The sequence below is a fragment of the Triturus cristatus genome, chromosome 2_2 (assembly GCF_964204655.1).
Source record: "Triturus cristatus chromosome 2_2, aTriCri1.1, whole genome shotgun sequence".
Taxonomy (NCBI): domain Eukaryota; kingdom Metazoa; phylum Chordata; class Amphibia; order Caudata; family Salamandridae; genus Triturus; species Triturus cristatus.
Genome location: NC_140582.1, coordinates 1,175,523,221 through 1,175,595,309, shown reverse-complemented (window position 1 = coordinate 1,175,595,309; position 72,089 = coordinate 1,175,523,221).

Here is a 72,089-nt window from a genome sequence, read left to right as displayed (position 1 = left end):
CTGCAGCGGGGCCGCTAGGTACTTAGACTCGAAGTCAGGGGCATCTATCCCCCCATCTGCAGAGGCACGCTGCAGCTTAGACAACGCCACCCGTTGGTGGTCCCTGGTTCAAATTAGGTCAACCAAAATCGTGCTCAGTTCCCAAAATACATCCCGGGGCACAATCACCGGGACTACAGCAAAGACATAAAGACGGCGGGACAAGGTGACCATTTTAGCTATCGCTATCCGGCCAGCCACTGAGATTGGAAGCAACTCCCAGAATACGGCACTAGCCCGCAACGCTGCCACCGTCGCTCCCACATTTCCCTCCAAGAGCTCAGGGTCCATTCAATACACGCGGACCCACAGATATTGCACCACTCGCTGGTCCCAGAGAATGCCGCACAGATTTGGGGGTTCTCACAGGTCCGCCCAGGCCGGAGATAAGCTCGTCTTGAGCCAGTTTGCGTGCAGGCTCGAGGCCTCACTGAACTCCGGGAGGATTCACACTGCTTTCTCAGGGCCGGTGCATACGTCCCCAAGAAACAGACCCATATCACCAGCGTACATGGAAATATAATGAGTAACCCCACAAGCTGAAATACCTGCATAAAGTAAGCAAGTGTGGGCTCTGTATGCCTGTGGCTTCACCGCTATGGGAAAGAGCAGCGGGGACAGCTGGCAATCCTGCCTAGTGCGCCTCCCTACCTTATATTCCCTGAGACAGCCCTCCCCATGCAGACCCGTGCCGCAGAAAATGCATAAAGCAAGCTAGTCCACTCCACAAACTGACGTCCCAATCCCAGTCGAGTCATAACAGCTCGAGAAAGTCCCATTCCAGGCTGTTAAAAGCCATTTCGATGTCAATGCCAGACCACTCAGGGAGGAGGGGCCATTCCTCAAAATAGCCAGCAAACTCCGGATGTTGGCAGCCATACTGCAGCCACGGATAAACCCCAACTGATGTGTATGGATCAGGCATGGCATATGAGGCAGGAATCACTGAGCCAGGATGCCACAGAAGATCTTGTATACACTGTCACATCAGTGGCTGCGTTCCCAGGCTTAAACAGAGGGACAGTGAGGGCCTCCCGCAAAGAGGGGGGCACGGCCTGAGCCTCCAGTACCTCCTGAAATAAGGTAGCAAGGTGGGGTCCAAGTCGGTCAAGATAAGCCATATATAACTTCATCGGGAGCAGTCTGTCCCTGGTACCTTTCCACAAGCCAACCGTCGTATCTCATCTCCAATCTCCTCCACAGATATTTCCCATGCCAGTTCTTCCTCCTCCTCCGGTGTAACCTGGAACCCTAGGAAGGCCGCCAGACAGCTCTGAATAGTGGGTCCCCTTTCTCTACCATCGCTGGCATACAACCTGGAATAATAATTGGCAAAGGCACAATTAATCTCATCCTGCCCATCAAGCCAATCTCCAGCAGAGCTCCCTTGCCGGCCAGGATGGGGCCGCCATGCAAATTATGAACCAGTCTTATCTCTCAGCGTGTGCGTGAATCATACATTTACAGAGACGACACTCCACGTGTTCCGCCATCCTCTCTCTGGCCTCCAGCAAAGCCTGCTGGAGGTCCGGTCGCTCAGGCCAGCTGCTCCACCCCTCATGCATAGTAAAATCAGTCAGCAGGGTCTGCGGACTCCAGCCAACTCCGCTATATACCCTGGCCTCAGATGATGACTTTAAAGGCCTCCCTCCTGTTCACCGAGTGCCGAATACACTGATCCTGCATTTTCAGCAAAACAATGTTGGATCCCCTCCTGGGTGGTTCACCGGATCTTTCTTTTTTTTCTGTTGTAATTTTTTATTGAGACAAAAGCATACAATTGCACAGTGTGATACATAGGCAGGAGATCACCAAACAATACAAAGAGGCAGGAGGGAAGGGGGGATGGTGGGGTGCAATGTAGAGGCACGTCACATATGGAATACTAGGGGAATCCAAGGGGAACCAACTTTGCTAATGCTATACCCCCCCACCAGGTAGGAAGGGCCAAGGAATCAGGGGTCTGAGGACTATGCGGAGGGGAGGGGCCGAGGAAGTCAGGATGTCCAGTCTGCAGAAGGGGGAAGGGAGGTGGTTGCTCCTGGTGGCTGGATGATATAGTCAAAGAAGGTTGGTTAAGGGAAGGATAGTACATCACTGTGGGGGAGTCCCGCTTCAGAAGAGAGCTCTCCAGTGGAAGAGGTAGGGAGAATACTCCAAATTTCAACATGGAGTAAGACGGAGGGTTACAATGGCGTTGCCTCTCTGAGGAGGGGTCTGCATGCCTGCATGTCAACACCGGGTCTTTCAAACTGTCCGCCTTCAGTTGCCAACTTGGGATACGAGCACATGTGCCTTCTCATTGCAGGGATAAAAGAAGGAAGTTATGATTGGAGATAGTACTAGACAAGTACTCCATGCCTGAGAGCTCACCCAGCATATCGGGTACGCACAGGAAAGTATCTAGATGAACACGGAGCATGTGAACGGTGGAGTGGTAGGAGAATTCCCGCTCCTTAGGGTAGTGTTGGTGCCACCCATCAACCAGTTCACAGTGGAGCTGCCAGATGGAGAATTTCACGGCCAGCCGTACAAGGAGAAGTCCTGTTGCCGGGAATGCGATCGATCAGCCACACAATTAAAGTCGCCACAAATAATAAGAGTCTGGACCATTAGAGGAGCCAGAGTATAGGAAAGACAGTCAAAGAACGTGGCCTGGTCTACTTTAGGTGCATAAACAATGAAAATATCTCGACCTGCCAACCGGCCCGTCACAATAGAATACCTCCCTTCCAAATCTGCCTTCTTATTAGTGACCTGAAAGGGAACACTCAGCTTTACCTAGATGGGCACCCCCTAGAAAAGGCCAAAAACCTAGTATAGATGCCATGACCCTGCCATCTTTTGCAGGGGGCCGCTCCCTTCCGTGCATTCAAGTGAGTTTCCTGCAATAACGCTATATGGACCCCACGCCACTTTAGATATGCCAGTACTTTGTAGCACTTAGTTATATTATTCAAGCTGTGGACATTCATTATTTTGTAAATATCAGCAATAGCTCTCATGGGCAGTCCTCAGAGTCCAAAGACACCCACACCCACCCCACGCAGAAAAATGACAACGCCAAGTCACACCCTGGCAGGATCTAAAGGGAAGGCAGATAACAGGATGGTCCCAAAAACACTCCAATTCCACTTTCCCAGGAGAGCAAGGCAACATTCCCCCATCCAAACAGAAATACAACACACAACAATGCAAACTAGTAGGTCATGCAACTCACCACCTGACCAAATACCCAACAGAGGAAGTACAACCCTAACTCATGCCCCCCTCAGGCACCTGCTGCGTAAAGACACTGAGCAGGGGAGAGCAGGTGTCCCCCCCAATCCTCCCCCCTCTGCAATACCAGGCCAAAGTTTCAATAAAGATTATCAGCGGTCTGTGGGGTGTAACGTGGCAAGTCCCACAATGGGTGGTGTCCAAGGTGAAGTCTGAATCTAGTCCCGAGTTTGTGTCCCCCACAGCAACCCTTGAAAGTGATGGCAGCCTCACAGATTATAAGATCGTAAATTTGACAACCTCTTCCACTGCATCCTGGCAATCACGGTGCATCTGAGCTGCCGTAGGTGCGCTGCCTCGTAGGCGTTTGGCATGGGGGTGAGTCCGGGGATGTCATCTGCCTCCATCCAGTGGCTGCAACTCAAGCCAGTCCCAGACCTCCCGGGCTTCGGAGAAAAATTGAGCTCCTTGGTCAGTGGTAATCAGAGGACTGACAGGGTACAACATGCCATACCTAATACCTAATAAATGAAGCTTACACTTGGCCATCATAAACGAGTTGCTCTGCGTCTGAACTGCCAGGCTAAAGGCAGGGAAAATCATAATTGTATTGTTTTCAATAATCAACTCGCCAATCTCCCTGGCCTATTTCAGAATATGATTGTGTTCCAGAAAATGGAGGAGGTGCGCAACTGTTGGTTTGAGTGCCCTGCCCGGTGGCGGCAGGCACGCTGGCACTCTATGCGCCCACTCCAGGGCATAGAAAGAGGACAGGTCCTCTGGGGCCACCACTCGCTTAAGCCAGTCCTCCAGAAATGCTACCATGTCCGCCCCTTCAACTCGCTCAGGAAGTCCCACCACTTGGATATTATTCCTGTGAGCGCGCCCCTCAGAGTCTTTTGCTCAGGCCTCCAGGACCCAGACTCGGTCCAGCACCCCATCAGTTGGACCTTTAAATCCCCAGGCACTAGGACTACATCCTTTAGTGTTAACTCTGTTGTCCCTATCCGCTCATCCAGTTTAATTGGTCGGCGCGGAGGAGGCCCAAATCCGCCACCACAGTATCCATCTTATTCTCTAGTGTCTCGTTTGTATCCCTGATGGCCATGTGTATGAAGTGCCATTTGGCCTGTGGTACTGCCAGTGCACCTAAAAAGGGGCCCATGTCACATTCACTTACAGGGGTGGTCTCCACTACCAGCCCTGGAGGCACTTGTTTCCAGTGGCTAGGGCGCTGCATTGTCACAGCGGGGTGGCGCACAGGTGACACACAAACCCCCACCCTCAAGATCCATCACAGTCCCGGTAAATCAAAGTCCCACAGGGGATCTCCCCTTGGTCCGAACATTGCTCCTCGCTAGGGAGCAGGCCATAGAATCCTATACCAGTGCAGCACAGGAGAGGCCAATTCCCCTGGTGCAGTGCAATATTGCCCACCCTTTACACGTCACAAATACGTCACCGATACTTAACGGATACATGACATGAACGTGCACTTAGCATGTTTCTTGTGTGGTTTAACAAATTAATGTAAGTGTTGCACTTGACCTTATTATTAAAGAGTTCATTCACTGTAGTTACTCACATTGTGTGTTTATCATAATTGATTGATTTATTAATTGAAGTCCTAATGAATTAAACCATCCTCATTTAGTAGATAATGTACTCACTATAAAGATGACATTCGACTTTCATAATGTGTGCCTTAATGCATTAAACCACACTTACTGTTTAGATAACTGGATAGAAACCACCCACACATAATTTTACTTAATACAATAAAACGTTTATGTAACTTCTGCCTTAATACTTCACATATTTTATTTAAATGTATTTCTTAGCCATCCTTACACATGAATATTTTAAAGACCTAACTGAATCTTACATGTAATGTAAATCTTATGCACTAGAAAAGTATATTAATTTGTGTTTACATGTGCCCACGCATATTAAATGTACACCATTGAATTAATGCTATAAGTTGTCTTCAGTAGGCCTGTATTTTACCATGCTACGTAAATGCTGGTTTCCATTTCTGCTAACGTGACATTTCTTGCAGGTATTCTCACGCATTGCTAGTTGTAGAATAGATACATTGCTGTACTAGCGATAGAGAAGAGAGCCTGAGAAGAAGACCTTGACATGAGGAACCAGAGCGTTAACTGAGAGGCCAATTCAGCAAATGATCACATCCAGGGAATCTGTGACTTCTTCAGCCCAGTCAAGTTCAACTCAGGCAGCCGGGAGCCTGTGCATTTAGCACATGTCTAGCTACTGGCTGCCTGTCCTGAAAATTAACCAGGGATAGCCAGTCAATAATTAGCCAATCATTAAACTATATCAATTAAAGAGAAGGATGTGCAGATTTTCGTTCTTTAGTGAGTTTGATGGTCTGCGTGTTCTGGTCCTGATTTGCAGGGGTTATTGACTGGCCACTTACAAATCAAAGTAACTTTAAACAGATAACTTAACAAGGATCACAATGCAACAGTAGTAAGCAAACCTCATAAAGCCTCATGTTCATGTCTAACCTTGTAAAAGATTCACTGGAATTTCCTTGGTTGACTTAAAACATGCTGGGCCAGAAAGGATGGACAAATGACCAATTTGATAATATTTTAACCTTTTAAGCATTAAGTGTAATTGAGAAATAAGGTGAAAAAAGGCCTGGTATGTTTGTCTCAGTGATATATATTCCTAATTCAGGATTAATGTGAAGGAAACCAATGTAAATCTCACAACACTAATATCAAATTAATATCTGAGAATACAGCTGTTTCAGGAACTTCCATAACAGAAAGCTTTAAACCTGCTCTTTGCTACTGTGGCTGGATTTGCATGTTGACTCCATCATAGCATTGACTCACCTGTATCTATTACAAATCCTGCAAGACACACCACCTTACCCTAAAGGAAAGTCATGCAATGAAATTCCCAACCGCAAATATCCTCACTATATCCTCCAGGTTTGATTTTGGCAGACAAAAGCTTTAGCACATCTTGACTGAAATAGTTTGCATAATACCCAACAGCATCATCCTATAAGGTGTCCCCCAATCTATCAACACTGGTGGCTTTTTATTATTCCCCTAAATATCAGTATGATATCCTTCCATCTCCCCCACCAGGGGCCGTATTAAGCATTGTCATTGTTTGCGCTAGGTGCACCTTTTAAAAGGTGTGCCGGGTGCAAACAACGACAATGCACCCTATTGTGATGTATGCGCTGCCCCCAGGGCAGCCATAAACATGCGCTGCCCTGGGGGCAGTGCATTCATGTGAAAACACGCAGCGACTGCTGGCAGCTGCTCCGTGTTTTCACAGTGCAGGTGGCAACCTGTCTTCACTTTTAAAGGGGATTAGAGATCTCCTTGCTGGCGGGTGCAGTCAGTGACTGAATGTGCCTGCAAGGGGATGTCTGGTCCCCTCTAGAGGGCTGCTCTCAGGGGGCGCAATCACAGTGCACCACCAAAAGGTGGCGCACTGTGTGTGCGCCCCCTGAGTCCTTGTTTTCCTCTGCTCTCGCGACTGTAATATGGCGCGGGCGCTGAGGCAAAGGAATTCCCTAATTTAAGTAGGGCACGCCCTTATGCAAATGATGGAACGCCCCCTGAAGATAGCGCTGGCACGTTAATTGCGCCATCTGTATCGGTATTACTGAAGGGGATACACAAGCATCTGTGCTCCCTACTGTAATACCAAACTGCCCTGGGGGCATGCACAGCAGGCGTAAACGCCCGTTAAGCCTACAGGGCATTTACTGTAAAACGGCCCAGATACTTTCAGTCATGTCGTGAAGGTTCTTCTTCACCTCAAAGGCACTTATCCTCATTCTCTGCAAATAGCCTATTGCATAATGGCGCTTGCAACTCCATAATGGCTCCTGCTTCTCTTGATTATTTCAGATTTATGAAACTTGGCACATGTACACTGATACAGCATAAGAAGCCACACACACGAGTCCATGCAAGATAGGGACACGGGTTGTGAATGACAGACACATGCCAAACTACACAAACACATGCACATATGTGCACACACACACACACATACTGGCAGCACTACTAGACCCAAAGCAAAAGTACAACCCACCATTAAAAGACAACACACAAAAAAAGACAGAGAAGTAGGCAGGAAATCATGCATGAAAAATTAAGACATAAGGTACAGACATAGAGTAGGGGAGGCATGAGAGAGAGGGTAGACAGCCAAGAGACAGATGGAGTTTAAAGCAGTTAAGGGGGCCAGCAAGACATGAGACAGAGCTAGACAAGCTGTGATGTCAGGAAAAGATAATAGATGATCTGGAACTGAGAGACAAACTTTGAATTAGAAAAAGGAAAGCAATCAGTAACCAGGACATAAGAGAGAGAGGAAAGAGAGAGAGGAGACAGAAAGGGGGAGGAAAGGTTGAACAAGCATTGGCAATCCTAATATATTTGGCTTTTAAGGAATGCTGTACGGTAATGTGAAGCATTACAAGTAAACAGTAGGGGAATTAATATGTATTTGTGTGGAAGGCAAAAATGTGGAATAATATTGGTGTAGGTGAAAAGATTAGGTGACAGGTGCACTGTCAAGCCAGACCATAAACTCCATGTAGGTTAATGACAACCCTCCTCTATTGCCCCAGAGAAGACAAATACCATAAAGTATCTAGAGACACTTTTACAGCATTACAATATCACGCGTGCGAATCACAGCTTTGGAGAGCAAACACTTTTTGGGCCAGATGTACAACTCTATTTTGCATGCGCAAACGGGTTGTGACTCGTTTGCACATGCAAAATACAATAGGGCCATGTACAAACCCTATTTATGGAGTCACAATTTTTTTGCGAATCGCTAAATAGGATTTGCGACTCAATATTAGGAAGGGGCATTTCAAGGGCGTCCCTTCCTAACAGCGACTCGCTACCCTATGTAAGAATGTTTTGCGACCACAATTGCGGTTGCAAAACACTTGCAAATTACCACCCTCTTCAAGAGGGTGGTAACCCATTCTCAAATGGGAAGGGGTCCCCAAGGGACCCCTTCCCCTTTGTGAATGTAGGGGAAAATATTTTTTGGGCGCAGGCAGTGGTCGCAGGGACCACTACCTGCCCTTACAAAAGGAAACAAAAACGTTTCATTTTTCTTTTTCTTTTTTAAATGCATCTCATTTTCCTTTAAGGAAAACGGGCTGTACTTTAAAAAACTGCTTCATTTAAAAGCTGTCCCAGACATGGAGGTCTGCTGAGGCATTCAATTTGCGACCCCATTGGGAATCGCAATCAGTGTCTACTTTTGTACATAGCATTTTACGACTCACAAATTGCGACTCGCAATTGAGCGCAATTTGTGAGTCACAAAATACTATGATCGTACATCTGGCCCTTGATGTGGAAGCACACAACTTCTGCCCAATCAGAACATGTACTCCTTTCTCCCAACATGTGGGTGGAGCCGAAACCCCTCTCTAGTGTTGCTCTCATAATTGTCTGGCGACAGCTGTGCTGGCAAGCCAGTCCATAAAAAGAGAGAGAGAAAGATATATTTGAGAATAAAAATAGGTTGAGAGAAAGCAGTAGGAGTTTTGAGGAAGCGAGGAGCGAAACTGAGGGTACTGTCAAAGAATAGAGGGCAAAATCCAGAGATTACTAGACTAGACTTAGTAGAAGATGACTAATGTATCGAAAAAGGTAATGGGGGCTGATTGAATTGGAAAACCTAAAAAGACAGAGTAGAAACTGAGTAACATATTTAACACAAAAGGGAGTCTTGCACATAGAAGGGGAAGTCGTAGGTATTGAGGCAACTCCAATATGACATAATTATCACACCATCAATTGGAAGCCAATAGCCTAGGCTACTACATTACAAACCCCACTTATCCGCTTTATGATGATACGTTTCCCCCCCAAAAAACTGGATATCTCGCATGTACCTAGATTTACTTCCAGTGATACAGTGAATTTCGATACAATTCCAGCCTGGTATCTCTTTCACCTTAATCTGGCCCTTCCTGGAGAGGTACCTTCAGTCTCATGTTCTTGCACTGTCTGTGGCCCTTGTTTATGTTAATGTTAATGTGACTTGTTGAGCACGTGAATACCCAGAGATGTCTTGGCGCTATGATTACAGTATTCACCCCCAGGAAATCAGTTCTGGAAAAGACATGTTTTTAAGTTTTTTCTAAAAATGGTAAGGGAGGCAGCACCTCTGAGCTCGGCCGGTAGTGTGTACCACAGTTTTGCGTTACCGTAGGATAGACTTTGGCCACCCCAACCTGTGGTGCGTATTCGTGTCACTTTCATTAGTCTTGCGCCTGAGGACCACAACTGTTTGGAAGGTTGGTACCAGACAAAAAGATTTCTAAGAGAGACAGGTCCTGTGTTTTTCAGAGCTTTATATACTAAACAGATAGCCTTAAACTCAATTCGCTTAGCCACTGGAAGCCAGTGGAGTTGGCGAATCTCCTTGTAGATTGAGTCATATTTGGTGATGTTTCCCAACAGCCGAGCAGCTGTATTTTGAATCGTCTGAAGTTTTTTTAGATACTTCTTACGCATACCAGGGTAGAGACCATTGCAATAGTCCATTTTTGCCTGGAGCAGTGCAGTAACTAGCAACTTTCTGGAATCCATAGGAATGTGTGGCAGGATTTTCTTTAGTTTTTTTATCAAAAAGTGGGAGGCGGTGACAATAGCGTTAGTCTGATATGATGGTGCTTGCTCGGTATCAATCCACACTCCTAAATTTTTGGCCTTTTGCACAGTTTTTGGGTGCTTCACCCATCTCTGCCGGCCACCAAAGATTGTCCCATCTAGATTTCAAATTACCGAAGATTATAATCTCAGCCTTTTCAGAGTTAAGCTTCAGGCAATGCAATCCCTTCCATCTGTTAACTTCTCTCATACAGGTCTGAAACTGTAGGGTGGCTGCAGCTTGTTTTCTATATGCTGCCACGACTATCTGGATATCGTCCGCATAGGACGTTAGACTAAAACCAAATTTTCGAATCAAAGTGGCGAGTTCCGCAACGTACATAATAAAAAGAGTTGGACTCAAGGAAGATCCCTGAGGGACTCCGCAGGGTAAAGCATAAGGCTCTGAATGAAAACTGTCAATTGTGACTGTTAATCTCCTTTCCTTCAGGAAGGAGGCCAGTAAGGTCAATGCCATTCCCTGGACCCCCATCGATTCTAGACGCTGTTGCAACAAGTTATGGTCCACCGTATCAAATGCGGCTGATAGATCGAGGAGGACCAGGGCATCTCTCCCTCCTCCATCCATCACTGGTCTGATTTCCTCAGTGGCATTGATCAACGCAGTTTCAGTGCTGTGCTCCTGTCGAAATCCATACTGAGAGTGACTGAGCAGATCATTATCCTGAATGAATTGAGATAGTTGCTTATTCATGATTTTTTCCAACTATTTTAGCTGGGAGTGGTAGACGGGCAATGGGGCGATAGTTAGATGGATTGGCCACATCCAGTTTGGGTTTCTTCAACAAAGGTAGAATGGAGCAATCTTTCCATATGGAAGGGAAATTGCCTGAGCTGAACATAGTATTAAAAATCTGTGTAAGTTCAGGGCTTACCACCTCCGCTATCTTTTTAAGGACAGCAGGTGGACAGGGGTCAGTTGGTGATCCAGATTTAGCTTCTAATATGTGTTTTGCTACCACCTCATGGGCAATTGGAGGGAACGAACATAGGTAATATCTCTTTGATTCAGCACATAGGGGACGTTCTATGGAATTGTGATTCGACGTGGTTATAAAAGTGTTGTAGATATTCATAACTTTAGATTTAACGGCTGATGCAATAGAATCACAAAAATGTTGGTCCCATTTTGTTGCGTCAGTCTTTGGTAACGATGTTAAATTATTTACGACCCTAAACAACTCTTTGGAGGTATTTTTAGATTTCTCGATTTGTTGAGTAAAATAGTCCTTTTTAGCAGTTTTTAATGAGTTTTTATAGTGACTTAGGACAGTTTTATATAACCCTTTTTCTGCTGTGTCATAGTTCGCTCTCCAGCGCCTTTCCGTTTTACTGCACATTTGTTTTTCCTTGCGTAGAGCATCAGAGAACTAGGGGGCCGAAGGGACGCTCCGGTTCCCTGAAGTTTTCCTAGTGGGCACTGAGGTTTTAATTGCTTCATTAAGCCAATCAGTATATTTAAACGCATTTGAGTCTGAATACAGATTAAGCTGAGGACGTGTCTCCTCTAAATAAGTCTGAAACGAGGCTAAATCTACCTTGCTCCAAGTAATATAGGTCGAGGAGTGTGTTTTTGTTGACTTTACTGGCTGAGCTATAGGAACTGCTAGATCAAACATAATTAAGAAATGGTCTGACCATGTCAAAGGAAGGACTTCTTTTTGTGACAGTCCTAACATGGAGCTGAAAATCCCATCAAGAGTATGTCCAGCCTCATGAGTGGGGGGAAAGGACCGTCTGAGAAAGGCCCAAAGCCCCCAAGTACACATTTAAGTCTCCAAGAATGGTAAACTCGTTACTAGCGAGGGTGGGTTCCAGGAGCCCATCTAGGTTCTTCACAAATGTGCTCCTAGCACTGGGAGGACAATTAAGCAACATGCCTCTGAACGTTTTCAAAGAAGAGAGTGGAGGCTGGAATAAACTAAGCTACAAACTGCTCTCTCAGAACAATTGCTATTCCGCCTCCTCTTTTTATTGGCCTGTCTACTCTAAGAGACCGAAAGCCCATGGAAGTTGCAGTAACAAAGTCCAGACCTGAGGCTGCATCGGCCCAGGTTTCAGTGATAAAGAGCACATCAATTTTATGGGTAGTTATCATCTCAATGATTTCGAACTTATGTTTGATAAGAGATCTAACATTGATGAGACCACAGTTTATATCCTTTTTATAACATCAATCTATGACTTTTTGTTCATCGACGCTTGCAAGGGGAGGAGTGCCCTAATTTTCTGCTCTGGTGGAAGAGAGAAGCCGCATGGGCAGACCTACCTATTTCAGTTCGAGGTCAGGCAAAGGCAATTAGTGCTAGCACTGTGAAGGTTGAGCAGCTCCTCATTTGAATGTTGCTATAGTGGGATGGAGGAAATGCCAGGGGTTCTGGCCCTAGGCCCGGGCCAGACGTGGACGGGCGTAGATGGGCTTGCCTTAGGCGTGCCGGCGGCGCGCCCACTGCGCGCATCCGCTGCTCGTCCACAGCATCGGCTGCCTAAGTAGTGTCTCCCTGAGGCCTAGCGTGTGAGGTGCCGGAAGCGCATTGTGTAGCTCTGCCCTGCACTCAAACAGCTGACAGCTGCGGTGGACCGGGGCCGGAGCCGACACAAGCGCGAGAACTGGTGAGTACATGAAATAAAAGTTACACAATACACAGTACAGTTTGCTAAAAACAAACTAAAAGCAGAGAATATGGGCAATTACAGTAAAAGCAGAAGAGTTACAATAAAAAACAAAGGGCCAAGCCAGAAAGAAAGCGCAAGCAGAGCTTTCGGCAGTCCGCTGCGCGTCCCCAGCATCAGCTGCCTAAGTAGTGTCTCCTTGATGCCTAGCGTGTGAGGTGCCAGAAGAGCGTCACGTAGCTCCGCGCTCCACTCAAACAGCTGACAGCTGCGGTGGACTGGGGCCGGAGCAGACACGAGCGCGAGAACTGGTGAGTATATGAAATAAAAGTTAAACAATAAACAGTACAGTTTGCTAAAAACAAACTAACAGCAGGGAATATGATCTATTACAATAAAAGCAGAGGCGTTACAATAAAAAACAGAGGGCCAAGACAGAAAGAAAGCGCAAGCAGAGCTTACTGCAGTCCGCTTGTTACAAGAGACCTTTACTTGCTAATGGCATCAGTAATCCTATAACTGACCCTCATGGAAAATTAACAAGTCCCTGGACTGTCTGTGGAACTCGAGTATTTCCCAAGATATTTTAGTTGCAGAAAGCAGTAGGTGCTGATGGATTGCCTCTGATCTTTTAAAAAAGGAATGTGTTGGGGCACAAAAGTCCTCTGGATGGTAATGGATGTGCAACCTTTCCCTGAGTGCCCAAATATACTGATGTCTGGATCCCTAATGCTGATTTTTGTTTTCATAGGCGAACACGGATCACACGTGTGCACCATGACATAGGTCTGCCTCACAGATTGCGGTCTTGTTGGACCAGGAGGGGGGCCCAAAGTGCTACTCTCATAGTAGCGCCTTCACCAGGGATGAAACAGCACAAGTGCGGTGGTAGCAGCATGGTATGAAGTGCTGCGCAGCGCATGAGTTGTATCTGCACTGGGTTTATGGGTGCCTTAAAAGTATACAATCGAAGAATAGTGCAGTACTGAGCAGTGCAAGCACAGTGAATGCATGTGCTGGATGTACATGTGCCTATGAGTTGAGTAAGTATTAAACTCTCAGACTCTCCTGGGCGAGACCCTCTCTAAAGTTGAGTGTGTTTTTTCAAGCAGCTCCTGGGTGACCCACTTCTCAATTATATTTGGCACAAAGGTACAGACCCTTATACAAGATAATGATGCCATAGCTATCTGTGATTCCATTGGTAGCCTGTAATTGAGGAGATCCATCAAGGTCTCTGATCTTATTTTAGAAATAGATAATAGTCCCTCTGAGAAAGCTCCAGAACCTGATAGGATTCCTTTGGATAATTTTAAATCTTGTACAGTTTTGTGCACCTCTTATAGCTAATGTCTTAAGAATTGCATCACTGGCCCCTTGGTCAAAATATGGAAAGAGGCTATCATCATTCCTTTCTTTGAAAAGGAGGATAAAAGTCAGCCCCATTGTTATGGCCAAGTTCACTCTTGCATAGTATGGTTAAAATCTTAGGAAGGGTTACATTGGCCAAATTAGACAGCTGGGCTGTAGAGACATAGGGGCTATCGGATTTGCAGTTTGGGTTTCTCCCAGGCTTGGGAACAGTAGAGCAAACATAAAATCTGTCTCTCATAGTCCAAAAATATACAAAGGCCAAAAAGGGCTGTGTCTATCTTGCCTTTATGGACTTGACATGTGCCTTTGACATAGTAGACTGCTTACGATTATGGTCAATCATGTCAGAATTAGGTACAGATGGTGCAATTATTTCTCTGCTTCAAGGCTTCATGCATGCACACGGCCAGAGTTCGCTTTAGTATGAACGGGGATCTCACTGAAGATTTTCCATCAGTAACTGGAGTTAGACAGGGTTGTGTCCTGGCACCATTTCTTTTTTTAATCTATATTAACGCATTGGGAGATCATCTGATAAGGCACGGTAAAGATATATCTAAGATCAACTTATGAGAAATTCCTGTGTTACTTTACGCAGACAAAGCTGTTCTGATAGCTCGACAGCTACTGGCCTTCAAGACTTATTAGATGCTTTAAATAACTTTATGGACAACCTAGGTTTAAAAACTAATCATACCAAGTCATATGTTATCAAGTGTGGCCCAAAATTGTCCAAGACTAGGAAGTTCTTACTTGGTGATGAAATAATTTAAAAAACTCACTATTTTACATATCTCTGGGTGTCCAGATTGATATTGATTTTAACTGGACGTTTCTACTGAACTTGAGAGTGTTGCAATTTCAAAGGGCAATTGATGCAGTTTTTATATTTTCTAAAAGTCTAAGACACAAACCAATAAGTGAAATGCTCTGCATTTTTAAAAGCAAATGTGTATCAGTTGCAATATTTAGTGCAGGATTCTGGGGGCATATATATTGTAAAGCACTACAGACTGTACAAAATAAGTTTGTAAGAAGATTATTGGCAACCCCACTCTCCACCTCAACATTATTTTGCCATGATGAAATAGGGTTAAATTATTTAGAAGATTACATCAAATTACAACCCCTTTTACTGTGGCAGGAAATTTGGAAAGATCCAGACGTCCACTTGCGCCGATCTATCCTGAATGAATATGGATAATTGTTTTGATATCCCTTGGCTCAAATATGTTTAAACGAGTTTTGATAGCCTGGGTATTCCAGCATTTTATCATAACCCATCCTTTTTATCTAACACTCCCTCAACCCCATAAAAAAGAACTCTTTCTCCAATACAGGCAAAGGGTACGATTAGGGAACAGTTGTGAGGAGAGAGGAGTTATCTCTAGGATTCTGCCAGCATTTTATTTACTGCTAATTGTGAGCAAGAGACATACATTTCTTTTGACAAGATTCTGACTTCTCAATACTATACGTATTTTGGTAGCCTTCCCTACCAAACGCACTTGTGGGCTTATTTACAAGCCCCCTGCGATGCTGGTGCATCACTTTTTGTGACGCACTGTCTGAGCATTTTGCTGCCCCATATTTACAAGGACACCCTGCATGGCTTTTCCTGTCCTTGTAAATACACCCCTTTACAGCAGCAATTTGGCGTGAAAGGGGTGTCCCATGGAAACTGACAAATTTCCAGATTTACGAGAAATCGTAAACCTGGAAATGCGTCAGAATGGTATGCCTCCCCAGGGGAAGCCTAGGGAGGTGCAACGAGGAGAAATGTGTTCATTTATCCTCATTCTTTCATCTTTATATGCTTGCTGCAGTCTGCAGCACACATAGAACGAGGAAATCCCCTCTGGTGATTGTTTATGTGCAGAAAGGTGTTCCTTCTTGCACATAAACAATAATTGAAAAAATGAGGTTTTGCAAGTTCTATGTGTGCTAAAGCAGCACACATAAAAGTTGAAAATTGCCATTTCAGATTTTTTCCTTCTTGCACATAAACAATCATCCCCATGTCTCAGGCATCCTTGCACAATGGTGCAAGGATGCCCCCATCGGCGCAAGTGTGAACTTGCTCATTTTTAACTTTTCTGCTAATTTGCACATAAAAAACTGCTGCTGTTTTGAGAATCATTTGCTCCACGATCTTTTTTAGCTGACTACTGTTTTATCATAAAATAATTACGCGAGGATCCGAGTACAGACCGGAACTCGCGCCGTCCTGTTAGGAGGTTAGCGCTCTAGTCTTTGTGGCTGTGGCGGCTATTTTACGTCGCTCTGGAGCGACCGCGCAGCGGACGCGTGCAGCGGGCGTGCCGGCGGCGCGCCTAAGGCAAGCCCGTCTGCGCCCGTCCGCGCCTCGGTCTCGCCTTGCGCCACAGATGATGTCGCTTTAGTCTCTTTGCCTTGCGAGGATATGGCCACTGTGCGGAAATGCTACACACTGAAGCAGCTGTATGAGTTGGGTAGGTGCAGTTTGGTCCCGGGGGTGCTGGGGTCAAGGCCTTCGGTGAGGAATGTTGCTTGCTCATCATACAAGGAAGGGCTGAACTGTGGTCTCCTCAATGTTAGGTCTCTCCCTAAGCATGTTACAGAAATTCAACTGTTAATTGAGGAACATAATCTAGATGTACTGTTTATGACGGAAACTTGGCTAGAGCCTGGCCTGGACCTAGAATTAGGGTCAGTGTGCCCCCCTGGATTTAAAGCCTTTCATAAGCCAAGATCTAGTGGTAGGGGGGGTGGAACCGGGATTATTTATAAAGATCTGTGGGACTTTTCGTCATTGGATATAGATGAGATTATGTATATGGAAACTCTGGGTTTCTCACTAAAGGACAGGTCTGGCCACTTCTTGACCGGCTTAGTGTGTTATAGACCCCCTGGGACCGTAAGTGAACAGTCACAACAGCAGTTTCTCGACGTAATCAGTAACTTGGCACTTACTCACCATAGATTGCTGATTCTGGGAGATTTTAACCTTTGGCCCAATGCAATGTTGAAAACAGCTTACAATAATATCATTCAATCGTGTGCCAATATTAATCTGCCGCAACGAGTGTTGGAGGCCACCCATACAGCTGGCCATGTATTGGATTTGATATTTGCTGGGGACAATGTGGTCGCCATGGATGGTATCTTACCAGTGGACTGGTCCGACCATCATCTGGTCAAATTTCGAATGTTGCCGGTCCCAAGAAGCAGGCTCCCTTCCAGGGAAGAAAGGAGCATTTTGGTTAGGGATTGGAAGGCTCTTATGAGGAAAGCCCAATCAGCGCCTCTTTTTCGTGCGGCTCCCCCCTTTGATCCTGAGAAGTCGGTTGATGAAAACTATGGGGCGTTGTGCAGGCACCTGGCTAATACTATCAATTTGTCTGCTCCCCTGAAGCGGCTTAGGAAACGGGGATCTCCCTCTGTGCCATGGTTTTCGGAGGAACTAAGGACTTTTAAGATCCAGTGCAAACATGCAGAGAGGCAGTGGCTTAGCCAGTACTCAGACAGTGACAAAATTATATGGAGGGATCTGCTAATCAGATATAAAAAAGCCATAGTAACCACTAAGGCGTCGTATTTTGCGGGCCTCATACTGAAAGCACCCAACAGTGTGAAATGTGTTTTTAACATTTTGAGAGGCATTACCAATCCAGAGTGCATGGGTAACAAGATAATTCCTTCACAGGAATTATGTGATGGGCTGGCAGCCTTTTTCCATGATAAAATTAAAGGAATTATTGAGGGTCTGCAATCTGACCCCTTGTTAAGCACTAACGTTGGGGCGGTTTTACTGACAGCTAGCACGGCTGATTGTACGGACCCCGGGGAAAAACTGTCTCTGGTAGGACCTTTTTTGGATCACTGGACCTGCCCCTCCGAGGAGGAGTTTATTAGGCTGGCCAAGAAAGTGTGCTCGGGCTCTCCGATGGATCCTATCCCTCAGAGATTTTGGAAGGAACTGGGGCCCGAGACTCTACTGTATGTTCATCAGATTGTCATTCAGTCACTTAATAATGGAGTGGTCCCGTCCTGCTTGAAGGATGCGTTGGTTTCTCCTCTACTGAAGAAACCTTCATTGGACCCCGCTTGCTATGGGAATTATCGTCCTATATCCTTGTTGCCTTTCCCGGTTAAGATAGTAGAGCGCCTGGTTAGTCAGGAGCTCTCTGGCTTCCTGGAACGCAATAACAAGCTGGAGGAGAATCAGTTTGGATTCCGCCCAGGGCATGGGACCGAAACTGCATTGGTTACCATTTTGGATGATCTCCGGATGCGTGCGGATAAGGGGAATTCTGCAACTTTGATATTGCTAGACCTATCAGCCGCATTCGATACGGTTAACCATGACACTCTCTTGCGAAGGCTCAAGGAGGCGGGTGTTACAGACCTGGCTTTGAAGTGGCTCTGTTCTTATCTCTCGGACAGACCGCAGGCAGTATTTCTGCCTCCGTATCAATCGGACTTCCTGTCTAATAAACATGGTGTTCCTCAGGGCTCCTCAATAAGCCCGGTTCTGTTTAATGTATACATGCAACCTTTGGTCAAAATCTTGAAAACGAATAACATCAGGGCAGTTAACTACGCTGATGACACACAACTGATTATCTCCCTGGAAGGGGTCTATGCGGACTCTCTTACCACTTTTCATAAATGTATGACAGAAATGGCATCCTGGATGAAAAATAATGCCTTGCAATTCAATAGTGCTAAAACCGAGATTTTGCATTGCGCAGTGGGCAAAGTGCCACAGGCTTTACCTTCTAATTTCTGGCCCCTTCCCTTGGACTCACCCCTGGTCCCTGTGAAGACTGTCCGTAATTTGGGGGTCAGTTTCAATGAGACGTTGAGTCTGGAGTCGCATGTTAACAAAGTGGCCTCAAATTGCCATATGATTATGAGAGGCTTACGTAAAGTTCTACCACTGCTTCCCGCCCATGTCAGAGGAACAGTGGTGCGCTGTACTATTCTTGCTCGCCTGGACTACTGTAATGCCCTGCTGCTTGAGTCTCCTGTCTACCTGATCCGGCGACTTCAACGTATCCAGGTAGCAGCTGCTAAGCTTGCCCTTCTGAGACCGCGCACAGCATCAAGCACCAAGGCATTATCAGAGCTACATTGGCTCCCTGTGCAACAGAGAATTTTGTTCAAATCTCTGTGCTTAGTTTTTAATGCTCTTCATGGGCTTGGCCCTGGACCGCTGCAACATCTATTTAGATGGTACGTCCCCACGCGCAATTTGCGATCCTCGGCAGCCAGGTTGGCCAGGAATCCTAAGATGATGAGATCCACCTTGGGGGGTCGTGCTTTTAGTGTTGCAGCTGCCCGTCTGTGGAATAGTCTTCCTCTACAGCTAAGACAGGTTCAGGAACTGACATTGTTTCGTAAGCAGATTAAGACCTGGCTCTTTCCCAGAGCTTAATTTCTATGGGCCTTTCTTGTTGCCTTGTTTCTCCACTGTGTCGTTAGCGCCAGGATGCCCGCAGGGTTACGGTGCGCTTTATAAATGAAATACATACATACACATGGCAGCAAATGTGTGCCAGCACAGGGGAGAGCAAAGGGATCCATAATATCCTTGTAGATATGACCCTGTGCTTTGAAAGTGACCCAGCGTTGCGCAGCTAACGGGCTAGCGGTTCCACGCTGCAGCACTATCTTGTAAATGAGGTCCTTGGTTTTCAACCCTTCCCCTCTGTCACTGTGAAGTCCCAGCTGTTCATAGCACTATGCACTTTATCTTATTTTGTACATTTTATTCCCAGCAAAGAAGGCAGGTCCTGCACCCAGTACTGTGAGCTCTGGGCTCCAGATTTTATGCAGTTGCCTTCTCCTATTTGCAGGGTATGGGAAATGAAAACATTGTTTATGCTGCCTTGAACTATGTTTTAAGCTCCCTAAGATAATGATTAAAATACTTCAACTTCTTTGTATACAGCTGATTTTTCATTCCGATGGATGTGGGTGATTTTATTGAAGGATTTCATAACTTAGTTATTTTATCAAAGTATTTTTATGATACTTAAGTATGTATTGATTAACGTATATCTTTTTTTCTGCGGTGTGACTTGTATGGCTCATTCGAGCCGAATAAAGTATTTTGATTGATTGAGTTGTACAGTACTGGAAGGATGTAGTTCTGTACGATTCATGAAGGATAACTACATCTGCTGGGTGTATGTGTACTTGTGAGTGGTACAATACATGAAGGATGCAGTGTGTGCACAATAGTTACATGTGCCGGGTGTATGTGTGCCTCTGAATGGTACAGTACATGGAGGATACAGTACAGTGGAGTGCATTAAGGAAGGTGTTGGGGTTGTTAAGAGAATCATAAGGAGTCGGGTTGGGAACCCTGGGCTAAACCTTTGATACACATACGTAGCTGACATCAAGGTGTGAACTCTAGCCACTGTGTTGTGCGACTTTCACTTTCGGGGACATCCCTGCTGTGACATACAGCTTTTCAAGAGGAAGAAGGAACAGAGGAGTATCTACTTAAAAAAAAGCAGAACCCCGACATTAAACATCATAGACTCAGCCCTAAATCACATTTGGTGGCTTGAAATGGACTATAAGAAGGGGAGATGGTGACCCCCAGAATTGTTATCTCCCAAGCAGCCAGATGGGCTGTGTGAGGAGGGGAAGCTCTGCAAGACTTCTGCCTGTGACCAGGACTGGGGGCCAGGGCCAGCTAGCCTCCCTGCTGGGTGAGGGGACATCACCCAGGGAATCTAAGATCACTTGCCATGGAGCTTGGAGCACCAGCTCCTGCTTGTCTAGAGTGGAGCCCTGTCAAGTGGACTCCCTGTGTGAGGTGTGAGGAAATGGCTGCTGCACTGATCGAGTCGGTGCCTGTGTGCAGGACTGAGTTGGTGACCCCTGTATGCTTGGAGTGAGCCACTGTGAAGAAGGCCTTGCGAAAGACTGTTGTGTGGTAAGGGCCGAAGACTTGTGTGGTAGCGGGACGGCGACCTGTATGCCAGGATGGGCCGCAGTGTTGAAAGACTGCTGCGTGGTAAGGGGCGAAGCCTTGTGCGGTAGAGGTGCAGTGATGCTGTATGTTGGCTGAATAGCTTTTGGTTTTCTTGGACTTGCTTGTGGTGGATCCCTTCTGTCTCACCTGGAACCCCAACCCCGTCTGTTTGAGTCTTTCCTCCAGGGATGTGGAGGATGACAAGATTCAAGTTGCATTTTTTTTTTTAGGTCTATGACTGTAACTTCAAGGTCGCATACTCTTCCATCTATGAATGTCACTCTGTTGACTATGTTTCCGAGATCTTGTGTTAGCAGCATAATATGCCACCGTTCTATTTTAGTCTCCAAGTTTGGTTGTCTCTCAAGGTCTTTTGTAGTGTCTCCATCGAGATGCTGCATCCATCATCCCTCTCAACGCCTCCATGCTCATCACCATTATATACGTCTGTTGCTTCATTATCCTTGTCACCTTTGCATCTATGTCTAGTTTCCTTTGATTTTGGGGGCACTGGTCCCTCGTCTTTTGCGATGTCAAATGGTTCAATTCAGGGTCTTAAATAGCACATACCCCACAGTCATCATCAAATGTTCACCATTGTTGCTTGCTCTTTTTGGAACATAAAACTGTAGCCCTTCAGGCCGTTCGACTTCTCCTTCCAAAGCCACTTTGCTACTGTCTCACTGCAGACCAAATCCTCTTCCCCCCTGGACTGCTTCCAGTTCTCCCCACACAATTTCCTTACGATGTTGTCTGTTCACTATCTGCTGCCAGGCCAAGCCGAGGATCCTTTTTTTTCAGAAGATTGTATATATGTTGGCCATTAGATGGTGTGTAGATCATGGGGATGGTGGCAATGTGTCCTGTTCATCATTATTGTCCCGTATGGTCCTTTCCATTTTCTGGCCTTTCACCATTTGTCGCACCCACCTGCGGCTTCTCACCTCAGCCACAACAGAATTCATCACCATCTTCTTGCTGGATGTGATCATCTGCCACCACTGCGGCTTGCTTCTGAGCCCTGCCAGGCTCACAGAAGGAATCCTTCACAGTGACCAGCCACTGGCGATCTTCACACGTCTTCCCTTCATCATTGTGGATGTTGTGCAGCTTCTATGCCTGGTGGCTCGACCCTCTGTGTGTGTCCCTTGCTCGAGCCAGGTGCATCACCAGAGTCCTCATTTTCACCAGGTCTGTCTCCGTCGTTCCTGTGCCAGAAGACATATCTGCCATCTTGCCTTGCCAGGCGAAACTCAACTTTATACATATTTTGTGTTTTTGACAATTAGTTCTCCACAGTCACTGGTTTTGCATTACTCCATAAAAAATATATAAACAGCGATCCATTTGGTTAAAGTATATATTATTCTTTTGTAGCTCTTGTGTTTTTGTCTAGATGATGACTGGCTTCTCACATAAAGTAGGAACAGCTTAATTTTCAGGAGGCTGACAGTAATGAAAAAGCGGTAAACCCTATATTGATGTTTCCCCGCACACCATCTGATAATCTGCTAAATTCACATTTTGGAACTGAAACAAAATGATCTGCACAATTGACTCTGACAGTTAAAACCACTTAGCATTTGCTGTAGCTGAGCCATGGAAAATACAAATTATCTGGAATAGTGGATTTTAGAAACCTGTATTTGCTGAACTTGTTTTGTGGAGCAGGCATGGTTTAGGTGCTTGGAGTGAATTGCAGCACCTCTGCTCTGTTGAGGTTTATTGAACTTTATTGTACTCAAAGTCCTCAATTGTATTGTTTGATAGTCAAATGAATAAAACACAGCATACAATTAAACAAACATAAACCAGACCAAATAGCAAAACTGGGTGGACCAAAATATACAAAAAGTTTCACCAAAAGGTATTTGAAAAAAAATGTTTGAAGTTTTTTGTTGCTTTGAACGAGTGTTCTATCTAAACTTAATTGTATTAGGACACTTTAAACCAGGGCCTTTCATGTGACAGAAACCAAAAGTACAAAAACACAATTTAAAAATAATAAAACCATTCTATAAAACATTGCAACCTGTATGAGATTTATAATTTATCCGAGTACCTAAAATCGCAGTAAGATCTTGGTACTGCAAGTAATCATACAGTTTAATAAAATAAGGGGACCGAGTAATTTAATAAGAAACACTTACTTTCTATGTAGAGGTGATCCCAAACTTGGGGCCATTGGACAAAAATATCTCCTTGAGTGTTTTTTGCCATTAGATTTTGTCTATCTCCATTTAAAGATTGTTAACACATTTTCAATTCTCGCTAACACCTCAATCAAGAGGTGCAGAAAAAGTGAGTGTTAAGAGTCAGAATTTATACCTGCTGATAATAGACGCTATTTGGTTTTGTGCCTAAATACTAAAGGTCTTATCAAACTTGTCAAAAGGAGAAAGTACTAGAATGTTGTAAAAAAAAAAGAAGAAAAAGGATATGAATTCTCTTACAAGAACCCAGAATTGGGCAATAAGAAACTCAACTGTGGATGAGCGAGTAGAAGTTGTAGGATCAGACACAACTGCAAAGAAAAATTGAGTGATAATATTGCTGTCAGGGCATACCAATATATTGAACCTAGACTTTGAACATTTTAAGGAAAGGGAATGGTTATTGAGTAAAGAAGAATTTTGGGTTGTGAATATGTATTGGCCCATTACAGTTACGCTGGCTATTTAGGAGGATTTGTTACAAAGGTTACTACTGATTTCAACGGACACTAATATGATTGTGGGAGGAGACATCATCCTAACTGTGGATCAGATTTTAGATAGGAGCTCTGGTTCTAAGAATGGAAATGCGAAGTACTTAATATCCCTCTAGTCTTTTTGTAATCTGGCTGTTGTTGATTCATGATGGTTGTTTAAAGACCTTCCTAATGTAGACCCAGGTACACTATCGGATGCAATGGCACCAACTATTTGCGGTACAAGTATTAGTATTGCTGTCGAAATTAATTAAAACAAGAAAAAATAGGATAAGGATCATGGAAATAAAATGTGATATAAAGTTTTAATTACTACCACTGAGGTTGGTCATTGTAGCTGTATACCGAACCAGGATTCGGGGACGCGCTTAACGGAGGCCACCAGCGGGGGTCTGCAGCACTGAGGGAACCGCTGCTACACCAACACCGTGAGGGCAGCGGTCATCGCTGTTTTCACCACAGACGCCCTTGCTCTTTCACCCTGTTGCTGTGAGGGGAACGGCTCCATTGGCTCCTTGGGACTGGGATATCAATCCCCAGAGTCCCTTGCTTCGCCGCTTGCCCTGACGCGGCAGAGCGCGCCTGGAGGTGTGATTTAAACAGCGCCAGCACCCCGTGTCGCGTGCGGGCCGTGCCCGAGCGAAGCCCGGACCAAGGGCGGGCCCATCAGAGAATGGACTGGGCCACCCCCCTTTCATCGGAGCTTGGCTGAACTGACTTGCTAAGGTGAGCCTATATTAACTCTGTTTTATCTCTCACGATATCTAGCTAACGCGATCATGGGGAAGCGAGTGGGCCAGTTGGCCCTAAGGCCCGCCGCAACAAGCATTGATAGCATGCTGGAAAGAGCGGTTAGCATTGTGAGTAACGAGATTGAACTGACCGAGAGGCATCTTTCCCTCGGTTTGGGGGTACCCCCTCTCCTCCCACTTTCTACCCTGGAGGGCGCCAACCCGAATAACAGTGCACAAGACAGCTCTATCACCAGTTGTGCGGTTTCTGGTGACGACACTATATCCCAAGCTCCCTCCCAAGATGTGGTTACATTAGACACCCTGGTGGGCACTGAGGCAATTACTGGGGCAAAACGTAAAAGGAAGCCAGCAAAAGTGATAAGTGCTAAGAGGAAGCAGCCTACCCGCCCCTGCTCATCCCGCTCAGCACTGACTCCTGGATACGTCCCTCTTTAAATTCTTTGACAGTTGTTGCCCAGGTCCACACTCCAACTATTGAATCTTGTCGCTCTATTGAAACTCAGACTGAGAATGGTTTGCCCCTTTTTGAAAATCAGGGCTGCAGCGAAGCGGTCATTGGTTATATCGTGGACACCGTCACTGAACGTGTTAAAGGTGCACTTGACAGTTTCCTCGCCACTTTGAGAGAACATCTGCCCATGCCTCAGCTTGAGCTTCCAAACAAGACTCCTTCCATTCATACTAATTCTATTGCATCTACTGCTTTGGGAATGCCATTTATACCATGTAATAATATGCCAATCTGTACAAATACTTTGACCGGCAGGCCCAATTTAAATCCAGTGATGATTTCTTGCGATATGCGTAATAAAATTAAGTTGTGTTTTGCACCTGAGGGCAATGGTGGAGAAAATGGCATCTCTGACAATGGTTGTGTAAATTGCCCACTTGCTAAGAATGTGACGCTGTGGCTCGATTTAATACCCAGGATGCTGGCAGCATACCACGAGAGGGTGGTACTGATATTACAAGACTGTCAGACCCTTTGTGTTGTAGGGAGGTCTTAAATCTACCCCCAGAGGCGTGCCCTTATGTCGTGGTCTTGGCAGGTGTGCCCCCATTAAGGCCAAATCAGACACAATCATGGGAGCAATTATGCCATAAGAGTTTAGACTGGCTATCCAAATATAAAGGGTTTAGGGCATTACTTATTGACCATATTATTATGGTACGGAGAGTTGGTTGGGTTGGAGACTCCCTAAAACGTATTAAAGGGGACTGTATAGTTATTAATTTTCGCAGACCTTCATTGATTAGATCAATATTATCGTCCCAGGAGGCCCAGCCTAATTTAAACACCAGTATCTGGGCCCTGTCATTAGGGTATTTCTACAAACCTTCCCTGGAGGTATCACTTTTTGATACGCCTCTTACTGCCCGCCCCCCCTCTCTCTACACAACAGATTCATGCCCCTATCTGGTTTGGATAGCCAGGATTGACTGTCTCCTCTCCGCCCAGAATTAGATTTAGTAGAGCCAGTCCTCTCTTTAATTGTATCCCCGCTTTGTGAACTCGACACCCGAGCCACCCTTAACGCTGAATCCACCCTCAAAGTACTGAGCTGGAATGTAGCAGGCCTCGCGTCTAAAATTAATTTGCTTGACTGGTTGGAGATAATTCACAAACGGGATATTGTAATGTTCCAAGAGACCTGTGCCACTTGAGAGTTGTTTCTAGAGGGGTTTGAATGTTTTAATACTGTAGCCCCCATTCCAGATTCTGGAAGGCCAGCTGGAGGCCTCTCAATCTGTATTAAAACTAGGGCAGGGGGGCGTACTAGGGCGCTTACCACCAATAACGACATATTTCAAGCCTTAATCTATAAACGGGGAATTTTGTTCTATTTAATTAATTTTTATAATAATGATTTTAAGAATGTTCCCAATATGAACTTTATTGATTTGTTTAACTTCATCTCTAATATACAGACATCTAACTGTGGCACTAAACCTGAGGGTATTTGTCTAGGGGGTGATTTTAATGTCAAGCTCCCGAGGGGCATTTACTCTGCTATCTATCCTACGAACATGGCACCATTATGTCATAGGGGGGCCCAACTACTAGACCTCCTAAGTATTAACAACTTTACAGATATAATGGAGCTTGCAGAAGTGTCGACTAGAGCTGGCCAAATTGAACCCACTTATAGAGGCAGGGTCTCGACTTCTACTATTGAATATATTTTTATTACTGCCCCTTTAGGGAATTGTGTGCTAAAAGCTGAGGTGATTCCCACATTACAGGGGGATCACAATCCTGTCAATCTAACCCTGAGTTCTATGTCTAGACCAATGACCAATCTATAATATAGAATGCGGTGCTAGGGACTTGTCCCCCTCTACTGACAATCTCAGACTGGTCTGGCATGGAATAGACAATAAAGCCATATTTGGCAGGATGGTAAGAACTCACCCCGAATTGATCGACATTTGTTTGTCATTTAAGGAACATAACCCGGAGGTAGTCGATGCCTTCTCACAGCTTTGTGCAGGAGTTAAAACCTTGTTTTCTAGGCCTAATAAGAAAGCCCACCTGGACCCAGGTTGGTTCAATGCTGATTGCTCCTCAGCTAATAGAACCCTGCGTAGGGCGCTTGTTAACAAACCCAGAGATAGCTCCCTTATTAAATCACTTAGATTATGTTATAAAAGAGCTATAGCAACTAGAAAGGAAGCAATCATGAGAGAGCATTGGGACAATCTTGCACGGGCCATCGCGTTAAAAAATGGTAAGGATTTTTCGTTGGCCGTTAAAGGCATGAGGTCTTTAGGGAACCCTATGTCTACTATTAGTTGCAATATCTCTAGTGAGTCCTGGGAAGCGCATTTTAGTAAGATCTATTCTGCTTTGGCTGTACCTATATTCATTAATGAGTATACAATGACTACCAGGGTTTCGATTGACCTATTGGAGGTAGAGGAGGCTATCGATCAGAGCCTGGGAGGCAAAGCCCCTGGCCCTGATGGCTTGCCCATCGATCTTATCAAAAGTCTTCCTGATTTTTGGGCGCGCCTATTGCTGAATGTTTGTAATAACCTAATTAATTCCCCTATACCCCATACTTGGTCCTCCAGTATAATTGTGCCTATTTTTAAAAAGGGGGACGCTACACTTAGCGTGAAAGGAGCAGCAATGGGTGTTGTGGTGGGCGTTCCACCGCAACACCCATTGATTTTGACTCTGCCCCCTATTTACAAGAGGAGCGTAAATAAGAGGCAGCACCAAAATTAAGACCAGGGAAAACCTGGTCTTAAACAGGCGAAACGAGGAGACATGCTTTATTTCTCCTCGTTTTTGCTGTTTCCATGTGTGCTACACAACACAGCAAAACACCAATGATTGTTTATGTGCAGGAAGGTCGCCCTTCCTGCACATAAACAATCATTTAAAAAAATGCTGTTATGCAACTTAAATGTGTGCTGCATTAAGCATTTATCTGTTATCTCTCAGCAGTTAATAGGTTATATTTAACATGTCATAATTAGTTATCATTAGCCGGCTACAAGCACTCCGCGTGGAGGATAGACGCTCCTATCGTCGCACTCTTCTGATTTCTATTCTCTAGGGTTTTGGGGTGGGTGGGTGGAACAGGGGGTTGGAGTGGGAGTTTTGTTTCTGCATTTTGATCTGCTTTTATTTTTGTATTCGTACTGTTTTCTATTTTTGTATTAGTATTTGCTTTATTCATTGCTTCTGTCCATACCCTTGGACTCGTCCTACATTCAATCACTGGAATGTTGCTTTCTGCTGCCTAGTCTCACAACTTCTCTACGCACCAGTTAGTCTAGTTAATCAAGTTAGCCCACTTAGTCTACATAGCCTACTCTCCTCCTTTTCCTATGTACTTCCTTGCAATATCGAAACTCACTGTACATCACACATTAGACAATACCGAGTCCGTATAACAACTGCAAGGGGGAGAATGCAGCAAGGCATATATCTATCTCTCAATGTGTTTGCCTCTAGGTTAAAACGGAAAACCTTCTTAAGATTCTTACCAAACGCAATCCACCAACTATACGCTCAAGATGTCTACACATAGCATCTCCGCTAATCTCAACATAGTCTCACTAAACGTGAAAGGGATAAACCATCCAATCAAAGGTTGTAAAATCTAACCCTGGGCGTAGTTTGCGTAGTAGCGCTACGCGTAGCTACGCGAAGTGCACTTTGCACTACGTGAGATACGCATAGCGCTACGCGAACTGCGCTGTTCGGGATGATTGCACAGTGCCGGATGCTTGTCCGCATTGTGCAATCACTGAAAACGGGATCTCGCACTGTGCGAGCTGTTGTTTTCTGCCGCTCGAGTAGATTTTTACTCGAGCGGCAGCTTTCTCAACGCGGACTGGTAGTTTCTCATCGCGAGCGGCCGCGAACATACGCGACCACTCGCAATGAGAAACCTGACCTCCCCGCATTGAGAATCTCGCCGGGAGGATTATTTTCCACACTCACGATCGCCGACTTGATGTTGCTGATTGCGAACGAGGAAAAAGTCTCGCCGGGATGTCTTTATGCTCGCTCGCGGTCGCCAACTTGACGTTGAGGACAGCGAGCGAGCAAAAAATGCCAACTACGCTACGCGTTTTTGCACTGTGCTACATGCAATTCACGAAGCGCGAAGTAGCACAAACTACGCAAACTATGCGAGTGTAGCGTAGTTGGCCGCCCAGGGTTAGTAAAATCATGGACTACCTAGCAAAGACTAAAGGAAACATTATTCTCCTCCAAGAATCCAAGCTAAGCGACAAAGACGCTCCACTCCTTAACAATAACTGGATCACACAAGTGGCATGCTCCCCAGCTAATCATAAGAAAAATGGGGGCATACTCTCAAGGAGCAATCTCCGAGTTTACGGCACTTTATCGGAGCCAAACTCGTGATAAAGTTACCGTCCGATTCCCAAGCCGGTGCTAACAGCCCATATCACCAGTTTTCCGGCGATAGCATCCTCAAAAAACATTGCCACAGATGACCCCGGCAACTATCGCTAATGAGATGCAGAGTAGGCGTTCCCGTGCAGAAAGCCGCGAAAACACCACTCCACAACATTCTCAACGACCAGCCAGATTGGCAATAAGATCACAAAACATGCGATAAGGCGTGTTAGCAGCAGGAAATTAACACCTGCTCTCACCTGGTGCAAAGTCGGACAACAACCGGCACCAGAAAAGGCCCATAGCCAAACATGAAGAACAACAGATGCCCCTGGGCAACTGAACATGCAGCCCGGAGACCCAATAGGGCAACAACAACCGCCGCCACCACCCCCAGGTCCCCCCCGCCCGGACCAACACTGAGGCAGCGCAGACAAAGACATCGACCTGCTGAAAATGCACCAACCTCACAGACCCAACACCAGGGATTATTATTGCCCACCACACGCTCAAAAGGACAACCATCCTTCGCATCCTGACCACCACTGCCCACAGGCCGACGGTACCAGCACAGCAGACAACCAACATCCCTCCACAGACAAAGCTGCTGGCTGTGCTGCACCTGTTGGCCTCTGGGACCTGCCAACCAACAACCGCCAGAGTCGGAGGAGTCTCACAACCAGCCCAATCCAAGCCCCCTACAACTGTCTTGGATGCCATCATCAGCTTGGTACCACACTACCTATCCTTCCCCCACACTGCGCAGGAACAGCTGGAGACCAAGCAAGGCGTATACGCCATAGCTGGCTTCCCTCACGTGTCAGGGGGCAATTGAATGCACACATGTCCTACTTGTGCCCCCTGGTGACACTGCACACAATATCCGCTACCGAAAGCACATGCATACCATCACTGTGCAGGCAATAGTGAACCACCTGGGAATCATCACCCGGCGCTTCCTGGCTGGCACCTATGGAAATGCGCTGCTCGTTGGCAAGTCCCAAAGGAACACACCACACACCTCAACTCCACAATCATGCAACTCACAACACTGGGAATGCACACGTCACAAACTCACATACAACATGCCAAACAACATGCCCACCCACCAGACACGACAGCACAACTTACTCTGGCAACCTGGGCCAGCCATGCACATAAACCATCAACTGCATGGCACCTCAGCCACACGATAGCAGTTTGTGGGAAGAGGTGGGGACCAGGCATGTGCGAAGGAGGCAAGTGACCGATGAATGAGAATGTACACAATGCCAAATGTGGCGTGGAAGCGATGGCCAGACTGCAGTATGCACACCACACACATATCCATGTTGACATACACCGCGGTTCAGCAAGCTCCTCCTGGAACTCTAACACACGACGTTGACATGGTATTTGGGGGTGATTTGTGGTTGATGGTGGTAAAAGTACCAGAGCCGAGCGGGTGTTCAGTCAACGATGATGACATGTCCTGCCTGGTACAGACTGGATTGGATTGGCGTGAGGCCTGCTGGACCGCAGTGTAGGCCGACGGCGTGGTCATCAAGAGCCCACAGACATGTGTGGTTGGGATGTCAGGCACAGACTTGGTGTCACCACATCGAAGGGAGTACAGTGATGTAAACGCTGCATTGATGTGTGTACTCGGACACCGCTGGTGTATGGAGTGCAGTGCACAGTGGACGCAACCATGTCACCCCAGCCAGTGGGGAGGATCCCGGAAATGTAGCTTGTTACGTCCCCCCCTGTAAGCGTGAGCGGAGTGGGTGTGAATAAAAAGCACGTAGCTCTGGGCGTGGTCCTCTTCCGGAATGCCCAACGTCTCTGCCAGGGCGGCACCCCTCACCCTGCCACGAGGCCGACGCCGTCGCCCTGAGCGGGTTTGCCTGCATTTCTGTGCGCCTGCTGCACCCCGGACCGCAGGTCTCAATGCACAACTCCCGACACAGGCGTGTGTCAAAGATGGCCCACCACGTGCCGGTGCAAGCTCCAAGCCCGAGTGCCGCGAACCTGGCAGCCTCCTCAGACCATCACTGCCTCCGCGACACAGGCCCGCAGTACTCCCTTCTCATTAACGTACTCTACCGGCATGCACAGCGGACAAGTAGGTCACACATTTGGGACTGAGTCTTCATCATACATTGTCCGAGTACACACATCAATGCAGCGTTTACATCACTGTACTCCCTTCGATGTGGTGACACCAAGTCTGTGCCTGACATCCCAACCACACATGTCTGTGGGCTCTTGATGACCACGCCGTCGGCCTACACTGCGGTCCAGCAGGCCTCACGCCAATCCAATCCAGTCTGTACCAGGCAGGACACGTCATCATCGTTGACTGAACACCCGCTCGGCTCTGGTACTTTTACCACCATCAACCACAAGTCACCCCCAAATGCCATGTCAACGTCGTGTGTTAGAGTTCCAGGAGGAGCTTGCTGAACCGCGTCTGGCCCGCGCTGACCTCTGCCTCGGCCCTACACTGCGGTTGAGTAGGTCACACATTTCAAACTCAGTCTTGATTTATGTATGGCTGACTTGATGTCATTGAACAGGCCTCATCGCAGACTGTATCTCCTTTCAGCCCCGTTGCCACTAAGTATGTTCCCCGAGACCCATGGACACTTTCTAGTTGAACTGGTGGCGACTGAGTCTATGGACTTGGGGTTCTCGTCACCATCATGTCGGTGATACTGACTTTGTGTCAAAAACGATGCAGTGGCATTCTACTCCTCCATTTGCTGCTTCCGGACAGCTTCCACACTCTGCATCATGCCCTGGAGAACACCTTCCACTGTCCCCCGCAACTCTCCGCCACATTCACCTCGGACATCGATGAGGACCCGCTTAGCTCGTGTGGCCCATCTCACTGCACCGCAAGTCTTCGTCCCGTGGCGGGGTGCCTGTGCCGGCTGCAGTGCATTTGGGGCCACTAGCTCTGTGCAGCTCAAGTCAGGGACCCTGTCTTCTGAGATATTGGATGGCCTCTTAGACGATGGCCTTCGGATCATCATCGCCATGTGTCTCTGGCCTGCGCTGTCCGCTGCCTCTGGCCTCAACTGCGTTACACCGGGTCTCACACATCAAATCGAGTCCTGAGCGGCCCGGACAACGCAACACCGCAGGAGGCACACACCACCACCGCCAGGTCCACCTCCAACCGCCAACTGCAAGACTCGAAACAGTCGTACTGGCAGACTAACTGAGTTGCTCACACCTGTGATGGATGCCATCATCTGCCTGATACCCTGCTTGGCACTCCAGGTGCCCCAACCTCAGTGCACTGCAACTCACGGACACTTCTGTTTGCATATTGGGTGACCTCTGTACTTGCTCAGGCTACCTCCATGATGCTCCGCAGTTGTCTCTGTTATGCTGGTGTTTTCTGTTTCCGTTTTACTGCTGTTCACTGTTCAAGTTTTTGCCAGCATCAACAACTCCTTGCGGGCTGGCTTACACTCACCCTACACACATCCAGCACAGCCGTCACTGTACATGTGGCCCTGCCAATAAAGGGGCCGGGCGCACGTGCCCGTGGCCAGTTCCACAAACTATCTGCATGTGTCCTTGTGTTCATAATGTATGCATGAGGGCCCCAGGCCCGACAACATTACATTGTGTTGTGTACAGCGGATGCTAACATGTCACCGCAGGCAGCATGTTAGACCTTGGACATGTAGCTTTATCGTCACCCATTCAATACGTTAGAGGAGTGTACTGGGCCGTCGTACGCAGGTCCAGCGTGGGTGTGTGAATGATAATTGTGAGCCTCTGGGCGTGGTTCAGTACTGTAAATGTTATGTTATGTTAGAACTATATTTCTTGAGCGCACGGCTACCCAGAACGGGTGTCCCGGCGCTTTGGCAGAGAGTCCTGAACACAACCAAGAAAAACCCAGCGGCAGAAACACTGTAGGCCCACTGGTTAGGCGGAGAAGAGGAGCGTCTTGAGCTCCTTTCTAAAGGCCAGAAGATTGTTAGCCTTGCGGAGTGACAGAGGGAGCTCATTCCACAAACTGGCCGCCATAAACTGGAAAGACCGGCCTCCCATCCGCACGCGTTTGATCACTGGTACCTCCACTTTAGCCAGGTCAGCAGATCTCAAACTCCTCCGGGGAACGTAGAGAGCAATCCGCTTCCTGAGGTAAGCTGGGCCAATGCAGTGGAGGGCTTTAAACGCCAACGTGAGGACCTTGAAACTAATTCTGCTAGGGATAGACAGCCAATGCAGCCTACCGCGCAGTAGAGAGGCACTGGCTCTCCGTGGAAGGCCAAAGATGGCTCTGGCCGCCGAGTTTTGGACAACTTGCAATCTGGATACCAGATATTTAGGCAGACCAGAGAAAAGTGCGTTAGCGTAGTCTAAACGCGAGCCCACAAGTGCTTGCACGATGTTCTTGCGATATTGAAGGGAAAGCAGTGGGAGAAATTTCCTCACCATCTTCAAGATACCGAAACATTTCCCCGCCAGGCCCGTGATGTGGGGACGAAAAGAAAGACTGTCGTCAAATACCACACCCAGATTTTTTACTTGGGCAGATGGTTTCTCAGGGGGGAACATGTCGGAAGGCCACCACGATTTCCAGCCAGGGTCCTCAGCGCAGCCAAAAAAGAGCAACTCGGACTTATCCGAGTTACATTTCAGGTTCTGGTGCTGAAACCATGCAAAAACAGCACTCAGGCAGTCTCTGATTCTGTCGCCATTAAAAACCTCTCCCTTCCTGCAGGTAAACAGGAGCTGGGTGTCATCAGCGTATGAGATGACCCGGGCTCCAAATGCCTCAACGACCTTCGCCAAAGGGGCCACATAAATGTTAAATATGGTGGGGCTCAGGATGGATCCTTGAGGCACCCCCACCTCTAGCGAAGGCATTTCCGCGGAGAACGGAGGAGCCCAGATCACCTGCCGACGGTCGGTTAAGAAGGATTGAAACCAGTCCAACACCGTCACATGCATGTGTCTCTGTAGCAGTGTGGGTCTCCTTGGTGTGGTGTAGGTGGTCCCTGAGGGAAAATAGACAACCACGCATGTGGTCTGGTTCGTGTTCAATGGATGTGGACCCCACCCACACCTGTTCGGCCACCTCCTTTTGTCATTCTGACACCTGGCATTGGAATGCGATGTGTGCCTAGGTGACGTGTTGGGAGTCAGCCGTGTTGGCGGGTGCTTCCTGCTGTGTAGTCTGTGCAGGGAATGGGGTCTCCTCTGTGTGGCTTGGCTGCCCTGCTCCTGGGGTGGGTTGCCTAAGATGTCCATGGACTGTTGTAGGGCGTCGGTGCCGATGGTGGGGTGGTCCTCTCCAGCATCACCGATGGGTAGTCTGGTCTGCGCTGCTGGAGGTGTTGTTTGTCCCTCTGCAATGTGACGGGGAGATGCATGTTGACACTGTTGACATGTATGTTAGTGTATTGTCCTTGTTTACATGCAGACTGTATGACTATGTATATTGTGACTATTTAGGAGGTGCTGGATTTTGATGCGGGACAGTGGACATTTGGACTACATGACGGATGTGGGTTTGTACGCGTACATTTCCTTCTCACAGTTTCCTGCTCTGTTAGATGTGGTTGGCCTGTTTCAGCGCATGAGCGCAGCCAGTTGTGTCCTCTGTTCTGCAGTGTCGGTGCTGCACTTTGTGCCACATTGTTGTCAATGTGGCTGTGCTGTTATTGCTATGTGTGTGTGCTGCTGTGTGCCACAGGGATTAGGGGCATGTTTCAGGGTCATTGTGGGTGTGCAGTGTGCTACACATCGTTGTGCATGTGTGCCATTGTGCCCATCTCCCCCCGTATCCCCAGTCCCTGGTCATTACTCACCCTGTTGATGTTGTGTCAGGTCCTCTGTGTCCTGACTCCCACCTCCTTGCAGCGTCTCCACCCTGATGACTGTGGCCTCAGTTTGTTCCTGCGGCGCACGACTCCCACCTCCTGTTGCCATTGCTGCCTTCCTGTTGGCAGCGGCTTTGTGCTTGGTTTGGCTTTTCACATCATACCAGCGCCTCTTGTCCTCCTCCATTGACCTCCTCAACACTCACGGTGGTCTAATTGTGTGTCAGTTGATGGTAGTGTTCTGTCACCTCCGTGACGCTGATCTGTATTTCCTGAGGACTGCACCCCGTCTTCCTCTCACTCTTCTCCTTGGCCTTCCCCGACCCCGTTGTTCCTTGCTGGTGGCTTGTGGGGTTTGCGTTGGCCTCTGCACTCGGTCCAGGTGCATCCATGGTGCTACGCAGTTGCTTTTTATCTCCCTTTTATTTCCGTGGCTTTTATGGAGCATTTTCTCGCATGACGCATGGGAATTGCAGGCCTGTGGCTGGTTTTCACTGTTTTCTTGTGTCGCGATTGGCCTCAACGCAACTTTTTTGGCGTTGGTGTTTCGCGTTTTTGCGGCATTGCGTTGACTTTATCGTCGACATTTGATACGTTATTGTGGTCCTATGCATGGTGCCGCAGTGTTGAGAATACCACGTTGACAAGGTGCTATTTTCCCGTGATAGACTGCGATGTGAGTAGTTGCCTTAAACTACTTTTGCGGTAGTTATCACACGTTCTTGAGAATATCCCCCAGGGTGTAGTAACCTTAGTTAAAAAAAAAGGTCCAATATCTCTATCAAGATTTTTACTCATAACTAGGATGGTAGACTCCTGATCACAAAATTATGCAGAGGTGAAGACTCAATTCACCTATTAAATTTATACGGACTTAACGCTGGAAAACGTATCAAATAAGATCGGCCAACTGCCCCAAGACGATCTTATCATAATTAGTGGTGACCTCAACCTCCTCTAGATTCTACACTAGACCGTCAATCGACTTGCAAATACCACCCACCAAAATCTCAAGGCCTACTACAAAACATATGGACAAAACATAATCTTAAAGATACATGGTTCCTGCAGTACCCAGACACCAGGGATTTCACTTTCTTCTCTGCACCTCCCAACTCATACTCGAAAATAGACTATATTCTAATATCTGAGCTTTCATCCATCTGATTGATCAAATAAACATTTTGCCGAAATTTCTCTGATCACTCCTGTATCAATGCTCTCTTAGCAGGTTGCCAAATTAAGACAAAATATAGACTTTGATGCTTTAATAATGATGTATTAAATAACCCTGTAGAACGGAAAAAAATTGAAGAAACAATTATAAACTATCTCTACGACAATAACCTTCCAGATACAAACATACACACCCTATGGGACGCAATCAAACAACCTTGTGGGGTGTCCGTATAGAAATCAAAATCAACAAAGATAACAATGCTAAACTATTATTTTTAGAGCAGGAAATCAAACAGCTGGAACTTCGGGGCGTGGTCTCGCCATGCAGCAAGATGGCCACTCTTTGAGTGTGCTCTGCCGGCCGAGACATAATCCTTATAGAATCCGTGTTCAAATGTAACCAGCGTTCATGGAAAGGCGAAAAACCTGTTCCCAAGAGAGCACAGCGGTACCATTTTACAGGGAAAACGGCCACTAAATACTGAGCTAACAGAGTGCTGCGAAAGGCCTGGCGAGAAGCTCTGAGGGCCGCAGAGACGCAACGTTACCTGTATCGGGCAGAGTCGCTGCTGTTTCCTGGGGCGGTGGCCTGAGGTGTGTGACTACCGGCGGTGCGTAGCCCCGTGGAAGAGTCCGACGCTAGCACCCGGAACCGTATTCATTATCCGGGCATCGTCTAGTAAGCCCGGCACCTGTGGGGACGGAAGCTGTTATCTTGAAGTGAGGGGAGGCTGCGCTGAAACACTAGCGACATCGTGATGGAGATCGTGCTGGTTAAGGGAGGTACGGCAGGAGACACAGACACGGATACAGCCGGCGATGCCTGGCGAGCCCTGGATCGAGATCTGGACCATGCACCGACACCGGTAGTGTGCACCGTGAGGGCTGCCGGTGAGATATTGGAGGTACACGCTTGACTTCCCCTCTCTCACACCAGTTTGGCCAAATAGTGCGGCAAGAAGGCTGACGGAGCCGCAGGTGAAGAGTGTAAGACAATACAGCCCGCTGGGACTGATACTCACATTGTGAATAGGCACACCAAGCAGCTTGAGGTAACAAAACCGCCACAGCTGAATCTGTCACTTGGGCTGCATGTACTTAAGCGCTTGCTGGATTGGAAGACGCCACAGGATCTGGTGGATGCCGCTAGAGCTGCTGTGCGCGTTGACTGCCTGAGGAGTGGATCTCTGAACAGCTACTCGGCGATTACATTCCCATAGAGCCTGCTGACTTACTTGACACTTAACTGCCTTTACTGCCACCGGACACTGGTGATACGGCTGAGCAGGGCTGGGCATAAAGTCTTGCGTCTGGAGCTGCTGATGCCATTTGTTATTTAGGTTGGGGACGGGTCACCTGGTCGCTCCGTGCACTACGCCCTGCGCTGTGCGGACCCCGGAGGGTGTACTCCTGCATTCCTGAAAGTGACAAGAGCCGCAACCACCCATAGTCATGGGAAAGACCGACACCAAACAGTCAAAATTATCCTTTGACAATAAAAGACTCACAAGGCAAACAGGCTCTGGGACTGAGGGGGAGGGTGACAACCCCCCCACAGCACCAACGGACGACCGTGGAGAGGACCTCCGCGCACTCTTGCTGGAAATGAGGTCCAGTCTCAAGACTATCGACAACAAGCTAAATGTCCTTACCTCCCAACTTGGCCAGGTCCGGAAAAGGGTAGATACGCACAAATCTACACTGGACCAACTCGAAAATCGCACCTCGGATGCACATGACTTCCAAGTAGAGGCCAAAGAGCAGCTGTTACAAATGGATAAAGTCTTGACCCTGATCAGAGCTAAACACAACGATCTTGAGGCCAGGTCAAGGCGCAACAACATTCGCATAATGGGCATTCCGGAGACGACCCAAAATTGAGACATACGTGGAGGAACTGCTGCGTGAGTTGCTTGGGTCTTACCTATTGGCAGTTTTCATTGTTGAGCAGGCACACCGCACTCTGGGGCCTAAACCTCCTGTGGGATCCACTCCTTGACCGATCCTGGCCCGGCTGTTGAATTACCGGGACTGTGATGTTGTTTTGCGCCTGGCCAGGGAACATGGGACCATACAGTACAAAGGTAACACTATATCATCCATTCCAGACTTCACCCCCACGGTTTAGGCAGCGCGGCGTGAATTTGTGCCAGTCAAACGCCTGCTCCTACAGGCGGAGGTACCATACACTCTACTATACCCTGCCAAACTGAATGTCACACACGATGGCACTGCCCACTTTTTTACCGATGCAAAGTCAGCAATGAAGTTTGCCAAGCATGTGGGCGGTAAGAAGCATGCTGCTAAATCCAGGGATCGCCAGAGTCCTGATAAAAACGTAAGTGATAATGACAGAATGCTTTTTGTTGCCGGCAGTCACTCTCTATTTCGAAGCCGAATGACATTGAAATTACATGGACCCAGAGCCACAGTGAATTTAGGTGCATGTTAATGTTAAAAATTACTTACTTAGGGGAAAATAAAAGTGTGGGCTAAACTGCTGATCTCTCTCGCCGGCAGAATCGCCATTACTAAAATGGTAGTGTTGCCCACATTTTTATATCCATTCGTTAACATTCCGATTCCTCTTACCCAAGACTTTTTCAGTACTCTCCGATCTCTTTTGATCTCCCTGGTCTCGGCGGAGAAACAAACATGTATTACCTGGGAATTGCTCACACTTCCTCTCACACAGGGAGGATTAGGGGCTCCAGACATGCCACTCAATGCGTATTGCGCACAAGCTCCATTTTTGCATCATTGGTTACATCCCACCACGTTCCAGCCTCACATGGCTGTTGATGTGGATATAGCAGCTCCCGTCCCTCTCCAAGTAGCCATTTACCAAAATTACCGAAGGCCGGGATAGATACAGTTGAAACCCTTAGGTGGGCTTGGGACAGATTATGCCAGAGCTCACCTGGAGATATTATACGCCCCCTCTATCCCTCTGGCACGAAACTCACAGCTCCCAGCAGTGACTGCTGGCGGAAATGTAGCACTGGCGAGATCAATGGGACTGGAAACCTTTGCAGACCTCTATACGGATGACACTTTCTGTGCCCCACCGGAATCTACGGCTGAGGGCTCGAGGAAATTCTCCGAGCTATTATTCTATTTTCAGATTAGAGCCACATGTAGGCAACTACATGCCGCTTTTCCAAATCCCCCCAATCAATTACCAGCACTTGAGCAGATGATAACTACTGCTGTCTCCCATAGACTACTCACAAGGTTGTACTGTTCTATGCAAAACACAGCACCACAGATTACACCCACAGCCCAGCACAGCTGGAATGTAGACCTTGATGGGCAGGTCACGGACAAAAAATTAACCTATTGTTGTGGCCAACTCCAACTGCTCTCACCCAATTATAGACTGTGACTAATTCACTTTAAATATTTGCACAGGTTTTACAGGACTCCCTCTCAGTTACATCGCATGGGGATAAGACCAGATGAGAGATGCGGGAGGTGTGGGTTTGCTCCTGCCATCTTCTTGCACATGTCCTGGCACTGCCCACCCATTGCTTCCTTCTGGGCTGACATATTCAGTAAAATCCATGAAATATTAGGGGTACCCAACGAACCTCAGCTGACCATTGGGTTATTGGGATATGTGAAAGACACTAAGGCCGAGAAACGCAAATGACATTCATTGTTACTCTTGTTGGCTAAACGTAGAGTGTCCATCCACTGGGCCGACAGGAAAAACCCACAATTTAGGCTTGGATTCAAGACGTCACCTTCAGTCATACCCAACTATCGACCTTCTAGGAATTGATACCCGCAGCCTCCAGTCCAAAAGATATTTTGGGCCCCTTTTTAGACTGGTTAAAAACACTTCAGGAAGATATCTCTGCCTCCCCAACCCGAGCTGACTCTCGCATATCACAGACATCTGAACCACAAACATGTACGCACCCACTTTAGCTTGGCTCTCTCGAGTGGTTGCTGGGACCAGACACCTGTTGGGCGCCCATGGCGGATCCACTGTGATTAGCCTATAATTGTATTGCTGTGCTGCGTTCTAAATGCAAATTAGCCAAATGCCTAATGTCTTTATTTAGGTACTGCAAGATATATACAATGCCTCCTGTCTGTTTTCTACAGGTTCTTTCTTGATTTTGTCTGCTTTGTTAACGCATTAGAGATGGAGATACTCTCTGATTGTACAGACTTTTTAATGTAATGCTGAATGTGTACTGTTGCAAAAAACTGTCAATAAACTAATAACATTTTTTTAAAAACAGCTGGAACTTCTACACTCCAACTCGCTAGATAATAGTACTCTCTCCCAACTTACACAGAAAAAATAAGTTAAGAATAAAATTCTAAGTGAAAAAGCAGGAGTGTGGATAAATACATTCAAAGGCCTCAATTTATGCGAACTTAATAAAGCGGGCAAAATGATAGCCTCCTATCTCAAACATAAACAAAACCAAAATAGAATCACAACAATTAAGGATCCTAGAAATGTATCCCACACTAACCATGTGAAAATCCTAGATACCTTCAAAAACTTTAATGAAGCCTTATATAGGAATGACCAAACTTTTGACTCCAATGCATGTAAAGGGTATTTAGAGAAAATGTAAACCCCAAAGCTCTCAGAAACATACAAATTGGCTCTAGGTAAACCTATATGTTCAATGAAATATCAAAGGCAATCAAATCTGTAAAAGATAACAAAGCCCCCAGATCAGATGGCTCTACTTCCAAATTTTATAAATCCTTCTCAACCATGCTATTCCTATTCAACCACATCACCAACTCAAGCACAATCACAGGAACAATGGCTGAATCTAACATTATCGTGATCCCCGAAGAAGGAAAACACCCTACACTGCCAAAAAACTACAGGCTGATCTCCTTAATAAATCTGGACTGCAAAATGTATGCGAAGATCTTAGCTTCAAGACTCAATCAACACCTCGTGAGACTAATAAGCAACTCCCAAGTAGGCTTTCTCAAGAACCGTATGTCGAATGATAACACACTGCTCCTTTGCCACGTCCTAGATAAAGCAAAAAAGTCCCCAACCCCCTCGGACGCCATAACACTAGACGCAGAAAACGCGTTTGACAGAGTATCTTGGGCTTTCTTAAAACAGTGCATGCCATCCTTTGATCTGGGCTATAATTTTATAAAAATGGTTATGGCTCTCTATAAAAACCCATCAGCACGCATCTCAGTCAATGTTTCCCTATCACAACAACTAAGTCTACAGCAAGGTACTAGACAAGGCTGCCCACTATCCCCATCTGTATTCCTCCTAGCACTAGAACCCCTATTGCTAGACATAAAACAAAACACTGACATTTATGGTATTGGCTTGAATAACAAATATATTAAACTAGCCGCATACACGGACAACATTCTGACATTCACAGAAAACCCAGGCCCCTCCATTCAAGCTCTTATGTCAACCATAGACTGTTACTCCGTACACTCAGGTTACAAACTTAATAGAGATACATCTGAAACAATTGAATCTCCATTGTACAAAAGAAGTGCTGGACTCATTCTGCTTATACTGGCAGACTGATTATATAAAGTAACTGGGCAATGAGTTCGGGTCTGATCTAATAGACACCATCAAACATAATGAATATATAACCCTTGAGAAAACAAAAAAACTCTTAGACAAATGGTCCCCTAAATTCATCACTTGGTGGGGAAGAATAGAAACCATAAAATGATGATCACCCCTATAATCAATTATCTCATCAACATGCTTCCCCTTTTACTCCCAGAAGACTTCCACTATAAGTTGGACAAACAGATTTCCAAATTCATATGGCAAGATAAAAAGCCAGAATAGCTCTAAAAAACTTAGAATACATAATACATTATTTTTTTTATTATTTTTATTATTGTTGACCTCTGAGGCGGAAGCCGGAGGACTGTATTTTGCTCTGTTCTTAAAAAATTTACCTGCATTTGTCACTGCTTTTAAAAACGAACTCACCTTCGCTTGAAGCGCTTGCTAAACGTGCCGAGCAGCCCTCCTGACAAACCCTGATACAGCGGATCTTATCGCTGAGACAGGGAAACCCCTCTAACCGCCATCGCGGCTCGAAGGCGTAGACACGCCCACAACGAGGCCACGCCCACTCCGAGCACTACTTAAACGCTGATTGAAAGCGCTCCTCATTATTATTGTTGACCTCTGAGGCGGAAGCCGGAGGACTGTATTTTGCTCTGTTTTTAAAAAACTTTACCTGCATTTGTCACTGCTTTTAAAAACGAACTCACCTTCGCTTGAAGCGCTTGCTAAACGCGCCGAGCAGCCCTCCTGACAACCCCTGATACAGCGGATCTTATCGCTGAGACAGGGAAACCCCTCTAGCCGCCATCGCGGCTCGAAGGCGTGGACACGCCCACAACGAGGCCACGCCCACTCCGAGCACTACTTAAACGCTGATTGAAAGCGCTCCTCATTATTATTGTTGACCTCTGAGGCGGAAGCCCGAGGACTGTATTTTGCTCTGTTTTTAAAAAATTTACCTGCATTTGTCACTGCTTTTAAAAACGAACTCACCTTCGCTTGAAGCGCTTGCTAAACGCGCCGAGCAGCCCTCCTGACAAACCCTGATACAGCGGATCTTATCGCTGAGACAGGGAAACCCCTCTAACCGCCATCGCGGCTCGAAGGTGTAGACACGCCCACAACGAGGCCACGCCCACTCCGAGCACTACTTAAACGCTGATTGAAAGCGCTCTTCATTATTATTGTTGACCTCTGAGGCGGAAGCCGGAGGACTGTATTTTGCTCTGTTTTTAAAAAATTTACCTGCATTTGTCACTGCTTTTAAAAACGAACTCACCTTCGCTTGAAGCGCTTGCTAAACGCGCCGAGCAGCCCTCCTGACAACCCTTGATACAGCAGATCTTATCGCTGAGACAGGGAAACCCCTCTAACCGCCATCGCGGCTCGAAGGCGTAGACACGCCCACAACGAGGCCACGCCCACTCCGAGCACTACTTAAATGCTGATTGAAAGCGCTCCTCATTATTATTGTTGACCTCTGAGGCGGAAGCCGGAGGACTGTATTTTGCTCTGTTTTTAAAAAATTTACCTGCATTTGTCACTGCTTTTAAAAACGAACTCACCTTCGCTTGAAGCGCTTGCTAAACGCGCCGAGCAGCCCTCCTGACAAACCCTGATACAGCGGATCTTATCGCTGAGACAGGGAAACCCCTCTAACCGCCATCGCGGCTCGAAGGCGTAGACACGCCCACAACGAGGCCACGCCCACTCCGAGCACTACTTAACGCTGATTGAAAGCGCTCCTCATTATTATTGTTGACCTCTGAGGCGGAAGCCGGAGGACTGTATTTTGCTCTGTTTTTAAAAAATGTACCTGCATCTGTCACTGCTTTTAAAAACGAACTCACCTTCGCTTGAAGCGCTTGCTAAACGCGCCGAGCAGCCCTCCTGACAACCCCTGATACAGCGGATCTTATCGCTGAGACAGGGAAACCCCTCTAACCACCATCGCGGCTCGAAGGCGTAGACACGCCCACAACGAGGCCACGCCCACTCCGAGCACTACTTAAACGCTGATTGAAAGCGCTCCTCATTATTATTGTTGACCTCTGAGGCGGAAGCCGGAGGACTGTATTTTGCTCTGTTTTTAAAAAATTTACCTGCATTTGTCACTGCTTTTAAAAACGAACTCACCTTCGCTTGAAGCGCTTGCTAAACGTGCCGAGCAGCCCTCCTGACAAACCCTGATACAGCGGATCTTATCGCTGAGACAGGGAAACCCCTCTAACCGCCATCGCGGCTCGAAGGCGTAGACACGCCCACAACGAGGCCACGCCCACTCCGAGCACTACTTAACGCTGATTGAAAGCGCTCCTCATTATTATTGTTGACCTCTGAGGCGGAAGCCGGAGGACTGTATTTTGCTCTGTTTTTAAAAAATTTACCTGCATTTGTCACTGCTTTTAAAAACGAACTCACCTTCGCTTGATGCGCTTGCTAAACGCGCCGAGCAGCCCTCCTGACAAACCCTGATACAGCGGATCTTATCGCTGAGACAGGGAAACCCCTCTAACCGCCATCGCGGCTCGAAGGCGTAGACACGCCCACAACGAGGCCACGCCCACTCCGAGCACTACTTAAACGCTGATTGAAAGCGCTCCTCATTATTATTGTTGACCTCTGAGGCGGAAGCCCGAGGACTGTATTTTGCTCTGTTTTTAAAAAATTTACCTGCATTTGTCACTGCTTTTAAAAACGAACTCACCTTCGCTTGAAGCGCTTGCTAAACGCGCCGAGCAGCCCTCCTGACAAACCCTGATACAGCGGATCTTATCGCTGAGACAGGGAAACCCCTCTAACCGCCATCGTGGCTCGAAGGCGTAGACACGCCCACAACGAGGCCACGCCCACTCCGAGCACTACTTAAACGCTGATTGAAAGCGCTCCTCATTATTATTGTTGACCTCTGAGGCGGAAGCCGGAGGACTGTATTTTGCTCTGTTTTAAAAAAATTTACCTGCATTTGTCACTGCTTTTAAAAACGAACTCACCTTCGCTTGAAGCGCTTGCTAAACGCGCCGAGCAGCCCTCCTGACAACCCCTGATACAGCGGATCTTATCGCTGAGACAGGGAAACCCCTCTAACCGCCATCGCGGCTCGAAGGCGTAGACACGCCCACAACGAGGCCACTCCCACTCCGAGCACTACTTAAACGCTGATTGAAAGCGCTCCTCATTATTATTGTTGACCTCTGAGGCGGAAGCCGGAGGACTGTATTTTGCTCTGTTTTTAAAAAATTTACCTGCATTTGTCACTGCTTTTAAAAACGAACTCACCTTCGCTTGAAGCGCTTTCTAAATGCGCCGAGCAGCCCTCCTGACAAACCCTGATACAGCGGATCTTATCGCTGAGACAGGGAAACCCCTCTAACCGCCATCGCGGCTCGAAGGCGTAGACACGCCCACAACGAGGCCATGCCCTCCCCCTCCCCGCCTCAAATGTGTCGGCCATACCAGCGCAGCGGACGAGCGCAGCGGACGAGCGCAGCGGGAGCGCCTAAGGCAAGCCCGTCTGCGCCCGTCCGCGCTCGGCCGGGCTCAGGTTTAGAACCCATGCCGGACCCAGCATCCAGTAGGGTAAGCTATTCGCGTCGGGACCTCCTCAGTCTCAGACCCTCCAACGACAGTGCATGCAATTATGTTCACGGGCTAGAAGGACCATTTTTTAACTGTTCACTCTGCCGCCCAGCTCAGCTGCAACTCCCTAGGTCTCCCGGCAGTCCTCCGACGCTGAAACTGGCTACTCTGAATTGTCGCTCACTCCCTATGCATGCGCTGCTCATCAACCATCTAATGGAAGACCACGAGCTAGACATTCTATTCCTCTCTGAAACATGGCTCACGGACCATTCGGATTCAGATGTTGTGCTAGCCCTCCCTCCGGGATTCCTCATCCAGTCCCAACCTCATCCATCAGGCAGAGGAGGAGGACTGGCCATCATCCACCGGAACTACTTCTCCTGTAGAACCAATGACGCTCATATCCTGGACTCCGAAAGCCTGTACTTCACAATCCAGCTAGCGCCGACTAGCTCATTGTCAGGCCTCCTAGTCTATCGTTCCACTGGCCATGCGGGCCCTTTTACCAATGCTCTCCTAGAGTCCATAGCCTCTCAGGCCCACTCCACATCTAACTTCTCGATACTAGGAGACCTCAATATACACTTCGATGACCCCCTAGACACAGGGGCAGTCGAATTGATTTCAGAATTGGCTGCCTATGGTCTCCACCTCACCAACTCTGGAGCCACACACATCAAAGGCCACTTGCTCGACCCGGTGTTTACTAACATCCCCACCCTCAAAGCCAAAGAGTCCCTCCCCCTCCCGTGGACGGACCACTTCATGGTCCCTCTTCAATTACCAGGAGCCTTTAAGAAACCCCACAAACCCAGGACCTATACCAGGGACAGGGCTTGGTCCAGACTCTCCGCGGAGGAATGGTCCACAACCCTGAACTCTACTACCCCCACCCCTTCGGAAGATCCGGTCACCGCAGATAGTAAATTCAGGGAGTGGATTTCCACATCACTGGACTCCATCCTCCCCATAAAATCCCGTGAGGACAAAAACGGGAAACTAGGTTCAGCCCCCTGGTACACCCCGTAACTACGGTCTCTCCGCAAGAACTGCAAAAAAGCAGAACGACTATGGAGGAAAGACTGGCTGCACGCCAGCAAGGAAGCCTATCAGAGGTCAGTGAGACTTTACAAGTCAACTCTGAAAATCACTAAAACCTCGCACTACGACACCAGAATAAAAAATTCCACCAACTCGGCAAGAGAATCTTTTCTCATCACCAAAGAGCTCTTGAAAATACCATCCCCCCCCCCTCCTCCAACACACTCCCAGCGGATAGAAGTGACGAACTGGCAACCTACTTCAATTCCAAAATCGCCCAGATCCTAGCCTCCCTCCCCCCTCCCTGCCTGCTGAACCCCATGGACCATGATGCATCTACCAACCTTACAGGAAACAACAGGCATCCTCAGCTGACCGCTTTCAGGGCAGTAACTTTGGACGAAGTAGGCTCAACAATGGCCAAAATGAAAAGCGGCTCCCCACTGGATCCCGCCCCCATTAGATTCCTGAAAACAGTAGCCCCTGCCATCGTGCCCACGATCACGGAACTAATAAACATCTCGCTCTCTCAAGGCTTGGTCCCCCCTAGTTGGAAGAGCGCAGTAGTTAAGGCACTTTTAAAAAAACCTCATCTGGACCCCGCCGACATGGCAAACTACCGACCAATCTCACTCCTTCCATGCGTCAGCAAAATGGCAGAGAAACTGGTCAATGGGCAACTGTCTCAGTTTCTAGAATCGAACAACCTTCTGCGGCAGTCCCAAACTGGGTTCCGCCCGGGCCACGGCACAGATACCGCCCTTCTCGCTGTCATCGAAGAGGCAAGGTGCATTCTGGATTCAGGAGGGTCAGTGGCAGTGATCCTCCTGGACCTCAGCGCAGCCTTTGACACGGTTAACCACCGTGTCCTTCTCCATCGGCTGGCCGTGGCAGGGCTCGCAGGCTCCGCGATTACTTGGATAGAATCCTTCCTTTCAGGGCGCTCGTTCCAGGTAGGGGATGGCAATTCACACTCTGCCTCCCTCCCCCTCCTGAGCGGAGTCCCCCAGGGGTCCTCATTAAGCCCCACTTTGTTTAACGCTTACATGGCCCCCCTTGAGGATGTCGTCGCCCCCTTCGGGATCAAGATAGTAAGTTATGCGGACGACACGCAATTGGTCGTCTCTCTCTCACACCTTGACAAACACCCAGACAACCTACTGAATTGCCTCCAGGAAATTCACCACTGGATGTGCGAGTCATCGCTCAAGCTAAACGGCTCAAAGACAGAAGTCATGCTTCTGGGCAAGCAATGGACATCCATCCCCTCATCGGTCTGGCCAGATGTTTTCGGGGAAGTTCCCGCCCCGAAACAAGAAATCAAGACCTTATGAGTCTGGCTGGAACCCGAGCTGTCGCTGAAAACTCAAGCAGCCAAAACAGCAGGCATCTGTTTCGGGCTCATGCGCTCCATCCGCAAGATCCTCCCACTACTTCCGCCCCTATCTAGGAAACTCCTGGTCCAAGGTCTGATTCTGGCGCGGCTAGACTACAGTAACATGGTCTACCTAGGAGCTCCGGAAGCCACCATGGCGAAACTTCAGCGCACGCAAAATGCAGCTGCCCGGCTCCTTTTGAATCTCCCTTCCAGAGTCTCAGCCAGACCAGCGATCAAGGCCCTCCACTGGCTCCCTATTCGACAAAGGGTAGAATTTAAGGCCCTGTGCACCGCACACAAACTTCTCAATGGTCTTGGCCCTGCTATCCTGAGAGACCTGGTCACCCCTTACAAAGCCCCCAGATCCCTACGCTCGGACAATGAGCGGCTGGCCAACGTCCCTAGATACAGGAAGGCACGCACCGGCGGCCGTCGCTTTTCTGTAATAGTCTCCTCCGGATGGAATTCACTTCCTCGCCCTCTGAGGACGGAACCCAGCCATCTCCTGTTCCAGAAAAAATTAAAAACGCTGCTGTTCCCAAAATAAGGTCGCCTGTCCCCTCTGGTCTCTACAAATGTTTAAAGCGCGGGGATGCCTTCGGGTCACCAGGCGCTCTACAAATCGCTAAATAAATAAATTAGGGGGTGTTATTCTAGCCAACTTCAGGGACTATCAATATGCCTTTCTGGCGAAACAAGGATCATACTGGATCCACCCACCAAGTGACTTCATGCCTGTATGGTTAGAAATAGAATGGTCCCTTCTAAACAATCTAAACCTACTGACATTACTAACCTCCAATTACAATCTTCAAAACACTAAAAGCTCCCTCCTAAAAATAGACAAGCATCTGCCAACAAGAATAAGACTCTACAACCATGCTTCGCTCTGGAACAACCCGCACATTAAATATAATGGCAAAACTTTGTACTACCAATCCTGGATAGACAAAGGCATCTTCTTCCCTTATCAGCTGGGCTCCATTGCCGAACCCAAGACCTTCTCCGATCTACAGGAAGTATACAAACTAGACACAATAGAGTTTTACAACTTCTTCAGAATTAAAGCTGCTATCTCTGAATCAAACAGCCATAACATCACCCCAGCCCTACCTAACTTCTTACTGAAACTTAACAAAACTGGCCACCAAGTATCTCACCTACACAAAGTCTTTTGTCCAACAATTTGACAATTAAGTAGTCACACATGCGCCTTCTGGGAAAACCATTCTTCAAATCCCATAACAGCCTCAGATTGGCCTCATATTTGGAAATCAGTCACCTCCTAGAAAATCTCCCCTGTTCTATCACAAACCAAATTCTGGCTTATGCAAAAGATTTTCTGGACCCCATCGCACCTACACTCGCTGAACATCTTAAATTACCCCACTTGCTGGAAGTGTAAACAAGAAGTTGGAGAGCTTGCCCACCTCATCCTCCACTGTAATTCTCTATCCAAATATTGGTCTAAGGTCTTTTCATTCATATCTGATCTATTTAAATGCCATCCAAGAAAAAGAACTTGCATTCCTCATCAAAGGATTCCTAGATACTAAACTAGACAACCCTGCAGATAGCACTTTGCTAGACTTACTACTAACATTCGCAACCAGAATAGTCCTTTCCAACTGGAAAAACACACACATAGCCTCCTTTACCAACTGGATCAACTGGGTCTCACACAACAGAGGTGCAGACAATTCCTCCCTCCAACACTCAGTGTTGTAAACTCCCTCTAAACCCATTTGGGTCACCCTGGACAACTATTTTGCATCCAACAAACCACCCTAGACACTCTTACATATAGCCCCTTTCACTCCTGAAATTTACCAGTGTCCACCCTTAAACACCTCATGCTTAATTCCACAGACAAAGCTCTCTTCTCTTACTCCTGACAAATAATGCAGTGTTGCAACAGCACTTAGGCCTTAACCTAACCGAGTCCAATGCCCCCCAGAACATACAGATCTGTTACACAACAATACGGCTGAACGTATTCCATACATAATTGGCTCTGCTTAACTATAACTCAAATTTCAAACTCATGAACACTGGCCTCGATACCTCTAGGCCTCTTTATCTGTCACATCAATAGCCTAGCTCCAACTTCATTCAACTGTTTCATCATTGTCCTACTGCTTTAACTACGATCTTGGATTGTTACCAAAATAAGATGGTTCACACACTACGTTAGGCTATCTCTCAGAATTTTATCTCCATATTCACCCCATCTTAACTGCTTTTACCCTTTCTTTTCAATTCACTTCGTAGAAGCCATCACTTTATGTGTATGATACACCATATTATGTTCACACGATTTACTGTAGCCTCTTATGTTATTGCTATCATTATGTTATGTTTTGTTCTTATGAGTTGTGTCGACTTTATGTTTGTACTTTATTATTCATGCAAAATAAATAAAATCCTTTGAAATGAAAAAGAGCATACTATACTTATATTACTCCAGTGGGAGGGGGGAATAAGCCTCGTTCTGGTTGGCTGAGTCCCCCCATCTTCAAGATGGCAGGGACTGAGAGTTGTTCTTCACCTCGCCCCACCCACCTGAGGGGTAGGGTTGGCAAAGGTGGGCACACCTCTCCTCCTGTCTTGGTTTGCCCGCCGATTCTCCCACCCAAAGTGGGAGTCAGAACCGGTGGGAGCAGAAAATGACTGGGTCAGCTCACAAAGGTGGCAAGCCTTTGAAGCTTCCTCTTCATGGTCCCCGCCCATCCTGGAGGAGCAGGCTTGGCACCTCTGCCCAGGATGTGCATTTTTACAGAACCCCGAGAGCAGGAGGATCACGACCCAGGGGTCCAGAAACATGGGTGGGGGTGGCAGCTGTTGAGTAGCTAGTCAGCCAGGACACAAGAGTTAGGTCGTTTTTCATGGGGCATCTCTAAGAGGCCCTCTGAGTGCATTTTTCATTCAATCCCACACTGCCATCAGTTTTGGTTTAATGTGCTGAGAAGTTTGATATCAAACTTCCCAGATTTCAGTAAAACCATTATTGTGCTGTGGAGTTCGTAATGACAAACTCCCAGACCATATACTCTTTATGGCATTACTGCACTTACAATGTCTAAGAATGAAGTTAGACACTGTAGGGATACAGGGCTCATGCACCTGTACCCTCACCAATGATATAGTGCACCCAGCTAGACAGGTGGCTTATGTATGCCATAGGCAGTGGGTTGCAGGCATGGCACACAGGTATGTGTGCCATATTGACTCTTTACTTTGCTCTCCATCAAAACACACAGCCTGCAAGGACAGTGTGCGTGTGTTAAGTTAAGGGGGCCTTTATGGGTGTCGCGATATTTGTTGCAGTCATTAGAGGCCTTCCCTGGTCACAATGCCCTTGGTACGCATGGTACCTTTTACAAGGAACTTGCATGTGGCCAGAGAGTTGCCAATTGGGTTTGCAGCAGTGCAGTTTTAGGGAAAGAACATAGGCCCTGGGTACCTGATTGGCAGGAGCCCAGGGCACACTTAGTCAAAGAGCAGCAACATCAAGCAAAAAGTTGGGGGCAACCATGCAAAAAGGGGCACTTTCCTACAGGCCCATTTAGCCCTTTCTATCTTTTGGTCTTCCACCATTTATCCCATTGTGGCTCCTACTAAAGTCTTCCCTTCATCATGGTGGATATTGTGCAGCTTCTATGTCTGGTGGTTCGGCCGTCTGTGCCTTTCCCTCGCACCAGGTGCGTCACCTGAAACCTCATTTCCACCTTGTATGTCCCTGTCGTTCATGTGCCAGAAGACACATCTGCCAACTTGCCTTGCCAGGCGAAACCCACCTTTATACATATTTTGAGTTTTGACAATTTACTTCTCAGCATTCACTGGTTTTGCATTACTCCTAAAAAGGAAACTATATAAACAAAGATCAATTTGGTTAAAGTATATATTATTCTTTTGTAGCTCTTGCATTTTTGTCTAGAAGATGACTGGCTTCTCACAGAAAGTCGGAACATCTTAAATTTCAGGAGCCTCACAATGAAAGAAAAGCGGTAAACACTATGTTGATGTTCCCCTGCACACTATCTGATAATCTGCAAAATTCACATTTTGGCACTTGAACAAAATGATCTGCACAATTGACTTCGACAGTTAAAACCACTTAAGCATTTGCTGTAGATGAGCCATGGAAAATACAAATTATCTGGAATAGTGGATTTTGGAAACCTTTATTTGCTTGTTTTGTGGAGCAGGCATGTTTTAAGGGCTTGGAGTGAATTGCAGCACCTCTGCTCTGTTGAGGTGTATTGAACTTTATTGTACGCTACAGTCCTCAATTGTATTGTTTGATTGTCAAATGTATTAAACGCAGCGTACAATTAAAAATAAACCAGAACAAATAGCGAAACTAGGTGGATCAAAATATACAAAAAGCTTTACCAAAAGGTATTTGATTTTTTTAAAATTGTTTTTTGTTGCTTGAATGAGTGTGCAGTCCAGACTTAATTTCATTACGACACTTTCAACCGGGCCCTTTCATGTGACATAAAGCAAAAGTACAAAAACACAGTTTGAAAGTAATAAAAGCATTCTATAATACATTGCAACTTGCATGAGCTGTCTAATTTATCCGGGTACTTAAAATAGCAGAAGGGTGTTGATACTGCAAGTGATCATACAGTTTAATTAAAAAAAAAATGGACCATGTCACTTAGATATATTATTTAATGAGCAACACTTACTTTCTCAACCTTTCTACATAGAGGTAATCCCAAACTTGGGGTCATGAGACAAAAATGTCTTCTGGATTTTTTGGCATTAGATTGTCAATTCTTGATAACACATCAATCAAGAGGAGCAGATACCGTGAGCGTTAAGAGTCAGAATTTATACCTGCTGATGATGGATGATATTTGTTTTTGTCCCTAAACACTAAAGGTCTTTCCAAACTGGTCAGAAGGAAAAAGTTACTAGAATACTGTAAAAAACTAAAAAGGAGCTAAATTCTCTTACAAGAAACCAGAATTGGGCAACAAGAAACTCAAAGGTAGATGGGTGAGTAGACGTTATAGGATTAGAGGCAATAGCAAAGAAAATGTAAGTGATAATATTGTTGTCAGGACATGCCAATATATATAAGCTTGACTTTGAACACCTTAAGGAAGGGAAATGGGTGTTGCGTAACTTCATGAAAGGGGAAGAAGAATTTTGGGTTGTGAATATTTATTAGCCCATTACAGATATGCTGGCTATTTAGGTGGAATTGTTACAAAGTTTATTATTGATTTCAACGAAAGCTAATCTGAATGTGGGAGGAGACTTCAACCTAACCATGGATCAGGTTTTAGATAAGAGTTCTGGTTCTAAGACTGGAAATTACAAATACTTAATATCCCTCCAGTCTTTGTGTAATCTAGCTCTTGTTGATCCATTAGGTTGTTTAAAGACCTACCTAATGTGGACTCACGTACACTATTGGATGCAATGACAGCTACTATTTGCAGTACAAGTATTAGTATTTCGGCAAAAATGAATAAAAAAAGAAAAAATAGGATCAGGATTGTGGAAATAATATGTGATATAAAGTTTTAAGTGAAAGAGCATAGAAATCGTAATAGTCAAATTCAATAAAAGAAAAAATATTAAAATATGAGGATAATGCAAATATAATCAAAGAAGTTGTCCAATGGGTGCACAAAAAGCAAAAGCCCTTTGTGGTGGAAACAACACTGGCAGCATATTGGCCAATTTCCTTAAATCAAGAAAATTGGTTACAAATATAAATGTAATCAAGACAGATAAAGGCTTCATGACCAATGATAAGGATTCCTTTCTACTAGAGAAGGCTCCAGGTTCAGCTGGGATACTAAATACCTTTTACAAAATGTTCAAAAGCTCACCAATGCTGTCCCTGATAAAATTGTTTACTCTTACTTTGATACTGGTTTCAGGCTCATGTACTGAGTAGGCCTGAGTGAAATTTAAATTATGCTGCATAATTCATGTAATTTATGAAAGTGTGCCTTATGCTTGCTTAGCAAACTTTCCAAAATTATGCCATAACAGTTACGTGCCATTCATGGTAAAGATTTATGCATGTGAACAGTAGATGCTGTTCATGATGTTTTTGCTTGCTTGCACTTTGTTTTAGCACGAAATGCATCCTGGTGTCATAAATTGACATAAGGACACATTTCATTCTAAAATTTAGTACTAAATTATGAAGTTGCACTTTACATAATTACAGATAATTGCATTTCATTTTGCCAACTGTTTGCGTAATTACACGAAAGCAAATTATGCATATTATGCACAACTCTGCTACTGACCCTTCATTAATGGTGATACCAAAGCAATAAAAAGATTCTGTCTAACCATCCAGCTAATGAAGTAAAGACTATAAGGCCCGGCTCCATTTTTAAGTAATCATAAACTCCATTTTTTTATTTTTGCACTTTCATCAACATGCCTGCCTTTGATGCAGATATCATCTGTCCGTCTCTTTACAAGACCCTGTGAAAGTGTCAAGTTACTCAGACATACACATCAACAAGACGCCTGATGCAACATCAATCTTGAACAAGTGCATTGTTATCTCAATTTCAAGGTCAAACAAGAACAATAGCCGAAACAACATAGTCTGAATTGTAGTATTTTTACCTTATTTGTTCATAAGAGTGTGTCTTAGACTAGCATCTTGATGCTCATTGGTTATACCAGACATCCCTAAGGTGTTGTAGGAAATTCAATCTTAGATAAGATATGGTAAAAAAAGAACTGTCACTTGACTACTCATCAAGAGGGGACCTTCACCCAAGATTATTGCGCAAGATACTGCTAGAGAAGACCTTGACTGCCAGAGATGCAGCCGTAACGCACTTTCTAATGAAAGCTGATATTAAGACTGAGTCCGGGAGCAGGTTTCCTTGACTTCTAATAATTAAAGCACTTGGCTGTAAACAGGTATGCAGTGCAATGATTCGCCCTAAGAAAATCTAGATGAATGTTATGCTACTCCATGCTCGCCTAGCGTAGCACATAGAGGTAGGTTTTAGGATGTTAGGTTTTTTAGATTACACTTTAACCATGGTAGAAATGTTCATTTTATTCTCTTTTTTTGTAGTTTTATATAGCACAAACTTGACTCGAAGATATTGGAGCACTTCATATGTGCACCAGTTACATTACACAAGGACACGTTATTTTTTTTTTATTAGGAGTGGGGAAATTGAAGGATTTGCCCAGAATCACACAATGTTGAGCCGACGCCAAGACGCGGACCTGGTTCCCCGCTCCAAAGTTGGCAACTCTGGCCGTTATGCCACATCATTTCCCTTTGTTGTTTGCAACATGTATTTGTGCTGTTTTAATTATATTCTGTGTGGTTGTTTTAGATGTGCTAAGGGGTGCACCTGTTGAAATAAACACACTTTTTAGTTAAAGTGGTGTATTTTTCTTACTGCAGTTTGTGTGTGGAATCAAAGAGAACGAAATAGGTTTGTTTATAATCGCCACTGTGCCCATGGATCCCTGTTTGCGGACTGTTAATTACCCAAAAGCATTGATGTCACTTCAACTATGTATTGGGTTGGGTTCTGCAGGGCCATAAAAACCTGTCTTTCACATTTAAGCACTGGAGCACTGCACTAAGGTCACTCGTGTCCCTTGTGAATTTTCAGGTATCATGAATATTAGACCGCAATCTTGGCCAATAAAAGTATGTGGGGGATTCTCAGGATTTGGGGGCTGGACATTACTCCAATGTGGCTCATATTAGAAACTGAATTGTTATACCCGACCTCATTATTGTCACTTTGTTTGAATAAATATAAAATTACTCTTATTCTCAAATCACAAGGGATACAATTATTGCCTTACTTGCATTAGGTTAAAGCAAATCATATCCTCCCATAGTGCAATTGTCATGTGCTCCTCTTCAGAGCAACAAAAATGATAAAAATAAATGGAGAAACATACTACTGGGACGACTAGATTAAAAGAGAATATACTCAAATGCAGAACTACAGAACTATTTTTTGTTATCCTCTCACATGCAAAACAGATTTGGTTTAATCAATTACTACTTTATAAATTTCTGCAGCTGTAGAGTGCTCTGCTGTTGGTAAATATAAGACACACAAATGACATTTGTAAGATTATTTATGGTTTTGGCAAAAGCCTCGTCTATAATAAGGCATCCTCTGAATTAAATTAAACAAAGACTGGGCTACATACCTGTTAATAGTACTGCATATTGTTGAAAATGTTTGTTCAAACATTTTAGAATCTCCTTTCAAGCTCGAAGTGTACACCACGAGATTCCAATTTCTATTTGTGCTAATACACAGGGCCGTCTAGACTGCTCATACGCTTCATAAACTAGTGCCAATTGATTCGAATGAATGTTGGCATTGTAATCAGCATCCTGGTACTTTGCTTCATTTCATGTATGAAATGAAGTAATGTGTAATGAAAGATCGCACTTTTCTGGAAAAAGGTTGAGATGGAGAATTAAGAGGCTTTCGACCAAGATATTACAACTCTACCAGAACGAGTCTGTCTAGGCCTGTATCTAACAATCTTGGTCCTTTACCAAAAAATGTGGAATTTTATGGAAAAGTCACAATTATTTTAAAAACGTGCACCATTATGATCAAAATCAGACTTATATCTAGTTTCAAAACCATCTTGAATACTTGACCTCTTCATCCTTATAAACTTGACACTAATGGATCTTTTTTTTTTTTAATTATTTTTATAAATTGTATACACTCACAAATACTGTTGCCGGGTAAGCCACCGCTGGCATATAACGCTCTTACATTGTTGTATATATGGTTACCCTCTTGCTGGTTAATTTTTGACAGCGAAGGCGCTGTAAGGAGGAAAGGACAGTAAAGTTAGAGTTGAAAGAGAAAGGGGATAGGACAGACATTAGAGAGGTACCCATCTTTGGCTTTACATTAGTATGGGTTTTATCGGTTGCATTTCGTGTTACAGCAAATCAGTGTTCTTACGTCCGCCTTTGAGCCCAGCAAGGCTCTGCCTTGTACTTTGTCTTTGGGTCGGTGAGATATAAGTGCAGCCCGTTGATTATGGGTGGTCGTAGGGGTCTAGGAACGTGTCCAGAGTCTCCCACAGTCCCCTTCATCCCAAAGTATGAATAATCACTAAGGGGCAGATTTATGAGGCCCTTGCGCCTCATTTACGCCGCCGGTGCATCACTTTTGTGACGCAGCGGCAGCGCAAATCCTGCGCCATGCTGCGGGGTATTTACAACGTGACGCATCTGGGAGATGGATCACGTTGTAAAGCCATGCGCCAGCAGTAGGCATACCTGTGCAGGGGGGGGCGGTCCGTCGCAGGAACGCCTCCTAAATGTGGCTGAGTGAAATCTACAAGATTTCACTCAGTCACTTTTGAGCCCATGCTGCGTCAAAAAACTGCGCCTGCTTGAAGCAGGTGTAAGGATTGACGCAGCATTGTGAAGCTAGGCCCCCCCAAAGCATTGCTGGAGCTGCGTCGCGCTTGCGACGCAACTCCAGCAATGCGCCACTTTTACGGCACAGATGCTTCACGCATCTGTGCCGTGTTTGCCCCATGGTGCGCCGCATTGTAAATGAGTCGCATCCATGGTGGCGGAGCTGTGGCGCACAATAACTGGCGCATCCCTGCTGATATGCAGGGATGCGCCAGTTATTATAAATCTGCCCCTAAGTTTTACCAGCTCTTGTTTCAAGGTCTAAACGATCCATATTATATTCTCATAGGCACTGCTGTTTCACACTGTTTTGCTTCTTTTATTGTTCTTTTCTTTCTCTATACTTATTGTCTTACCCGGATGTGCATGTTAGGTAATGGATTAAGTCTGACACATAAAATTCTGGTTTGAGACACCAGTAAGTGTACATTTGAATTGCAAATAATTCATGTACATTGCTTTATCGCGGTTAAACACATTATACAATAGGTTTTGAAGTCTCCTAATATAATATATGTTAAAATGCTGCCTGCGCATATTGTGCAATATGTTTAGAAGTGTCTCTTAACATAATGTATGTCAAAATTCCATTAAGCCAAGGATACATTATATACCCTTAGTTTGTTTGAAATAAACATATTATAAAAATTTAAAAAACTGCATAACCATTTTTGTATGGGAAGACAAAAGGGAAACTTAAAAGGCAAGTAGTTACTGAATGCATGAGCAATTCCAGGGGAAGCCTGTTTGAATGGAATTATACGTATTATTGGAATAATCTAAGTAATATTTTGATGTTACAAATATATGGATAAGCTTTCAAGACATCATCAGAGTTGAAGTAGCAAAATCTTGAAGTTTTTAGCATCCAGGACTAGGAGACTAGGGGCCCGATTCACAGAACTAACTTAAGACAAAATCCTAAACTTACTACCAATTTGGTATTCACAGAAGGCACTTACTCATTTTGGTATTCACAGAAGGCACTTACTCATTTCGGAATTCACAGAAGTTAGGAGTCCTAACTTTAGGACTCCTAAATGCCTTCTGTGACTCCCGAAAGCCTTAAAATTTGTATTTTTCTCAGTTTAGTAGTAGTATAGTTAGGACTCCTAACTTTAGGACTCCTAAATGCCTTCTGTGAATACCAAAAGTCTTAAAATAAGGATTTTTCTCAATTTAGTAGTCCTAAAGTTAGGACTCCTAACTTTAGGACTCCTAAATGCCTTCTGTGACTCCCGAAAGCCTTAAAATTAGGATTTTCCTCAGTTTAGTAGTAGTAAAGTTAGGAGTCCTAACTTTAGAACTCCTAAACTGAGAAAAATCCTAATTTTAAGACTTTCGGTATTCACAGAAGGCATTTAGGAGTCCTAAAGTTAGGACTCCTAACTTCTGTGAATACCGAAGTGAGTAAGTGTCTTCTGTGAATACCAAAATGAGTAAGTGCCTTCTGTGAATATGAAAATGGTAGTAAGTTTAGGATTTTGTCTTAAGTTAGTTCTGTGAATCGGGCCCATAGGTTTGTAAGATGAAATGCTACCTGCCATTTATAAAAGTTAGGAGAAACAAGGAAATGGAAACATGTTTGTTAGAGTGTAAAAACATGTCATTCCACCTATGGAGCAGATAAATAAATTGTTGGGAGAAGGATGGATGACAATGTTTTCCAGCTTTTTAAGCACCATTAATATTTCCTCTTCTCTCTTGCTCATAACAGGCAATATATATCGTCTTTGGGCCCTATTATCCTATTATGTGTCTGGTGGTCTGAGGACCGCTAGACTCATGGTTGCACGGCGGCTTCAGCCACCGCCGCACCAGCGATCCGACCACCCGATTATGACTTGGGTGCTCGGACTGCCCTGGGACTGCCACCAGGGCAGTCCGAGTCCGCCGCGGTCCAGCCAAGCATATATTACGAGTTTCCTCTCAGCCAGGGTTTTCTTGGCAGTTCCACAGCTATGAAAACCCTCGTGGAGATGAAACAAAGGAGGCCCTATAGAGCCCTCTATGCCTCCACCACATGTGCATGCACACTGGGGGGCATAACATGAGCCCCCGTGTGTGCATGCACATAGGTTCTAGTCCAGGCCTTGTTGTGCAGGCCCATTGAGGTGCCTTTTTCAAAGGCACCGTCGCCTATGAATAGGCACCGCCATGGGACCGCCAGACCACATAAAAGCTTTGTTTAACATTTATGTCTCCCCTCTAGCCAAACTGATCAGGGTCCATGGCTTTTCTCTTGTATCGTATGCAGACGGTACTCAAATTATTATCTCCATCTCATCAACGGCAGATCCAATCACAGACAAATTCCATAGCTGTCTTGGCTACATTATGACCTGGATTCACAAGAACTACTTAAAACTGAACACCAACAAGACAGAGGTTATGGAATTTTGAAAAGAACCTCCTATTTGGACCCAGGCATGGAGGCCCGCAGAGGCAGGAGCATGTCCTGTTTCAGCCACCAAAGTCAGGAACTTTAGGATCTTGTATGATGTCCAGCTCAATTTCTCAGGGCAAATCAACCGACTGACCTCTGCCTGCTACTTCCTCCTAAAATACTCCGAAATACCCTGCCCTTTCTACCTATGGAGTTGAGGATAACAGTGGTGGTAGCCCTCATTCTTTCCCGCCTAGATTACTGTAACGCTCTGTATCTTGGGGACAACAAACGTCAGTTGTCCAAACTCCAGTTCTTGCAGAATGTGGCAGCATGCACCCTTCTCAATATTCCAAAATATAACCACATCTCGGACGCCATTAGTAATCCGCATTGTCTCCCAGTGGAGCAGCAAATTGAGTTCAAGGCATTATGCCTTGCTCCTAAAGCTCTGTATGGAGGGGAAATCAACGACTTCTGCAAATTATTCCAATGGCATGCCCCCTGCCGGTTGTTAAGATCTACTAATAAAGCTCTGCTCTGCGTGCCCAGAGTCAGAAGGGTCAAATGGGGAGGCAGATGCCTCTCTTTTCTGGCATCTAAGCTCTGGAACGAACTACCACTTAGTATTAGGCTCCTATCTTCCAGGGCTCAGTTTAGGAGACAGATTAAAACCTTGCTCTTCCCTCAGAAACAGTGATCAAGATCTTCCTGACTTCTGTACTTTCTTGCCTCCCTCAGCACCAAAACACCTCGGCAATTGTGCGCTTTATAAGACATTACTTACTTACTAAAGCTGTAATTTGGCGGGAAGGCAGCAACTACCTCTGGCGGAGGGGTAGCGTGGCGGTTTGCACCGCTGCAACACTGCTCTGTCAAAAGTCATAATCAGGCCCAGTGTGTTTCTGTGATCCTTCATGTATGGTATCAAACAATAAACAAGTGAACACATCTATTCTCAGTGCAGATGCGACAAGAAGCATAGTTTTAAATATGAAAGGCTTGTCAGCAGCACCTCACTGGACAGCAACAATCCAAATCCTTGTTAATAATGTATTTAATGTTCCTCTGCACCATAGTGTTTGGGTGGTGGGGTGGTCTGGTCTGACCAGATTTTCCCCCGCACCATGGTGTTAGGAAGGGGTGGTTTGGTCGGAGCAATACTTAAAAATCAACCTAAGAATCCGATAATCAATTAACAGGGTGTGATTACTTCCCTACATCAACTCTTATAAGACACACCCTTGTCCGTCCTAAAACATGCAAGTAGAATTTTCTGCAAAAACATTTTTGCTGAATATTTTTCCCACATAAGCATGTGTGCACCAAGATTTGTTTGCTTTTTTCTCTCCTGAAAAACTTCACCACTTCTTGAAAAATCTTTTCCCTAATTCATCTAATTGGAAAAATGGGCAAAGTAGTAAAATATCTTCATGAAGGTGCCAAGAACTACTTTGTAAATTTAACACAAACCTTACTCCAGACTAATGAATACATTAAGGCACAAATCCTAGTTTTGGTGTCAATGCCTAGTATTGTATCTATCCATTCGTGCTTGGTTTGGTCTCATCACCATACTTCTCAGAAGGGTATCTTGCAGTGAATAAGTCTGACATCATTTGGAGCTGAATGATCCTTTTACGAGGACAGTTACATTGTTAGTTGCTGCAATCAAGGCTTGACAACATACACAAATGTATTGTTTGCATTGTTTACCTTCACATGGGCTGGTCACCGGTTGCTGGACCTCTTCGGAAGCTGTTCCACATCAATCGTGCATGTAATCAGAAGACACCCAGATCTGCCTCATGTTGCAAGCTGTGTCTGTGCTCTGAGAGCAAGTGGCTCACTGCTTGAAGGATGCTCAGGATGGGAGGCAGAGGAAATGCCTCAATGACAAAAGCCAGAAAGATAAGACCTGCTCATGGTCCATATGAACACTTCACCTCTTCCTTTTGTCATGGCCAGACTTCAAGAAAATCCCTTCAATCATTGCAAAAATCACATCACTTCTCAGACAGCGACCGCTCCTTTACTACTGACTTAAATGAAACCACAAAGACTGTAGGGATGTCTTCCCTACTGCATATGTGAAGTGGTTAGATACATGCTGAATTTGTTGGCAGCAGGTGCATTGTTTTGCAGAGCCCTGGGAGATACATAGGGCCCCCTCGGGAAACGGGACCACCCGCTGAGGGTGCGGCGGCCCCGCACTCCCAATTAGCATGCACCTGCCACACTGGCGGGCGCATGGCGCATCTGCAACATTGCGGCGGGCGGTGCAGAGAGCCCGCCACAATGCCACAAAAGCAGCCTGTTCCTTTCAATGCACAACGTGACAGGCACCGCGCGGTGCCTGCCATGTTGTACATTGAAATGCAGGGGGGTACCATAGGCACCCCCCATGTACACCCTCCACCCCCCAGAATCCCTGGGGGCCCGCTACGGGCCCCCAATGTCAAAAACCGCCTGCCTTTCCGTGGCAGCAACGGCAGGTCCCCGCATGCATAGTAATATGGATGGCAGTGTCTTCCAGACACCGCCACCATATAAACTGCTTTTCCCCCTGGTAGGCAATCGGGCGGATTGCCTACCGGCAGAAAACCGGCAGACGGTCTTCCCGTCTGCCGGGGGGGGGGGGGGGGGGGGAAATTGGCAGTGGGTGGAGGTTTTTAGCAGGCGGATTGCCATTGCCTTACGGGCAGTGGCGATCCACCCGCTATGCTAATGGGCCTCATAGTTCGGGGCTGGGAATGAAACACAGCTCTGGTCAGAAAGTAGGGCTATGATAAGCTGATAAGTCTAAGGCGAAATCCACCATGAGTGACAGGGGGTGGAGGGAGGGGGTGTGTGAGTCTGTGTGTGTGTGTGTTTGTGTTTTGTTGGGTAGGAGTGCATATGTAAAGATTTCCAAGTTCCATAGTCAGACGAAAACCACAGGGAGGAGCAAAGTACTTGTCTGATGCAGCTGGTACAGTGGGGAGAGCCCTGTGAGGGGCATGGGCAGCAGATAACAGAGAAGACCTCCATTTAGGGAGGACCCTGGCAGTGAAGGGTTCTCTTCAGGGGATGTGAGGGCTCTTGAGGCTAAAAGGGTTGCCCAGGATGGCACTAGCCCTGGTCAGCGACCAATGGCTTGTATCTTGACCTCCTAATTTCTGTGTAGATGGAAAGTGAGTGGTGTCCTACTAATTACCACTTAATGACTAAGAACCCAGGAGGACAATTTTAGGACATTAGGTTGCAGCGTACTTCACTGTGAAAGGGTAGGGCTTGTTCTCAACATGTTTCCACAGCCATTGACAGACGCCTCATGAGTGCAGAAATGGAAACTTTAGACGATATTTTGGGGGTCCTGAAGGTGCTTGTGGCAAGATTATACCATAATACAAACATCAGAATCTGATGGTGCAGGGGATGAGCCTGAAGATATACGACATGAACTGCACCAGACAGTACACTGAAACGTTTTATTATAAGACACTTTTTTTACAAATTCAGGCACTGGGAGATGCAGTGATGTGCCCAGAATCACCCATCTTTGTAGTCAAGTACTGAAACTGGGATCAGAAACCGCTTCATCCTATCAAAAGTTAGTCAATACACCTCACCCGTGTCTTTTGCGTGGTAAACAATTAGCCAGACACGTTGTGAGCTTATTACTATAATCCTAGAGAGCTAGGCTCATTCGTTCTGCATATACCCTATAAAGTATGCTGAGAAATTCCTGTTTTTTCAAGTACTTTTCCCTCTTTCTTTTCATTTACGGTCGCGAATACTCAGACGCGCACCTCCCTTTTTATTTTTTCCACATTTTGAATACTTTGTCTGCTGCGTCTCGTCAGCTCCTGGTTTTTGGCGGCTCAGCCCCACCGCCTGCCACATTTCTCAACAAAGGTTTTATCATTGTAAAGGCGCTTCTCTCAAGCGCCACGAAGGCTGCCAAAAAGCCGAAGCCTGATGCTCGTATTGTGACAGTTCTCGAGCCCACCCAGCGATTTAAACAGCATGGGCGGAAGCTGCAGATGACAGACAACAGCTGGGCCTCAGAGGTCAGCTCAGAGATGGTTAGAAAAGTATGTGGAAAAATACAGCGGAAAATGAGGATCTTCTGCTGCCAGTGGGAGAGGCATTACCAAAAGGTCATGGACCCCAAAGAAAATAGAAGGCCAGGAAAGAACAGATGGAGGGCGCCTTACACGACCGCAGGTAGCTTCATCATGTGAGAGTGTTTCTCTTACGAACCTATTGCTGAGATACCGCTTAATAGTCACTTCAATATTGCCTCAAAGGTCTAGAAGTATCCAAAATGAGCCATTTTTATTCTTTATTCTTTTCAGTTTACATATGAAATATCGGTTATATCCCATCTTAAATAATGCACCAGGTTTGCACAACATAAATTATTGAATTATCTATTTTATAGAACATTATTTTTCATGTTGAATAGTTTCAAAACAACTGAGGTCCAGAAACATATAAAAAAATATTACACACAAGCTCGCCACGCCTTGCCCTGATATGGGTCAACAGGTCCCTTCCTGAGTGCGTTAAATACATTACAAATACACAAAGTAAAATGGAGGGACATACAGAAATCTCGGTGGGCACTTAGACACGTCTCCAATGAACGACTGCGGATAACATTCTGCACCAATTGCATCGATCCTGAGGAGGTCACCCACCTCTGTGAAATGTTGCCTTGGGTGGCACCAAACGCTTTGTGGAATCCTCCAGGGTTCAGGGCTCAGGGCTCAGGGCTCAGGGCTAGGCCTCAGGGATCAGGGCTAGGCCTCAGGGCTCAGGGCTCAGGGCTCAGGGCTAGGCCTCAGGGCTCAGGGCTAGGCCTCAGGGCTCAGGGCTAGGCCTCCAGGCCTGTGTTCAGCTATGGATGTGATAGGTTGCCAACCCAAAAACCCTTCGACTATTCTAACAGGACCAAAGAGTGGGATGTGCAGGCTGATGAAAGCCTAAACTGCCCTGGAATCACCTTGGGAAAGACCTGTCCCCCTGACCGTGGGTCATCCAGACTGGCTCCTCATTGAGGCTGGGGGTGTTTTGTGAAAAACACTACATTAGAAAATACATTAGTTTATTTCAATCCTAATGACATCATTAGTCTGACTATTCAGGAAGTGTTCACTAGTTAAGCTAATCAGGAAGAGTGAGCCATTGATCCCTGTGGGTCGCTTATCAATTACATTCATTGTACGCATTGCATCCATTCAGTGGTCTGTGTACAGACTGCCATGGTCATTCTCAACCCAAAAGCTGTCATGAAAAGGGAAGCCCAGATTTGCAGTCCCACTGCCTGCTCTGCACAATAGGCAGAAAAGATGATTTTTTTAAAAAGATTTTTTGTTTTCGTTTTCTTCTTCAAAAATAGAAATTGAAAATACAAACTAGAAAGGCTGATTGAAGGTCACTGCCTGAGTTTCTTATGCAGCCAGTAGATTGCTTTGCCTCCACCCCAAGGCAGCTAGTGTGTAAGCTGCTGCAAAGTCATCGATGGGGTGTGGTTGGCAGCTTCATAGCCCCAAAGAACCAGCGAAGCCCTGAGCAAATCCACATCTGGTGGGGAGGCTAGAGAGCAGTCGTGCAACACACTGGAAACAGCATAAGCCACCTTGCTTGGACTCTGCACATCTCTGCTTAAGTGGCCCATATAGAAAGTGTGATGAGTGTGATGAGTGCTTCTCAGCTTTAGCAACCTGAGAATTGCTGAAATACAGGGGGTCCCACAATCGCTAACGCCCCACACTGGTTTGCCTAGCACCAACACCGTGAAATCAGTTTTATCACTCGATAGCCATCCTGGTTCTCACCCCTACCTCCTACCAAGACCTCCACTCCATTACCTCCTCCAGCCTCCACCAGCTCCCGGCTCAAACTCTCCCTCCATGGATTTGCTCTTAGCTTGTGGCCAAATTTTGACCAATCTATCCACAAAGAAGGGACTATGGGGCTTTTTTCCGCTCTCTGCAAAGAGGGGGGCCAGCATATGTGCCCCTGGGAAAGTCTTGAAAAAGGAGGTTATGCTGTTCCTCAGTGATCAATGTCAGGACAAGGGAAAGTGACACCAGCCTGACCGCTTTGGTTCAAAGTTGGGAGTCCATATGTTGGATTGTAATTAGGGCTCATGGTTTTATGGTATTTATTTTTTTGACATTCCCGTCTGTATTTATCCATATTTATTTTTTGTCAACTTTAGCTGTATTTATCCATATTTATTATGCGTTTTGTGAAAAAAATAAAGCTGAAATTGGTATATTTCCACATTTATTTAACCAATACAAATGCAGTCATGCTTGAATGCCTGCTAGGTTTCAGTGATATGAACACCTGCAGAACATAAATCAATGCACTTTTATGAAAATATGCACATTTCAGTATCAGCATTGCGCATGTCTTCTGCTGTTTAAGCTTCTTTACTAAAATTCCTTTCTTTTTTAACCCCCTTACCTATCAATCCACACAGTTATTGGCCTGGCAGTCATGGCAAAGTGTATTTAGAATCACTCAAAAAGGCACCCAATTTCTGTTTTTATCTACATTTAAAAATAAATACAGACACGAAAATAAATGGTTTTCTGTCTGTATTTATCTGTAAAAATCAGTAAAAACGGAAAACAGGGAGCCCTAATTGTAATGCCCTCACACACCCGGTTGGGTGTCATGCTTCATCATCTGGGCTGCTCCTCGTTGGGTCGGCGGTGCAATACCCAACGGGCTCCCTATAGTAGGGGCACTTTAGCGGAGATCTTCTTCCAATAGCCGTATGGTGAAGTGGGGGTGAGGGGCGAGAAATGTGTAGATGTATGGATTGAGAGTGTGATTTAAAATAGGGCTCGGAGTGCCTCTGAGAACAAACCTTAATCAATAGGTCACCTACCCTAAGTAAAGACAAACAATAAGGCGCTCGGCTAAGTGTTATGTCTTATGTCTAAGCGTCCCTATTGGTGAAAAAAGGTCAACATGTTTCTCGCTCAATGTAAATTCTACATGCGATTCGTCAGGACCAATACTGTGAAGACTAGCTACACTCTAGGGTTGGTGACATGGAATCATACTCACATCAACCAAACAACTAACTATTAGTGTACCTGTCAGACCTGGAGCTACCTGTGTGGGGAGAAAAAGTGTGACATCGATCATATTAGTATGGTACACATTTTTATACAGTATAATTTCCCTTGTGAGTCTGACTTAGTATCATTATCAGTGAATAATGAAAGCAAAAACTTCGAGAACAATAAAAGGTTTAAAAATAGTGCCACACGGTGAGTTCCCACAGTGAGCTAATGTGAACTACAGCCCTTGTGGCACATATGCAAATCAGCAGGTATAATTCAATGGGAACTCACCCAAAATTGTAAACTAACCAGGCGTCAGCAGTACCCGGTAGGTAAAACACGAGGAGTTCCTCGTGTACTGGACACAATCAAGTGGGAGAGAACAGAGGGTGCTAATGTGAGTCACTGTACACAGGTCAATCTTACTGTATTGGAGACCACAACTGTCGGTCTCTCTTGTAGCTCTTACAACATTCATAATTAGAAAGGCAAATGGGAAATGCTCAGAGTAAGTATTGACAGTCCGCATTCATTCACGAGTGATATTGTCATCAATCTAAAATGTGGTCACATATGTAAAGAACTATGTACCTGCCTGGGAGTGTGTGCCACTTAGTGGCACACACTCCCAGGCAGGTCAAGGTGTCATGGGGACAGATACCTTTGTGTGTTGTACACGTAACCACTGTGATTGACTACTGTACAGTTCAGAGCACGAGGCATGTACACAGGTCCCGGGGTACATTGTGTATGACATGTGACATACACCCTGACTCTTAGGTGGAATGGTATGTGTGTCACAGGGTGTCCCAGTGCCACAAATGTGATCTTCATCCACAGTATGTGTGCATTTTGCTATGCAGATGACTCTGATTTCATGTGCTGAATGTCAAACGGTCACCACATCCATGTGTTTTGTACATGTGAGTTGATGTTGCATCTGTGTGTCAAAGACATCCTGCAAACAAATCAGGTGGCACTTCATGTGGGTGTCATGTGTGCATTGTGGTGTGTATATGAGACGCTACATCATGATGGTGTCCTTGGGCCAATACAAGGTCCCTGTGTGTGTGTCTGTCAAAAACCTGTGATGTGGGGTAGACATCTGTCCTCACTAGTCACTGTGGTGTGTGTCTGGTATATGACACTCGTACTGATGTACTGTGACAGAGCCCATAGATTTGTCACAGCACAACATGGACCTTGTTGTGTGGACCTGGAGAGCTGAGATGTCAGATGATGGGCATGTATCTGACATGTGTGCCCATACCCAACAGCACACACATCATGTCCTTGTGTCCTGTCATGTTGTTTCATGTGCTATTTAGCGTGGACACTGGCACATAGATAAGGGAACTGATAAACTGTCTTTACTCAACTATGTACTGCAGGAGACCAGCTGTCCACAGACCGTTCCCGACCTTGCAACCATGGTTGAACGTGACTGCATGCGACGGTACCGCTTCACTGGGCCACTGATTGAAGAATTGGGGGAGCAGTTCGCCCCACACTTGCAACCTGGCCGGACATACCCTATTGCGCTGACCCCCAAGGTGAAGGTAATGGCAACCCTACACTTCTTTGCCACCGGTACTTTCCAACACACTGTCGCTACTGCTGGTGGGATGTCAAAGACCATGTTCAGCCGTGTGCTTCAAGATGTGTTGGAGGCGATGTTGCATTTCCTCAACCACTACATTCATTTCCCAACACCACAACAACTCGCTGACATCAAGGGTGACTTCTATCCACTGGGAAGGATGCCACATGTCATTGGCTCCATTGATGGGACACGTGTGGCTTTTGTACCACCACAGGCACATGAGCAGACATACCGAAACAGGAAACATTTCTACTCAATCAATGCTCTGGTGGTATGTCTGGCGGACATGACCATTTCACATGTGTGTGCACGTTTTCCAGGTTCAGCGCACAACGCTTACATCATGAGGAGTAGTCGCATCCCAACGATGATGTCACAGATGTAGTACCAGCGTGCCTGGCTTGACGGTGTGTACTGACTGTTTACCATTGTGTGTGTTTGCTACAGTTGATTTACACCACTTTTCAGACTCATCTAATGTGCAATTGTCTTTATGTAGGTGACTCCGGATACCCCAACATGCTGTGGTTGCTGACACCCCTCAGGAACCCTGTGACACCGGCGGAGATGCACTACAATGAGGCACATAGTCAGACCAGGAGAGTGATCGAACGAACATTTGGACTCCTGAAAAGCAGATTCCGCTGCCTGGACAAGACAGGAGGGGCCCTCCCATATGCACCTACTAAGGTGTGCAGAATCATCATAGTGTGCTGCATGCTACACAACCTGGCAGTGAGGAAGAAGTTGCCTCTCATCCAAGATGACAATGACCAACCTCCCGCCAGCCGTGGAGGATCCTGCCCTGGGGCATGATGCCAGTGATGATGAGGGTGAGGGTGATGTTCAGAGCCAGCTGATCCACAACTTCTTCATATAAATGTAAGTATACAGGTATGTGTTGTCAAAGTATTGTGTTTGCCTTATATATGTTGGTGGTGCACTGGTGCTGCTTGAGTGTGGCTGTGTGCTACTTGTCAGGATGCTTGCTGTGATGTGTCCTTTCAGGGAGTCTGTACTCCTAAACAGTGTTAACCTGATTGATAGGTTGAGTGTACGTAGTTTGGGTTTTGTTTTGGGCATTTATATAGTAGTTGTATGCTGTAAATCTGTGTTTTTGATTGTGTTTTCTGTCTGTCCTTCACAGGGTACTTTGGCTGCTGTATGGTGAGGTCTGAACCCCAACAGCCAGATCCTTGTTCCAGAGTGCAAGTAGTCGTTGTACGAACCAATGATGTGCCACATAGCCCTGGACCCTCATTGTTTACCACTTGGTTAATTTTTGATCACTGTCACGTGAGGTTACCTTGCATCAGTTGTGGAATTCTCACGTTGTGAATCTTTAATAAACCTGTGCTTCACTTTGGGATGTGCTCCGTCTGAATCCACACATTCAACAGTCATTAGCATCCTGTACCTGTGGGCTGCTTGCCACTGACCCAGGATGGGTGTGGTGTATGTGCATTCCACTGCATTTCCTGTCAACATCAGTGTAGGCGATGAGTTAGATGGACATGGTGAGTGTGTTGTGTTGCCCTAGTGGTCTGCCTCCCTCATATGTGTCACATTACCATGACTCATATAACGGTGTTCACATTGCTGTAGTAGTTTGCATGCACAGTGTTCTTTAGCCGATCATCATCTCCATGACACAAACCAAGTCATAAATCACAACAGAGGCAAGTATGGTGTGATTGTGATTTTATTTACAGACATGTGTAAGGATAGTGAACGGAATTGGAAGTGCTGTACAGTGTGATGGTAATCCAAAGTTCACTGGTGAGTTGGTAGTGTTGCTAAATGAAATGTCCAGAGTAGAATCCACAGTAATTTGAGGCATTGTCACAACTTTGACCCTCCATGTCAAGTGGTTGATTTGGGTGTCAGTCGACAAGGTTAAATGGTTTGCACACAAAGGACGATATCAAGAACAGGTGTGGAGTTCCTGGGGGATAATTATGGCCATCAGCGTCTCACTTGCCCTTCTTTGGACGACCCCTCTTCTTTCTCGGGGGACCCTCATGTGCAGGCTGCTGCGGTGCAAAGGACTCTCCGCCAGAGTCCTCCTCCCTCCCTGTGGCAGTTGCGGATGTAGTGGCAATGGATGTCGTGGGTGCACATGGAGGTGCAGTCATGTTGGTGCTGATCTGGCGGAGGCATGTCAGTATGTCCCTATGCACCGCTGTTAGATCATCCAATTTGTCCCACATGGACTCCATGCGGGACATGTGTGTCTCCACCTGGGACATGTGGGAGTCCAAGCGGGCATGATGGGCAGCCTGCTGTTCTTTGAGGTCCTTGAGGATCCCCACTACCTGGCCAAAACCTCCGGTGCTTTAATGGTACGCATCAATGATGCGTCCCAGGTGTGTATCATCATGCAGTCCAGCCCCTTCTGCAGGCCGTGTCCTCTGCCTGACACCCACCCACCACCCTTACCCACATTGGCAGGACCTGCCGTGGCAGGCACTGGCGACACTAGGCCCCCTTGAGTGTTGGCGCTGGTGGTGTTGTCTGTTGCTCCCAGGGTGCCCTGTGTACCTGTTACGTTGTTGGTGTGTGGCCTCGGCCGGTCCGTGTCGGCAGGGGTACTCTGTCTGTTGTCAGATGTGGCAGGAGTGGTTGCAGGTGGTGCTGATGTTCCTGCTGCTGGGGCTGCACGATGACTCACACCGGAGGGGCCAGGTCGTTCGTGGTCGTCATCCGAAGAGGACAGAGACTGATCCACACCGGGGAGCTCAGGGTCCGCCAGAGTCTGGGACTGGGACTCTTCTTCAGGTCCTGCTGTGTCCCCAGCATCCCCTGTGGTTGGAGGAGACACACAATGTATGTTATGGTTCCACCGACACCGTTTTATACACATGACAGTTGCCACTGGACATCATTATGAGAGTCTGTACATTGCATTGTCCTAAGTTGTGACAGACAGAGGTTGATATTGTTGAAGCACTTTGTCATGGCAACTTGAAGCATTTCGATGTGCACGTGTCAAGCTGTGTGCATGACCAGCTCATGTATTGATTAATTGTCTGTACATGGCCATTGCTACTTAAGTTCCATCACATGCCTGACACAGCTGTATTATCCCTGTCCACATTAGTACTTTAACTATGACATACGTACAATTACACTTAGGGTATGTAGCAAGCTTGGGGCATGTGTGGTGGCAGTTTTTCCTTCGCTCTGTGCGTCACATTGGTGTGTCTGTGCAACATGGCCACAGTCCGGTATGCCTGAGATCTAATGTGAGATACTATTTGGTTGTCTGTGTTCCTAGTTCACATCTCATTTCATACAAGTCATGGTGTTACCGTAGCTAATGATGTTTGTGCTGAGTTTTGTCAGTGCTAACGTCTTTTATCTTGTCTATTTCCTCCATGGTAAGAGGGATTGGGCACAGCAGCTCTCTTGCTTTTCCATGCTCATGACAGTGATGGCCAGAGGTGTGTGTGTTGCAGTTCTGCTGCTGTGAGTTGCATGCCTCCTCCAATGCAATCCAGGTTAGTCATTATGTTTGGAGTGTCTATGACAGTGAGTGATGTGTTGTGTGAATGATGCGTACAACGCAGAACGATGTGGGAGTGAAATGCAGCTCACAACTGTGACTCCATTGCAGGGAGTCACAATTTACGTTCAGTCTGTCAGGCATTGGTGTCCTGTTGTTAGTTTGAGCCCAAGTCCCAGCAGGGTCTTGTGCTCCCCACAGCAGGGCCTAGTGTCTGCCATCTTGGCAGTACTTTTGCACTCCCTGTGA